General features: G+C 49.6%; 1 protein-coding gene across 1 annotated transcript; it reads right to left on the bottom strand.

Annotated features, from left to right (window-relative positions):
* Nucleotides 1-5727: 5727 nt before the first annotated feature.
* ANGPT4 (angiopoietin 4) lies at nt 5728-46033 on the bottom strand. Its single transcript, XM_033185969.1, has 9 exons — nt 45713-46033; nt 25102-25257; nt 23215-23336; nt 19966-20213; nt 16065-16180; nt 14623-14724; nt 13041-13207; nt 8751-8881; nt 5728-7601 (listed from the first exon to the last, which is right to left on the bottom strand). The coding sequence occupies exons 1-9, from the start codon at nt 46019-46021 to the stop codon at nt 7441-7443; spliced, it is 1512 nt and encodes a 503-aa protein (XP_033041860.1). The 5' UTR covers nt 46022-46033; the 3' UTR covers nt 5728-7440.
* Nucleotides 46034-59325: the final 13292 nt, after the last annotated feature.

Genomic DNA, 59325 nt, shown 5'->3' with positions numbered 1-59325 from the left:
GGACAAGAAAGTGCACACCATGGGGAACCCTGGAATGTCTTGGTAAGAGTGTTAGAAAAGGCTTATTATAGGATTGGCCTTTTGTTAGGTGACTTGAATAGGGTTTGAGGATGTGGGATTTTTCTTCAGATTGGATGCTTCAGGAAGCATCCAATCCAATCACTTCAGGAAGTGGGGGTAATTATGCAGTTGGGATCTTAACAAGTTTTTTCTATAGAGAAGGCAGACTCGGGCAAAGCTAACGGTTTCATTGGGAAAGAAGCAGTAGTCACTTGTATTAGCTGGGACTGGGGGGTGTTTGGTCATTTTTGTGGCTTGGAAATGTGCATGATTTGTCTTTGTTCAGACACGGTTACAGAGTGTTCCACATTTTGTCTTGATTCATCAATCACTGAGGACCTCATCTGATGTTGTTGTTCTGGGCAGTCATTAACGTTGGAGCTGTTCCCTGTGCGTGCTGGGCTGACTTGCAGCAACACCCAGTCCTAGCTGATGACTATCCAGGACGGCCCCTGGATGTCAGGGCTGCTTTCCTCTTTCTCAATTTCCGTCAACATTAGTGGGTCTGAGAGGATCCCTTCCTCCTTGTAAAGCTCTCCGTATATTAAGTTGGAGCAACAAGCTCATTCCTGCTCAAAATGGGCAGGCATTTTTAGATTCTTTTCTACTCCTGGAAGTTTTCCTATCCCATTATTTGGTCTTGAGCTGGTCTCAGGAAGAAGTAATGAAGGTGAGAGATCTGCAGTGGAATCCTGGGAGAGGTGGCACATGTGGATCACTGAGACCTGGGCTCGGATGGTGAGGATTTGAAGATTCCCAAAGGCTATACCTAAGGGTCACTGGAGGGTGTCCAGCCCCTGTTATCCAGATGGGGGAACTGAGGCCCAGGAGGGAAGGGCTCTGTGTTGGGTTCCAAGGTGTGCCATTCCAATTATCAATTGCCCTCCCTTACCTGACTGGCAGAGTCCCTTTCTTCCAGTTTGACAGAAAATACTGTTACCTCTTCTGCTGGCTGCATGTGGTGGCTCACGCTTGTAATCTCAGCACTTTGGGAGGCCGGGGTGGGTGGATCACCTGAGGTCAGGTGTTTGAGACCAGCCTGGTCAACATGATGAAACCTAGTCTGTATTAAAAATACAAAAATCAGCCAGATGTGGTGACAGGCACCCATAATCCCAGCTACTTGGGAGACTGAGGCACAAGAATTGCTTGAACACCGGAGGCAGAGGTTGTAGTGAGCTGAGATCGCACCACTGTACTCCAGCCTAGAAGACAGAGCAAGACTCTGTCAAAAAAAAAAAAAAGAAAAGAAAAGAAAAGAAAAGAAAAACAAAGGTTCTCTCTTCTGCTGATGGGGAAAAGACACTACACAGCATGGACACTACTCCCATATGGACTACCAGGAGAACCACATTTGGGACCAATCTGACAGGGAGGTGGAAGAGTGAGTGGTTGAGTGGAGGGTCAGAAGCAGCCTGGAGCTTTATTGACATCATTGAGGTCCTGATTCCTGTCATCCCTGAAGCCTACCTCTAGATGATCAATTTCTTTTTCATTTAAACCAGTGGAGTTGGTGTTCTGTTACTTGCAGCCCAGAGCTTTCTGAATGATGCAATGCTTACATTTATGTTACCTCACTGAACTCCACCCTTTCTCTGAGAGAAGAGAACCATATTATATTCCAGAAAACTGAGTCTTAGAGAGGTCAACCAATTCGCTCCAGGTCACATAGATAGTAAACAGAGAAGCAAGGCCTTTTATCTCCAAAACACATCTACCTTCGTCTTTCCATCTTCCATCAGCTGGAAATCATCAACAAGGGCAGCCAGTTTGGAGTTTGGCTCTTGAGCCTTTTGTAGCATGCATGTGTTCCTGCTCTGTGCATACAAGCTCTGTGCACAGGTGCCCAGATGTACACGTGTGTGCTGAGGTCCAACTCTGGAACTTATTCGGTACAACAGATGTGTCCTTTGGGCCCTCACAGGAACTTGGCATAACACATGTGCCTACAGAGGACTGTATTTTTACAGGCTGGAGTGCAGTGGCACAATCTTGGCTCACTGCAAGCTCTGCCTCCTGGGTTCACGCCATTCTCCTACCTCAGCCTCCCGAGTAGCTGGGGCTACAAGTGCCCGCCACCATGCCTGGCTAAACGTTTTTTTGTATTTTTAGTAGAGATGGGGTTTCACCGTGTTAGCCAGGATGGTCTTGATCTCCTGACCTTGTGATCTGCATGCCTTGGCCTCTGAAAGTGCTGGGATTATAGGCATGAGCCACCGTGCCCGACCAATGATTGTGTTTTTAATATAATTTGTTTCCTTCATAATCCAATACATTTAATTTTATTTTAAGCATATGAAGACACCATTCTGAGGAGGGGTCCATGGCTTCACCAGATGCCAAATATGCCCATGCCACAGCAAAGAAAAATTCATTGATCAATCCTTCAATGACCCCATGAAGCAGCAGTATTACCAGCTTGCTACAGAGGGGAACCTGAGGCACAGGGAGGTTGTACAACTTATTTAAGGTCACACGGATATTGAGTGGTTGTGCATTATGATATCTGTCAGTTGTTTTTATAGCCTGTGGGCTGGTGTGGGCTTATCCTTTGTGTCACATCAGAAAGCAAGTCTGGTTAATTATTTTCTTTCTCAAGGTTAACTGAGATCGATAAAAAATAATACACATATATTGCATGGATTGTTTGTGGTCATCATTTGCTAATCCTTATACCTGTGCCATGTTGGATTAATTATTACAGGTTTGTGAGCTGCTTTATTAAGGAGGGGAAGTAGAATGAACAAATCATGGCAAGTCACTTCACCTCATCCTCTCATTTAAGGATATTGATTCTGGTGTTGCCAAGGTGACTCTGTCAGCTTTCTGAAGCATCTTTAAATGGGAGAGGTGAAGGACCACACAGACTGAGGGGAAGGAAAACTCAGAAAAAAGGGTCAAATTCCCCAGCCACTGAGGCAAACCATCCTGATGAGGATCATCCCTCACCCTCGGCACATGGCCGCTTTCTACCTTGCCCGTCGTGGTTGTCTCTGGGGTGTACTCAGGGAACTCTTTCCCCAGTGTGGAAACTGCCTTTGCTGGGAACATGCAGGGATCTCAGAAATGATGTGTTCTGCCGATCTGGCTCCCTCAGGATCCATAAGGTGCCAGTGGGAGAGACTGAGTGGTCTTGGAGGCCTTTCCAGGAAGTTCCTATACCAGAAGCTGCCCTTGGTATAGGAGTTTGGTGGTAGATGCCCAGATGTCCAAAGTGTTCTGGGAGAGGAAGGCAGCTTACAAATGCAAATGTGCTGGAGGTGGTGCATGGCTGTGCTGCCTTGGATGAGACCCTTTCCCTCTCTGAGCCCTAATTTCTTTTTTCTTTTCTTTCTTTCTTTCTTTTTCTTTTCTTTTCTTTTTTTTTTGAGACAGTCTGGTTCCATCACCCAGGCTGGAGTGCAGGGACGAGATCTCAGCTCAGTGCAACCTCTGCCTCCCAGTTCAAGCAATTCTCCCACCTCAGCCTCCTGAGGAGGTGAGGCTACAGGCATGTGTCACCATGCCCAGCTAGTTTTTGTATTTTTAGTAGAGACGGGGTTTCACCATGTTGCCCAGGGTGGTCTCGAACTTCTGAGTTCAGGCAATCCACCCACTTTGGCCTCCCAAAGTGCTAGAATTACAGGCTAGGAGCCACTGTGCCCAGTGCCTAATTTCTTCATCACTGAAATGGTAAGAAAACTAACCTGGTGCAGGGAGAGGTGACAAGGGTTTTGCATAGGAACCCGCAGATGCAGGTATCCTAGAGGCTGGTCTCTATGAGCTGTGGCCCCCAGGAGACCCAGTCTAGGCTTGAGACCACAGCAGCCATGCCCTCTACAGTGCCTTGTGCTGCCCAGGATCCTCAGGCTGGTCTTGTCTGCAGCCATTGTGAGTCAGCATCACTGTCAGAAGGGCTTCCAGAGGTTGCTAGGTGTTCTGTCCATGGGAAACTGAGGTTCAGAGAGGGTCAGGGGCTGTGATCCAATGGCAGAGCCAGGACTGACAACAGGACCTAATATTCCTGGGCAGGACACAGCTGTGTCCTTGATAGTCTGAGGCAATCTGGGATGAACTGGAGCCTGGGGTCAGGACCTGGGGACGGAGAGGCTGAGAGAGGGCACAGAGGTGGAGAGAAGAGAGATGGGAGCCAGGGACAGGGAAGGAGGGAAGGTGAACACCTGCTCCTGCCTGCCCAGCATCCCTGCTTCCTGAAGTCATGACTTGGGTGGCACTGACCCCACTGCTGGTGCCAGGCGTGATCATGTGACCAAGGTCTGATCAAGCAGAGTAAGAGTGATAAGCACAAGGATGGACACAGGACCAGTCCTGGCTGCAGAAAATCATTCCTTTACTGGAACCATGGAGACAGGGGAGCTCCCTGAGTCAGGGATGCTGAACTGGGAGGACACGAGCCCGGGGCTGCCAGAGCCTTCTTGTGAGGAAAGATCCTGGCTGAGAATGAAGTCAATGGGGCAGATGGAGGGGCAGATGGAGGGGCTGAGAGTTGGAGCTGACATCATTTGAGCCTCTGGATCTAACCTCACTTGCCTTTACCCTTAGACAGTAAATTGTGAGTCAATTTATTTCTTAGGGCTAGAATTTCTATCCCTTGTACCTGAGTCCTGGCATGGAGGAGGAAGGAAGATAAGAAAGAAGGATGAATATTTAAGAATGGGTGTCTGAGGCTGGGTATGGTGGCTCACGCCTGTAATCCCAGCACTTTGGGAGGCCAAGGCAGGTGGATCACATGAGGCCAGGACTTTGAGACCAGCTTGGCCAACGTGATGAAACCCCGTCTCTACTGAAAATACAAAAGTTTGCCAGGTGTGGTGGTAGGTGTCTGTAATTCCAGTTACTCAGGAGACTGAGGTAGGAGAATCACTTGAACCGGGAGGCAGAGATTGCAGTGATCCGAGATCATGCCACTGCTGCACTCCAGCCTGGGCAACAGAGTGAGACTCTGTCTCAAAAAAATAAAATAAAATGACATAAAGAACAGGTGTCTGAGGGCAACTCAAATCAGCTTCCTGCCCCCTTATAAAATGGGAGTACAGAGAGGGACTTGGGCCTTCATCCCACCCAGAGGAGTTCTGTCCCTGGGCCTCACAGCTTTGCCCTGTCTCCTCTCTAGCTTGCAGTCAGCCTAGAAACTACAGTAGAAAAATAAATGATGTGGATACAAAAATAAAACACCTTTTCCTCACCTGAGTGCAGGAGAAGGAGCGGCAGGTGCTGGGGAATGCCTTCCTCACCCCATTCACCTCTTTGGGGACAAACATTATTAGGCACCTGCTTCATGCCAGGCTCTACTAAGACGATGACATACATGGTCTCATTTCCTCCTTGCCACAGCCCAGCCAGGAAGGAATATTATCATCTCCATTTCACAGATGGGACAACTGAGGCTTTGACAATTGAGAAGGTAACTGGTGCCTTGAGAGACTGAGCCACTGGACCAAAGTGTCAGAGCTGGAGAAGGTTTGTCCGACTCCAAAGCCCTGCCCACCACACCACACTGCACACAGTAGAGGCTAAATAAAGGTCTGCTGGGCAAATGCTGCCTGAGGCAATTTGAGCTCTCTGGGCAGCAACCTGCCCCTAAAGATTTCCCATCCTGCCTGAAATGCCACCATCAGCAACCATGTCCTTTGGGTCTTGAAGGGGAAAAGTGCTGTTTCCCAGGAATGAGATCAAAGTCAGTCTGTGCTGGGTTTACTCAGGGATTGGCTCAGAGTGGGACTCAGGGCTGGGGCAAAGCCGGGGGATGAAGGTATCCTATTCCCATTGGCCCAGTCTCATCAAGGAGAAAACCTTCTGAGGACAGATGTGTATCCTGGCAGTAGGGCAGGTGGGCTCCTGGCTAGGCCTGGGTGTTGGCTGATGACAACAGGGCAGAGAGCATGACAGTGATGGGGGCAGGTGACACAGTGGCTGTGGATCCTTTCTGACTCCATCCTCTGAAAGAAGCTATGTGGGCCCTGGTCTCCCAAGCTCAGGCAGAGGCCTGATCTCCTTCCCTGCAGCTCCCCACCTACCACCACAGAGGCAGCATCACTGCTGGATGGGGAAGGCGAGGGAGGCTAGGGGCTTCGGCTTGGAGTCAGAGAGGATCTGGACTTGGAGACAGATGTCCTGCCCAACAGTCCCTGTAATTGAGCCTGGGGGAGTTGAGGTTACAGGAAGTCCTGAGGGAAACCACCCAGGTAGAGATCAGCTTCCTGGGGCTTGAAGGAGCTTTGGAGGACATGAGCCTATAACACAGGCAGGGACTAAGTTCTAGACCCTTCTTCAGGGATGGTATCTGTTTCAACTGAAAGGTTATTTCTAGTTGTTTTTAGAGGTTGTTTGAGGCTGTCACTGTGGCCCTTGTAGCCAAAAAGGGTGAGTATAGCTGAGGTGGGGATGGGGCTGTGGGGCTCCTCTTTGCGCCAGGGGAGCACTAGCTTTGTCCAAGAGCATCTACAGCCCTGTGAGATGCTCTGGGACAAACTGAGCCCATTTTCAAATAAGTAAATTTGGAGAAAGCTGCCCACTCTAGCCCCTTCATGGGTAGTCACAAGGCACTTGGCCATATTAAAGGCTCTGATCTGTCCTGCAGTGAAGAGTGCCTGTTCACTTTGACTTAACCTGCTGTTTCCTTTTCTCATTGCTCATAGGTACTTTTAGAGACAAGCCACAGTTATTCCCTGTGACACATCCTCTAGGACATGCTGGAAGTGAAGGAGAATGTCCTTTTATGTCTCCTAAAGACCCTGAGCTCCAAACATTGGAGCCTAGAAGTGGTGAAGTGGTAAAGCCTAGAAGTGGTGAAGTCTAAAGACCCTGAGCTCTAGGGTCATTGGAGCCTGGAAGTGGTGAAGTATGAAGGGGAAATAATGATTAACCCACCCATTAAGGAGTGGATGCAGCCCCTTCAGACTTGAAAAGAAAGTTCAAGGACATCTCAAGACTAGGAAAGCTTGGAACAGGAGCTTGGAATGGGAGATGGCCTTCTCGCCAACCCAAGGGATAGAACCTGGGCCATCTGGGCAGCTTCCAGTGTGCAAATACCTTTCCACCTGCCTGCAACCCCACCATTGATCATGTATTCCTTTGAAGAGTCAAGTTTGGTCTGTTCTCAGCCCATTCAAGGACCCTCAGGCAGGGAGCCCCTGAAGGGGGAGAGAAGGGTGAGGACTACATCAGAGGGATGGGCCCTGAACACCCTCCATGTAACAGACAGAGGGGAGTAGGGGGGCAGATGACCCTTCTGGACTTCTGGGGCAAGGAGGGCTGGCTCAGGAAGCCCAGGATGTCAAGGAAGGTGGTGGCACAGTGTCTTGCATCTGGGTCTGGGTTGTCCAGGAGTGCCAAGTCCGAGCTTCTCCTGTGTGGTCCAGCCTCTGGCACAGCTGCTTGTTAGATGTCCAAAGGCCGTATCATCATGCGAGAGGCACGCAGCGAGTAGCTGGGACCCTTGAAGTAGTGCCAGCGGATGCCGTCCATCTTGTACTTGTTGTCGGGAGCGTGGTAGTAGACACCATTGAGGTTTGACAGGCCACAGGCATCAAACCACCACCCTGGTGGAAGAGGGAGGAAAGGTGCTTGGTGGAGGTGGGAGCCCAGCCAATGGCAAGAGGGCAGCTCCTGTGTCCCAAAGAGAACAAAGACTGATCGGGGCTGTTACCTCCTCTGGGAAGCCAGCTGGCTGGGGATGGGGCTGGGTGGGAGTGGGGGTGGGGTGGACAACAGACCCTCTGCTCAGCCCGGGCCTCTAGAGGGCAGCAAGGGGCTCTGGCCACTCCTCGAGCCCCTTCGCTCCTCCCGGCCTTCTCCCTGAGCCCTTGGTGTCCCTGTCTTCCTCCCTCACTGACCTTCTGCCTTTCCAGCTCCCCAGCCTCCCCAAATCACTCTCCCCACTGCTTCCTAGTGGTCTCTGTCACTCTGTCTGAGTCTCTCACTCTCCGGGTTCATCTCTTTCTCTCTGATGGTCTCTGTGCTTGGGTCTGCCTCTGTGTGTCCCATTGTGTTCATCTTTGTCTGATGGTCTTTGTCCTCCTCTGCCTTTCATGTCTCTGGCCCTCCCTTCCTCTGGGCCCCCAACTTTCACACGCTGTGTTCATCTCCTGGCCTCTTGTTGGGCTGAGTCTTTCTCCCCCGTCTCCCTCTGTACTTCTCTGCCCCGGGGTAGCTCTCCATCTGCTGCTCATGACTCTGACAGCCTTGGTGTCTCTCTCCATCTGTCCTCTGTGTCTCAGAAGGTCTCTCCCCCTGTCTCTGTTCTTCCTACTTTGTCTCTGTCTCCCATTCACTCCACTTCCCATTCTCTGACCTCTGTGCCTACCAAGGAACACTGCCTGAATCAGAGCTGGTGGGGAGCTGCCCCTCTGCCTCTCTCTGGTCTCCTGATTCTGGTTCAGCTTGCCTGGGGTTGGGACTGATAGGTGCCTCCCTGCAGGGCCTCACACTCAGTGTTCCTTTAGCCTTGTCTCTGAGGAAAACTGGTGGTGCCAGCTTTAGGAGAAGGTGAGACCTGGAGGGGACCTCAAGGACCCAGTGGGGGAAGGCACCGAAGGGGCACAGCCAGGTGAGCCTATGGGTGGGCAAGGCCTGGACCTGCACCCACCCTCCTGACAGCACCCGGGCGCACAAGAACCTGGGGAGGGAATGGGAGTGTCAATCTGGGTAAGCCCGTGGGTGGGTGGAGCTTCACCCTACCCTGCACCTACCTCCAGACATCACCTGGGCACACTTGCAGAGACAGTGGTCGTTGTCTGAGTCAAGGGTGCTAAAGCTGGTGTTCTGCAGGACCAGGCTGCTCTGGCGCCCTGCTGAGCCGCTGTACCCGACCACAGAAAGCCTGGAGGCCACCCAGAGGTGGTGGTGGCAGAAGGGCCCAGAGTCAGGTTGGGGCTGTGTCAAGGAAGAACTCCCCCAGTGGCTTTGTCCCAGGCTGGGCTTCCCCTCCAGGTGTTCTTGGAGGGAGAGCCCCAGCCTGGCTGGAGGGCTTGGGCTGTTTCCCTTCCTGGATTGCCTTCCCTGCCTGTTGCCTCCCAGGGACACAGCACTTACTGTATGCCAGGCCTCCCCCATCTCACTGAACCTGAGTCTTGGAGGGAAGTGATAATGGTCACAATAATGATAATAATGGCTAATATATATATATATATATATATTTTTTTTTTTTTTTTTTTTTTTTTTTTCTTTAGAGACAGCATCTTGCTCTATTGCCCAGGCTGGAGTGCAGTGGCACGATCACGGCTCTTTACCACCTTGACTTCTTGGGCTCAAGCAATCCTCCCACCTCAGCCTCCTGAGTAAGTGGGACTATGGGCATGTGCCACCAGGCCCAGCTAATGTTTGTATTTTTTGTTAAGATAGGGTCTCACGGCCGGGCGCGGTGGCTCAAGCCTGTAATCCCAGCACTTTGGGAGGCCGAGACGGGCGGATCACGAGGTCAGGAGATCGAGACCATCCTGGCTAACACGGTGAAACCCCGTCTCTACTAAAAATTACAAAAAACTAGCTGGGCGAGGTGGCGGGCACCTGTAGTCCCAGCTACTCGGGAGGCTGAGGCAGGAGAATGGCGGGAACCCGGGAGGCGGAGCTTGCAGTGAGCTGAGATCCCGCCACTGCACTCCAGCCTGGGCGACAGAGCGAGACTCCGTCTCAAAAAAAAAAAAAAAAAAGATAGGGTCTCACTTTGTTGCCCAGGCTGGTCTTGAACACCTGAGCTCAAGTAATCTGCCTGCCTCAGCCTCCCAAAGCACTGGGATTACAGATGTGAGCCACTGTGCCCGGCAACATTTCTTTTTCTTTCTTTCTTTCTTTTTTTTTTTTTTGCATCTGCTATGTGTCAGGCATTGTTCAAAGTGCTTTGCCTAGGTTAACTCATTCTCATTTAATCCTCACAACACCCTATTCCCATTTTACACATGTGAAAACAGAAATCCTAAGAGCCAAAGAAACCTGCTCAAGTCTCAGAATGAATGAGGGTCAGAGCCACATGCCAGCCTAGTGTGGTCTGACTTGGTAGTCTATGTGCACTTTGCTCCCCAGCTGATGATGATCTGGCAACCCCAGCCCCATCACACCTCCTCACAATCACCCACCTCTTCCAAGAAGCTTTCCCTGACCACACTAGCCCCCATGGATCTGGGCTCCAGGGCACCCCAGCTCTGCAGCTTTGACATCTGTGGCCAGCCGGGTAAGGGTTTCTATTTCTTTGCCAGGCTCTGTGGCCTTGGTGGGCATGTCCAAGCCTGCCTGGTGATGAAGACCATGAGATCTGGGGGCAGAAAGCCTGGATTCAAATTCCAGCTCTGCCACTTGATAGCTGCATGGCCTTGGACGATTGGCTCACCCCACTGAGCCTCAATTTCTTCATCTGTTCCAGTGGTAACAATAGTGAAATTAACAGTGCTGCCGTCATTTGTTATTGTGATTTGGTGATGTCAGTGTGTGAAGTGTGAAGAGCAGTGCCACGGGCTGACTGCTCAACACATCCAGTCCTTGTTATTATTTGGCCCTTGGCGGATGGCTGGCCCTGGTTGGAGAGAATGTGGGGCGTTTGTACAGCAGGGTTGGGGGAGGCTGCACTGGCAGCCGAAGTAGGGAGCCAATTTGGGAGCAATTAAGAAGGTCCTGCTGAGGCTGGGTAGGGTGGCTCATGCCTGTAATCCCTGCACTTTGGGAGGCTGAGGCAGGCTGATTGCTTGACCCCAGGAGTTCGAGATCAGCCTGGGCAACATAGGGAAACCCTCTTTCTATAAAAAATATAAAAATTAGCTGGGCATGGTGGTGCATGCCTGTAATCCCAGCTACTTGGGAGGCTTAGGTGAGAAGGTCACTGGAGCCTGGGAGGTCAAGGCTGCAGTGAGCTGTGATCATGCCACTGCACTCCAGCCTGGGCAATAGAGTGAGACCCTGTCTAAAAAAGAAAAAAGAAAAAAGAAAAAGAAAAGAAAAATAAAACAAAAAATAAAATAAAAAAGAAGGTCTTGCTGGGTGGAGGCAAGTGGATGGCAGATGTGGCCAAGGAAGCTCAAGGAAGCTTTTGTACCCCCAGGGCAGGGCCTGAGAAATTCCCCAGTGGGAATTCAGAGGGAATACGGGGCCTGGGTATGTGGTTGGCTCCGTCTCCACATCTCCAGTCACAGACTGTGTCTGTCACCAGGGAAATGAGACTTAATTATTCTCTGTGTAGAAAAGACTTGGGAGGCTCCCTCAGCTTCCTTTTAGGCACTTACTATGTCTGGGGATGGGAACAGCAGTGCTCCTAGAAAGCAGTCCAGTCAAGGGTATGAAGGGCTGCCTTGGGACAGTGATTGTAATATTATTTGCTGAGTGTTTACTACATGCCAGGCACTGTGTTAATGCTTCATGTGCAGTATCTCATTCAGGCCTCATCACACCCTTTTTGAGGTAGGTGTGCCTAAGGCACCCATTCTACATATGAAAAGGTGAAGGGACTTGCTCAGGGTCACTCAGGGAAGTTGGGATGGAGTCAGGACTTAAGCCTTTGCTTTGGTAGCCAGTGGCTTAAATGGAACTCAGCATGGTGTTGTAGCTACTCACTGGTCAGGTGTGAGGAGTAGGGGGACATCCAAGGAATTTTTCATTCAGCTCTGGACCTCGCATTATCAAGTTGGTATGGATCCCATAAGGAGGGATGTCAGAACCTGGGCAACCTGTTTCTATAAAAACAGGGAAACCCTGTTTCTATAAAAAATACAAAAATTAGCTGGGCATGGTGGTGCATGCCTGTAATCCTAGCTACTTGGGAGGCTGAGGTGGGAAGGTCATTGGAGCCTGGGAGGTCTGGGAGGTCAAGGCTGCAGTGAGCTGTGATCATACCACTGCACTCCAGCCTGGGCAACAGAGTGAGACCCTGCCTCAAAAAAGCCTTTGCTTTGGTGGCCAGTGGCTTAAATGCGACTCAGCTGGAGGAAAGAGTGGGGACATATCACTGAGAAGTTCCCAGAAGTGGAATCAGGCATAAAGTTTAGGAGGACAGAGAGTCATTCAGAGATTCCTTGGGAGGAAGCGACCTTGCTATCAGTGGAGGTATTCCAGCACAGCTGGATGATGATTGCAACTATGGAGGGAATCTATGAGGAACCAGATGACATGTGAGGTTTTTTGCAGCCCTGTGAGTGTGAGTGTATAATTCCAATTTTTTCCTGGTTCAGAGATAGCCAGGACCCAGGCTTATCTAAAAGATACTTAAATTTCTCTGAGAGGCAATGTCATGTTGTGGAGACATCATGAGTTTTGCAGCGGGGAGATCTGAGTTTAAATCCCAGCTCATTTAACTTGTAACTTTGGGCAGGATACTTAAACTTGGTGTCTCAGTTTCCATATTACTAAAGTAGGTACAATAATGCCTACCTCAAAGTGTTGTGGGGAAGACTAAATGGAATAATGGTGCCTGGAACATAGTAGGTGCTCAATAAATGCTAATTCCTTTTCCTAAATATAGTAAGAACCAGGCTGAGGATGGGGTGAGAAACCTTGATCATCTTACAATATTGTCATGTTTAAGCTCATCCTGCTACTGAAGAAGCAGAAGCTCAGAGAAGCCAGACTGCCTTGTCCAAATTCCCAAAGCAAGCTGGAACAAGGCCACAATGAGCGCAGGAATTTCAACTTCCGGCCCAGGGACCCTTCCACCCAACCCCGGGCATAGGACAGGCTGGGCAAGTCACCTCCTTTTGCTTCTGGGTCTCTGTAAAAAGGCTGACTTGGGGTGACTGACCTTGGAAGACCCCTTCTTGCTCCTCAGATGGCAGCGCTGGTGACATTCTTTCCACTCCACCCAGTGGCTAGGACATGCTGAGTGCTAACCAGCCGCCTCCAGATCCCATGACGTGCACCCAAATGGGGGACAGATGGCAGGGACAGGAGACGCCCAGAGACTGACCCTTGGAGCAGACTCTGTAGACACTAGCCTGGGGACCCCAGCCCCCCCACTAGCCTGAAGACCCCAGCCCCCACACCGGTCTGGGCCCTGAGCCCACCTGTATAGCTGGTTCTCGCTGCCCAGGTGGAAATGTTCATACTGGGCATAGGCCTCGTGGCCTTCCCAGTCTTGCAGCTCCACACGCAGAGAGTAGGCTGCCCTTCTGGTGAGCTGGTGCACCACCTCATTGCCCAGCCAGTGCTCCCCGGCTGGGTCTCCAAAGCCCTATAGGGAGGGGAGCGTGGGGTGAGACTCATGCTGAGGAGGAGGCCATGTCCCTGGCTGAGGAACTGGGCTGGGCCAGGCTCCAGGGCTGCTTATACAAAACCACTGTGCTTAATGATCGAGTTCATAAGTACAGTGTAGGCAGGCCTGGGAGTGGGAGCCCTCCACCTGCTACAGGGAAGACTAAGACTTTTGTAAGTGTAAAAGTCTGTTAAAAGTTACTGAAATCACATTCCTCTGAAGTTCAAGAACAGGAAAACTAATCTTTGGTGACTACCTTTGGTGGAGTATTGACTTGGAGGGGGCACAAAGTGGGCCTCTGGGGTGCTGGGAGTGTTGTACATCTAACTCTGAGTGGTGGTCACGTGGTTGAATACATATGTAAAGTTTCACTGAGACTTACACTTTATTTGTGTGCTTAGCCACATGTATGTTAAATCTCAACAAAAATTAAATAGGCATTTCAATCAGCTACATAAATAGTAGACCAAACTTTGTTTAGTGACAGCGCAGCCACTGCAAGATTTCAGCCACACAGAAATGTAAAACTGAGAGTGTGGGGAATGTCATGTCCCAATGCCCTTGGACAGAACAAGAATTCAGCACCAAGGACAGGGGCACATCCAACGCCCGCTCCCCAATTTAGTCACGATGCAGTGCGGATTAGCCTGATGGTTAATATTCAGTGCTCTTTTGTGTACTTCTGCACCTGGACACCCTATTCCTCCTTGCCATTTTAATTACTGTTTAAAACCCAATTAGTTCAAAACACTCATAACTTAATTTGGTATTTATTTTTAAGTATTCCCTAAATGAACAGCAAGCAGACACAAATAACAGAACTGCTGTATCACCTTGTAGGAATCTTTTTCTATTTCTTTGGCTTTGAAAACTTTCAGAGTTTTTAAGTATTTTAAGTCAGCTTGACAAAAAATCCTTTATTCAAACCTAATTAAAAAATTGGAAAACAATAGGGTTTCTCTTCTGATAAAATACATGTGATCTTTGGCCCTGCAATTCCTCGTTGATGAATCTCTACTGCAAATATGACCATAGGTGTATGAAAAGACAAGAAACTTCATTAAAGTCATGCAGTCAGGGGTGACAGGGGGATTTTTATTCTGTCCCCTCCTTTGTATTCTTTAAAAAATTAGCAATGTATATGTATTATTTTTTTAAAAAATTAAAACAAAAATAAAGCTAAACTTTTTTTTCTTAGAACGTATGTCAAAGTTTTCAAAAAGAACATTCAAATTCAGGTGATGGGGTACCATAAAGCAGATGCGCACTGTCAAGTTTAGATGAGTTGATTTTTTCTGGGGGAGGAATGAGGGCAAAGCAGTCCCCTTCCAACAGCCCAACCCCTGCCCCAAGTTTCAGGGCTGAATGGCCCCTCCCCAAGGCAGCAGGGTTACCTGTTTATAATCCTTCCAGTTACGCTGGAAATTAACGGTGCCATTCTCACGGCGCTGGATGAGGGTCCACCTGCCTCCACTGCTCTGCAGGTCACAGAACACCTGGAGGGGGTAGGCAAGGCACAGCTGGGAGCCCTTGGAGGCAGCCAGAGGCCAGGTCTGTGCTGGTCCAAATGTGGCTAGGCTGACAGACCCCCACAGAGCAACAGGTGAGCCTGGGGGTCCTGGGCATCAGAAAGATCCAGGCTCAAATTGCCCATCCATTGCCATCATTTTTCTAAAGTGGTGGGTAAATAATGACCTCTCAGAGCCTTCCTCTTCTTATTTGTAAAATGGAGGTTTATACCTTAACCTCTTTGTGCCTCAGTCTCTCATCTGCAAACTGGAGTTGTGAAAATTAAATGAGATGAGTCATGTAAAGTGTTTAGAACAGTGCCTGGCACATACTAGGTAAATGGAAACTTGACTTCTTTTTGTTGAAAGGAGAGTTTAGCAGGTGTGTGAGAAGTGTAAAAGACAACCTGGAGACAAACAGAGGCATTCTCTTTGGTATATTAAGAGGGGGTGAAAGGAAATAGAGCAATTGTGGCTCACACCTGTAATCCTAGCAATTTAGGCGCAAGGTGGGAGGATCACTTGAGCCCAGGAGTTCGAGATCAGCCTAGGAACATAGGGAGACTTTGTCCCTACAAAATATTTAAAAATTTTAGCCAGGGCATGGTGGCATGTGTCTGTAGTCCCAGTTACTTAGAAGGCTGAGGCAGGAGGATCATTCAAGCCCAGGAGGTCAAGGCTGCAGTGAGCTGTGATCATGCCATTACACTCCAGCCTGGGCACCAGAGCAAGACCCTATCTCAAAAAAAAAAAAAAAAAGGAAATTGTGAAGTTGGAATCTGCTAGTTGTTTCCCTTCTAGGCCTGGCTCTCAGACGCTCCCTCCTGACATCCGTGCTCTTCTCTGTCACCCTCCTTATCTGATGACTTGACCTTAAATTTTAAGACAACCTTGGGAGCCACTCATTGAAAATGGTGGCACCTCCATTAGCCCCAGTTTCTAATTTCCACATGGGGCAGAACCCCAAGTCCTGCCTTCAATATGTAAACTAGAAAGAAACATCTTTGGGCTAAGGCTCTGGAATTTTGGGGATTGTTCGTAATATCAGCTATCATCATCTTAACCAACACAGAACTATTTCCTGCTGTTCCAATTAAAGCATCTCTAAAGTGATGCTGGTGAAGGATGCACTGCCAACTTTGGGAACTTCTACTTATCTCCACAATCTGACCCCTGACTGCTGGGGGTTTCAGAAGTCAAAGCCACCCCTACACCTCTGGTATTTCAGATACTGGACAAAGTCCCGATGGAGTGGGGAGGGGTGTCTGTCTGGAAAGCCCTTGGGTCAGTACCCTCTAACAGCCACAGTTTCCAGGGAGTCCCCTAACCTTCCTGGGCTTCGTTGCATTGGACACCTGGATGGTGTAGACACCACTGGCACTGGCCCCAGAGCGCTGGATCTCTGCACAGTCCTGGAACACCTGCTCACCTGCCATTATGAAGGCTGCAAAGGGACAACACAAAAGTCAGTTGGAGATGGGCAAGGAAAGAGAGAAGGGTCCAAGTGGGCATGCCTGCCTGCTTTGTGCCAGGTTCTGGGTTGGGAGGTGCTGGGAACAGGGAGATGAGTCAGACCTGGGAAGATTTCATGGAGGAGGTGACAGTAAGCTGGGACCTGTACAATGAGCAGGAGTTGCCCAATGGAGAAGGGGAAGGTGTTCCAGGCAGAGGAAACAGCATATGCAAAGGCCCCAAGGTAGGAAGGGCCGTAGTGTGTGCAGAGGACAGGGCATGAGGAGGGGAACTGAGGCTGAGGCCAAGGAAAGGAAATGACTCACACCATGAGAGAGGGGTTGAGACCAGGGAGGCTGCTTGTTGTTTGATGAAACTGAGAGGGTAGAACAAGGCTGGCATAGAGAAGGTGGGAAAGGAAAAGGAGAGAGGAAGCTGAGATTTCAGCAGGGCCAGGTCAGCCTTGAATGCTAGGCTGAGGAGCCCAGATTATCTGGGCTGAGAAAGAGCACTCTGTCCAGAGTGTGGAGTGGGGGCTGGAGGGGATGAGACTCAAAGCTGAGAGGCCAGAGAGGAGGCTGCTAGAGTTTTCTGGGAGAGAGTTACTGGGGCCTGAACTCCAGTGAGGCACTTCCCATTTCACAGACCAGGAAACTGAAGCCCAAGAGTGAGGCAACTGGCCCAAGGGCACACAGCCAGGTAAGGCAGAACCTTCTTTCTTTGGAGCTCCCTTGGGTGGGAAGCTGTGAGTTCCCCTCCATAGCCCACCCTTTTGGCTGGATCTCCCTGCTGCCCTGGGCATAGGCTCCCTTATTCTGTCCTCCCTGGAAGCTGACTGCTGGCCTTAAAGGGCCCCTGTTTCTTCCTTCTGGACTACATGAGATCAGGATAGTATTAATGACCAAAACTTACCAGGGGTTTCTAGGCCTGGCCTGGAAAAAGTGACTTGACAAATAAACTGCAGAGATTTAAAATCTCCTGTCTCAATTAGTGGAATCCAGTTAGAGGTTTGAACTGTGATTCTACCAGAATCCAGTCTCTCTGGGTAGGCAGGTACACAGGATGGGGCTAAAATTCCAGATGGACAGGTCGTCAAAACCAATGAGGAACCAGGAGGCTACCACAGGGTGGGACTTCCTGGTTTGGCTTTACATCTGAACTTCAGGGATCCCAGATCCTGGATCTGGGGCACTTGTCCGGAGAAGGCTATTGCTCTCATGTCACAAATGAGGTGACGAAGACCCCCAAATCCATCCCAGTTCACCTACAAGCATTTCCTGGGCAGGGGTCTCCACTGCCCTACCTGTCGGCACCCCCCTAGCTCCCCATGGGGAATGGAGTCCAGCCAAGCATGAGGAGGCTGTTGGCCTCATGGTGAGAAGGGATGGGCTGAACCTTACCCAGTAAGGCAACGACAGAGCCAGGGTTGGCCTGAGATTTCCAGCCACCCTTTCCAAGGCTCTGCTCACTGTTACTTTCCTTAGTCTACAACAATGTCAATAACAATAACAACAATAATATCAACACTAAAAGTGAAATATTCACCATGTATGGTAGTGTTTCCAAGGTGCCGTGTAATACCAGGGGTAGTTTGGGACCAGGAAAAATATTTTTGGGAGGCATAAGAATAGGATGGACTGATATTGACATGTAATGGTTTGACCTGGTCCTCCTCTGAATATCTGGGCTGGTCATTTGCAACAGTTTCCCTCGCTTTTGGCCATAGGCACTGTGCTGAACCTTTGTATGCCTGAACTCATCTGATTCTCTGTGCAAGAACTCTATGAGATTATTATTCCCATTTTACAGGTAAGAAAAATTGAGGCTCTGAGAAGTTAAATAAATGACTTGTATGAAGTTCCAGTGCCAATAAGTGAAGGAGCCAGGGCTTGAACTCTGGCCCATCTGACTGCAAAACCAGTGCCCTTCCTCCTACACCTACACATCTCCCCTTGGATTTCCACCACTGAGCATACGTAAGGTTGAGCAAACAGCCTGCATTAACAATCGCTGCTTTTATATCGTGCACAGGTTCGGTCTTTTCTGCCTGTGTCCTTGTCCTTGTAACCTTCTGAACCAAACTCCCCACTGCCTGAAAACATCAGAAGACTTGACTCTTTTCTCTTTTCACCAGCCTCCACCTGACTAGGACAAAGCTAGGCAGAGAGCTAGTGCTCCCTTCCTGCTAGACTTCAAGAATGCCTGGTTCCTGTGCCCCGTCTCCATCCAACCCTCTCTTCTACACCTGGCGACTGAGTCTGTCCTTCAGTTTCTCCATCCAGAAGAGGGTGAAAGCAGCTGCCTAGTGTCCTTCCCTGGTGATAGTGGAGCACAGGGGACAGGGTGTTTGGGCAAAAGGTGCCCAAGATGAGGTGCCCAACACAACCTCCTACTCAGACGATTGAGTAGACTTTCAGCCCCAGCTGGGGACTGGGTTAGTCGTGGGTTAGTGGGAGGCGTTGGGCCCAGGCCCTGTGCCTTGGGCTGAGCTACAAGAAACCCACACATGGGATGAATTCGGGTAGCTCATGGCTAGGTCTATGCATAAGCCAGTAATGGGTTCAGGTTAATCCACGTGTCGCGGTTTAGAAGGTGTCTACTTTTCCTGCCTGTAGCTTCCTTAGGCCTCAAATCCCTACTCGGCAGTGTCTGTCAGACATAGATGGAGCCAGGTGGGATCCTCTGCCCTCAAATCCTTGTCAGCACTGGTGGCGCCTGAAATGCCATCACTATTGGGTCTTAAAGGCTTTCCAGCCTTCCCCTATGGATCTAGGAGCAGCAGCAGCCCCTTTGATCTTTCTCTCTCATCAAGCCATCTCCACACATGGTTCCAATCAGAGCTTCTTGAAAGTAGTCCCACTCTGTTCAAAAGCCTCCCATGCCCCTGCTAGCCTCAGGCTAAGAGCCCTTCTCCTTCGTACAGCCTTTGGACCTGTCTGTTTTCATGGTCTAGAAACTTCAGGAACACTGATAGCTGAGCATCTGGCACATATTAGGCACTCAAAAACTGCATTTCTTTCTCCTTCCCTCTGGGACTCATAGACCAGGGATCGAACATTTTTGCAAGGGACAGGGGCTGTGACTGTGCATTCACTGCTGTATCCCCAGCACCCAGCACTGGGCCTGGAACACAGTAAGTGCTTAGTAAATGTTTGTGGACTGAGTGATTGCCGTTGGGACCAAGAATGCCTTGGACAACCCAAGTAGGCTGTGTTAGAAGGAGTCAGTGAGGGCCTGGGAGCCTGGCCCAGCATTGTTTCCCTTCCCCAGAAGCCAGGGCCAGGGATGCCTCTTCACTTCTGTTTGGCCCTCTTGGGCTTAGGGACAGGGGCATTAAGATGAGAGAGGTCCTTGGGGCGCATTGAGTCCAACCTCCCAGTTCCTGCCCATTCTATAGCTAGGGAAACTGAGGCCCAGGGAGGGGTAGGACAAGCCCAAGAAAGTGGGGCTGGAGAGTGAATCCTGGAGACCAAACTTGTCAGTCTGGACTGCTGTTGCCCTTATCCTCACCTCCAAAACCCACGGGTAAACTGAGGCCAAGGGAGAGGCAGGGGCATGCCCAAGGTGACACATGGAATTAGGGGACAGGGCCTGGATTGGGATTGTTGTTGCTGCCATTGTTATTACTGTTTATTGTTATTTCTGTTTCACAGATGGTCGGGGAGGGTGGGGCCCGCAATGGCTCCCAGGTGCCCAGAGACCCTGAAGGGTGAGCAGGGTCTCCCTCCCATCTCCCACCCGTCTTTAGCCGCATTGGGGCGCACCCAGCTCACTCACCCGGGGCCAAGGCGTTAGCCCTTTCTTGCACCAGGTCCCGCAACAACACCAGCAGCTGGCTCAGTCTGTGCTGCTGGTCCTGTAGGAGGCTGGAGTTGTGCCTGACACTGCGCAGGCCACGCTCGATGTTGGTGAGGGCGGCGCTCTGGCGGCTCAGCGTGTTCAGCAGCTTCGCCTTCTTGCTGAGGATGCTGGCCAGCTCCTCCTGCTGCTTGGTCTCCAGGGCCTGCAACCGCTTCTCAAGCTCGCTGCGGGGTAGGGGGCGCACAGAGATGAGCCTGGCATCCTTGCGAAGCGTGCACCCCGGCGCACCTCCCCTGGGCCCTGGAGTCCCTGCAGCCTGAAAATGAGACTCAAGTGTGGTGGAACGTCCTGTGCCCACTGTAGGCACAGGTTGAGGAGAGGAGAAAATAGGTACCCAGCCCTGGAGTAATATAGATTGAGGTTTAGTGGAAGAAAGAGGTGGTGTGTGAGGGACACCAGCAACTGGGTAGCTCTTATCAAATCCCAAATGTGCTTGCTTTTTGACCCAGCAGTCTACTCTCAGGAGGTATCCTCTAGGGAGCATGGGCAAGAATGGCCCTGTAGACTTGCTTCTCATAGAAAAATAAACAAACAAAAAACAATATAGCCTAGATGCCAAACAGCCCTGAATCCGTTGCGTTTTGGTGTCCCTGGAAATGTTCCACAGTCATGAAGAAGGAGGCATTTGCACAGAATTGGAAAGATGCCCAGGACTTGGGGCATATCAAGTCTAACCCCATGTGTGGCAAGAGAAGAAAGAAAGAAAGAAAGTATTAATGTAAATATAGAGAAATGGGGTGAACATATAGGGGAAGGCTGGAAAGACCACAGTGGTGCCTGTGTTGGGGATAATATGAAAGAAATTCCCTCAAGGGCTGTGACTTCTGCAGGGCGGGTTTGAGTGGATGGAGATGGAGAGGAGGAAGATGGGGGCAGGATGGAGGGCCCAGCTTTCACTTTTATTTTGTACAGGTTCCTGTTGTCCGATATATTATAATAATCAAGAGACTTTTTTTTGTAATGGATTTAGAAGCAAAGAGGAGTTTTTCAAAAGAAAGCTTTTGACTCAGCTCTTTCTTTTTGGGCATTTTATCCTCCAGATTTGCTCACACGTGTGTGAAATGAGACATGGTAACGTTACTCATCATATCACTGGTTGGATTAGTAAAAGGCTGGAAACAACCTCAATATCCATTAACTGGGGACTGGAGAAATAAAAGCAGGGATGACATATGGTGGAGCATTGTAAAGGTGGAGAAAAGAATGAGCAAGCATGTCATGCAGTTATAGGATCTTTCTAACGTAACTGAATAATAATTTGTAAAAACAAGGTATAAACAAGTAGTAGGCTACATTTGGGCTTAAAAAGGATAAAAACGGGAGTGTACAGATGCTCCAAAACGTATGATGGGGCTACATCCTAATAAAGCCATCGTAAGTTGAAAGTGTCCTAAGTCAAAAACGCATTTGATACACCTAACCTGCTGAACATCCTAGCTTAGCCTAGGCCACCTTAAACAGGCCTAGAACACTTACATTAGCCTGTGGTTGGGCACAATCATCTAGCACAAAGCCTATTTTATAACAAAATGTTGAACAGTTTATGTAAGGTATCGAATATTGTAATGAAAGAGAAAAACACAATGGTTGTATGGGTACTCAAAGTACGGTTTCTACAGCATGTGTATCACTTCGTACCATTGTTAAGTCAGAAAATTGTAAGCCCAACCATTGTAAGTTAGCAATCTTCTGTATGTATGTGTTTGCATGTTCATAAGAAACCTGGAATGTCAGCTTATAGAATGTCAGCCTCATGAGGAAAGGGGCTTTTGTCTCTTTGTTCATTTCTATATCCACAGTGTCTATAATAGTGCCTAACACATGAAAAGAGTTCAAAAAATAATTGTTGGTTGAATGAATGGAAGGGTACACAAGAAACTAGGAACAGTGGCTACCTCTGGCTTGGGTGGGTAGCTGAGGAACAGGGCTGGGAGGGAGACATTTTCCTGTATATCCACTTGTGCCAACTCATTCTGCAGACTAAGAAAATGAGTCCAGCTAGGGCAGAAGAAGTTTCCTCTGGACACCCAATTATGCTACAGGAAAAGAGAGAATTGGGGCACACTGAAATTCTAGAATTCTTGCTCTGCCTTCACGGGCCAAGAGTTTACTGATGACATCCTCCATCCTCACTGATTTCTAGACACCTGGTGCTAATTTAGAGTCATTGAAAGTATCCTAGTCCTTGCCACTGAGACCTTGGGTTGGGAGAATAAGAAGATGGGCAGACTCTCATTAATTGCACCCAGATCAGAGAGCTTGGGGATCTTATGGCGTTATCCTGAACCAGCATGTGAACAACATCTGGCCTGATTCACAGGCCTGTGGCTCATTCAGTGGATAGATTTTGCCTTCTCCAGAACCCTGACTTTGGCAGTTTTTTTCTTCACTCAGCTTGAAACGGAGATGAAATCAGCCTTAGCTGCCAGATTTTTCTGCTTTATCTAAACCTTATGACCATTTTTTTTTTCCGGTAATTTAAAGAGTGTTCCCCTGATGCCTATTTGCTTATAAATGCAAAGACTCTCTGATAGTGCAGACAAGAACCTGGTAGCTGTGGTTTCTTCTGGGAAAGGAAGCAGGTAGATAGCACCAGATTTATTTATTTGCAAAGAAGTAAAACCAACAAAATTTACAGGGTGAATAGTATGGTGGGTGAATTAGATCTCAATAAAGCTGTTAAAATTTATGAGATAAATAAAAGAAGGAGGAAAGGAAGGAAGGAAAGGGAAAGAGAATTAGGGTGTCCTGGGCCCCAGGAAAATGCCTATCCCCTGTCCCACCCAGTGCAGGGGCCAGGCAATGTGCCTGCTTGGCCCCTAGCCCAGCCCCATACCCAATCTCATTTCCAGCCTCAGTCTGGGCTGCAACCCTGGTTTCAGTCCTTCCCCAGCAGGGGCTATTCCCAGCTCTAGTTTCAGCCCTAACTCCCAGAATACCTCCTTGCCCCAGTCCTAATCCAAGCTCCTAGCTCTGGCAACAGGCTCTATCCCAGACACCAGCCCATGTCCAGCTTCCGGTCCTGGCTCCAGCCTCAATCCCAGCACTGGTTCTGGTGCCCGCCCTAGGTCCTAAATAGTCTATCTATTTAGTCTACCTAAAACTGTCTCGTCTGCACTCCAGCCCCAGCCCCTGTCCCAGTCTGGGGCCAGGTGCCACACCCACCTGTTTTGGCCCTGAAGCTGCTGGAGCTTCTGCCTCTGTAGCAGCAGCTGGTTCTCCAGCTTGTTGGTGGAAAGGAAGGTCTCCGGCATCTGGGCATCCATTCTTGATGTCTGGTTCAGGAGCTGCCCCAGCAAGCAGAAGCAGGTAGGGGGCTACGTAAGTACTACAGGAGCCCTGCCCAACCACCCACCTGCCCACAGGCCCTGCAGCTCCAGAAACTTACTCATTTCCACTCTCTCAGTCATAGTTCCTGTGGTTACTCCTTCACAGGCCCTGACTTAGCTTATGATCTGCTTCCTAAATTTGCCTTTCTCCATCACTGCAATGGCAGCTCCATTCTCCCTGCTGCTTAGGCCCCAGGAGCCGTCATCCTTGTCCCCCACATCCAACCCATCTGTAGGGCCTGTCTGCCCTGCCTTCCAGGTGGTACCTGACCACTTCTCTCCTGCTCTGTGGCCCTCACTCTGGCCCTGGACTCCTCCCTCGCTCCCTGCAGTCTAGTCTCTACTCAGCAGCCTGGGACCGCCTCTTAAAACATGTTTGCTCTGTTCAAAAGCTTCCTGTGGCTCCCATCTCATGCAGCAGAAATGCCCCAGTCCTCACCATGGCCTGCAAGGCCCTGTGGTGTGATCTGTCCCTATGACTTCTCCAGCCCCTTGCCTGCCACTTTCCTCCTGGTCACTCCAGCATATGGTTCTCCTGATGTTCTTGAACCCGCCAGCATGTCCATCCTCCCTCTGGGCCTTTGCATGTGCTACATCCCCTGTCTAGAGCACTCTCTGCAGTAAGCCTTGCTGCAGCCCTACCTTCTCTGTGGCCCTTCCTGGCCTTGCTGTACGAACTTGCAGCTCTCATCCCTCCCACCACTCCCAGTGCACCCCCCTCTTGCTCTCTCTTCCGTGCTATTTTCTCCTTAGTGCTGTCACTGGCTAACATATACAGCCATGTCTTGCTTAATGACTGAAAAATGTAAGAGGGTCGTCATTAGGCAATTTAGTCATTCTGCAAACATCATAGCGTGTACTAACAAAAATCTAGATGGTATAGCCACCTGCACACCTAGGCTATATGAGGCAGCCTATTGTTCCTAAGCTACAAACCCATGCAGCATGTGACTGCAATACTGTAGGCAGTTATAACACGGTGGGAAGTATTTCTGTATGTGTATCTAAACACAGACAAGGTACAATGAAAACAGCATATGATACTCTTATGGGACCGCTGTTGTCTATGTGGCAAGGTGTTGACTGGAACACTGTTAAGCAGTGCATAACCATGTATGTCACCCATCTTTTCGTTTTCAGGGGAAGCTCCACAGGAGTAGGAATGTGTGCCTGCTCTGTTTCCTGCTATATACTAGAACCAGTCTTCTCAAGCAGTGCCTGGCATACAGGGGATCTAACAAACAAATGGGCACAAACTTGTGTCTATTTGTTACTCACTTTTTCATCCACTGACTTCCCTACCCTTTGTTTATTCACTAGTTCTTTCCCTGCTCTTTGCTGCTCAGATACCTCCTCTCTCCAAGTCCTTGGCCCCAGGAGCCCAGGGAATTGTTTCTTATCCATCTTCCCCTGGTGCATTGTAAGCCCTCTGAGGGCAGGGGGGCTGTGCTACTATACCCCTCATCCCAGTGCCCAGCACAGACCTGGGCACTGAAGTTACAGAGGCAGAAAAGCCAAACCCAGCATCCATCCCCCAGGGCTCACAGCTTGGAGGGAGATTGTTTTATGAGAAGGTCATCAGGGAGGAGGGACCCAGGGGGCTACAGGCCCAGAGGAGGCCTTGACCCTACCCAGGGTCAAAGATCAAGATAAGATGACTGGGGCTATGAGCCAGCCTGGCCAGCCACAGGCCCTCAGTGCCCACTCAGTCACCCTCTGTTACCTGAGCCTCCATGTCGGTCAGCTTGCGGGTCTGGGCAGTGGTCTGGTTCAGGAGGCTGGTGCCCAGCTCTAGCATGGGGGCCGTCTGATTCTGGGCCATTTGCTGCTGGACCTGCACCAGCTTCGACCTCAAGATCATCTTGATGGCCCTCTCTAGCTGTGGGAGACCATGGGCTGGGGTCACGGGGGAGGGGCTGGGGGAAGCCCCCTGTCCCTCCCACGTGTCATCATGGGAGGGCACTGAGCAGCCACATGAGGCCTCCCTGGCTCAGAACATGCCGGGCCAGGTCAGGCCACCATTACCTCTTGCCTGGACTATCCCAGTAGGTTTTTCCCTGGGAGGGATTTATATGCCTGTTTTGTCTGCCTCTCTGCTTCCATCCTTGTCCCCTGCACAGTCCATCCCCCACTAGGCAGCCAGAGGGATCCTGCTAAACTTAAGTCAAGTCACACTCCTCCTCTGCTCAAAATCTTTCCAGGGTTCCTATCTCACACAGAGGAAAAGCCATGGCTGCAGGTTCCTCCATGACTGGGCCTGCCACTACTCTCTCATTCCTCTCCTATCCCCCTCTCTGTCACTTCAATCCCGATGCAATGCCTCCATGACATCCCTCCAACGAAGCAAGCATGCGCCCACAAGTTGTTCCCTCACTGTTCCCTCTATAATCCTCCCCCAACCCTGATCCCCATCTGCATGGCACACGCTCATGCTGTTTCAGCTTTCTTCATACCACTTATCACCACCTGACTTTTTAAAATCACTACCTCTGTTTTTATCTGTCTGTTGTCTGTTTCTCTCTCTAGAATGTCAATTCCATGAAGCCAGGGACTTGGTGTTGCTCACTACCTTGTTTCTGTGTTTAGCACAATGCGTGGTGCACAGTGAGTGCTCATAAATGTGTGTTCAATGAATTGATGAAAAAGGGGAAACAGCAAGGGTCAGAGCACAGCGCCCAATCGCATGCCCCTTCCCCAGCTTCCTCGGGGTGAGCCAGCCAGCAGGGAGTGGGAATGCATCTCTCCCTTGTACAAAGAGTTTGCAGGTCCATTGGCCAAACTGTGCTTTCGATTTTCAGATCTCCTCCATCTGCCAAATGGGGCTGGTCTGGCCAGTCTCCAAGGGTTCTCCCAGCTCTGATGTTCTGGGATCCCACGTGCAAATGTTCATTTCTTTGACAGGGCTGCTCCTTTCCCAAGGGCAGGAGAGCTGGTCTGGCATGACACCAGTATCCTGTTGTAAAGGTGAACAGTGTGTTCTCAGGGCTCAGTGCCTGCGGGCAGAAAGCCGGCTCCCATCCACCATTGCCTCTCCATTCGGCACACATGCTGGCCTCTCACCACGCCCCCTACCCCCGTCCCTGGCTCCTTCCCCGGCTCCTTCCCTTGCCCTCTCACTCAATCTTTCAGAAGGTCCAACTGGACAGCTCCCAGGGTCTCTGGAAGATGGTTGCTCCCCGGGAGAGGTGGTGACCTTGGCTTAGGCCAGGCTCCAGCCACTTCCTCCTTCATCTCTTCTCCCCTCTTCCATCTTGACTGTTCACTCCCATCCCTTCCTCACCCTGGAGTGTTTCAAAGGGAGCAAGTTCCATTATCAAATCCTGGAGCGGGTGCTTGTAGGCGGTAGTAGTACTGGTTACAGCTGTGTTTCTCAAAGTGTGGTTCTTCTGAGAGCTCATTAAAAATGCGAATTTCCAGGTCCTACCCAGACCTCCTGAACCAGAAACTCTTAATGATGCCCAGACATCTGTGGTTAACAACCCCCCTGGCTGAGTCAGATGCCTGTTCAAGTGTGAGAGCCCTTGATGCAGAGATGGCAACGGAGACTGAAAACCAGAGAGACCCCCTTCCTTCTTTCCCTGCATCATTAGCCCACCCCCTCCCTGCAGCACACAAGCATGGGCTAACAGCTCCCATCTAAAAACTAACTCCACAGCCTCTCTGGCTGCTTCTCCAATTTCTCTGATCTCCTCAACACAAAACTTCTACAAGTTGTCTCCATTTTCTCACCTCCATACCCACCCTCACTTAAAAAAAAAATAACGTTAATAATATAATGATGTTACATTTCACACATACAAAAAAGCATAGAGGCCAGGTGCAGTGGCTCACACCTGTAATCCCAGTACTTTAGGAGGCTAAGGAGGGTGGATTATTTGAGCCCAGGAGTTTGAGACCAGCCTGCGCAACATGGCGAAACTCCATCTCTACTAAAAATACAAAAATTAGTCAGGCATAGTGGCACAAGCCTGTGGTCTTAGCTACCCAGGAGACTGAGGCAGGAGGATTGCTGGAACCCGGGAGGCGGAGGTTGCAGTGAGCTGAGATGGCACCACTGCACTCCAGCTTGGGTAACAGAGTGAGATTGTGTCTCAGAAAAAAAAAAAAAAAAAAGTATAGAGAACAAATATAACCTATAGTGTTCATTCTCCTGTATACCTCCAGTCACGTCTCTCCATCCTGGGAGGTCCATTTGCCTCCTGGGGTCTCACTGTTGCCCAGGCTGGAGTGCAGTGATGTGATCATGGCTCACTGCAGCCTCAAACTCCTGGCTTCAAGCAATCCTCCCACCTCCCAGATAGCTCCCAAATGGGTGAGCACCACGATGCCCCGTTTCCCCTTTGCTCTTTAATTCACCTTGTCATAGATAGCCCTCCTTGTCACTGCACTCAAGGGACACTTTTGTGTCCTCGTCTTTCTTGACATCTCAGGAGTGATCAACTGGATGGCCACTCCCTGTTGCTGGATGACTTCCCCCTAGTCCTGGCTTCCTCCTAGCCCCTAATCACCCACTCTCTGACTCTTCCTTTACAGACTTCTACATGGCAGGGCTCCCATGGCCTAGTCCTGGGTCCTTGTCTCTATGTACATTCACTCCCTAGGTCAGGGGTCCTTAATGAAGAACCACAGGCTCCATGAACTTGAGTGAGAAAAAAAAATCACATTTTTTTGTCCACTAATCTGCAATTAAAATTTGGCATTTCCTTCAGTTATGAGCTTAGGTCACAAACCACAGCTGTACTAGCAGGTCCTGATAGTCATTACCAATAGAAATCCCAAATATTTTCATATCACAACACATTCTTACAGTATCTTAAAACATTGTTTTTACTCACTGTGACTTTGGAATTATGGACATCAGACCCACCACTGGATAATGCTATGCCTGATCACAGATTTTATCTTTCATATTTTGCTTATGATTTTCATATTACTGAGTGTTCCTATGCTTTGATTTTATCCATTTCTGAGAAAGGATCATTAAACTTCACCAGGACCAGATGCCAAGGGGTCTGAGGCTCCAAATGCATCAGGGTCCTGCCCGAGGTGCTGAGATCAGTCTTTGGAGTTCCGCACACCCCTGGCTGATGGGGCCATCACCATCTCCCACCCAGACTTCTCCCCTGCATGTCCCCAACTCACCATCTCTGCATGGTTTCCAATGAGCGTCTCGAGCCCAGTGTGAAACTCTTCGATCCTCAGCTCCCACTGCCCCTGTCTCTGCAACTCCCACCCCATTCTTCCAAGTCTTTCCCATCTCAGGAAATGGCCCCACCCAGTTCTGAAGCCCCAGACCCAGACCTCAATCTTAACTTCTCTTTTCCTTAGCGGCCACACTCAACCCACCAGTAAGTACTGCCCACTGTGATCCCAATGTGGATTTCAAATCTGTTTACTCGCCTTATTCTGGGCCAGGCTTCCCTCCTCCCCATGGGTCTGCCTTTTTGTGCCTTCCTACCTCTAACCCCTCTGTCAGCTCCCAGGAGATTCTAATGTGTGGCTGGCTGGGCCCACCAGCATGGATAAGGACAAACACAACTACACTGAGTTTGGTCTCAGGCTTTTTCAGACTTCATTGACCTCCTAGAACCTAAATTATAAAACAGACATCCAGGTACTGAGCACCTGTTCCAAGTGGTCAAACAGCAAATTCATGCCTGAGGTGAGACTTTCCCAGGCATCTTCCCCAAGCTTCTTATTTGCCTGAACATGGACAAACTGAGGCCCAGAAGTCTTGCCTAAGGTCACCATCTGGCCGGCTAGGCGCTAAGACTCCTTGCCTGAGGGTTACAGAGCTGAGCTGGTGATTCAGGGCAGCTCAGTGTCCTCTCGAGTGATTGGAGATCCCCAAGCACCTCACTGGTCCCCCACTTGTCCTGGAGTTGCGAGTGGCTGGGCAGGGCAAAGGCTACCCACAGCTGAAGCCCATCATCCAATTTGCCACACCCGCCCACCAGCACAGGCCCTGGGATGGATAATCTGGGCCAGATGGGCTCAGTTAGGCTGAGCTGGGCTCCGGAGGCTAACATTGGCCTGGGTGGTGGGAGCCGGGTCTGGCCCACGGCTCAGGCATCAGCTGGAAGGGCAGGGGACAGATCCCAGTGGAGGAACTGACCCAACATGGGATTTACTGCTCTCTATGCCCTGCACCAACTCCAGGATTAGACCTGCCCCTTCTCCATCACTCTCAGGCTGCTGAATTCTCAGGCCTATGATGGGTAAAAAGGCCTGACCTCTTATCACCCTTCCAGCCGGCAAAGAGGCTGAACTTCGGTCCCTGGTCTACCGCCCCCTCCCCTTGGCCCTGGGTTTGAGTTCTGGCTCTGCCATACTCTCATTGTGGGCCCTTGGAGAGTACCATGTTTCTCTGAGCCCCACTTTACAGATCTGTGTCACGGGTCAGCACACTCTGCTCCTTGCTGGGGAGAGGGCTTTTGAAAAGGGTCTTGAAGGAAAGGAAAGAAATGTTCACAGGCAGGGGCTGGGGGAGGAGGGGTGATCCAGACAGATAACAGATACAGATCCATGGCCTCCGTGGTCAAGGAGATCTGCTCAAGCCTGCTTCTCTCCTGCATTATTTATATAAAATGGACATCAATTGGTGAATGGAGAAATTGCAGTCCACCCATGCAATGGACTACATTGAGCAATAAAAAGGAAAGAAACATTGATGTGTGCAAACACACAGATGAACCTCAGATGGATCATGACTGAAAAATATGCAACTCCAATGGTTCCACACTGTAGGAGTCTATTTGTATGACTCTCTAAAAATGTCAGAATCTGTGATTGCCAGGACCTGGGTCCGAGGGGTAGGGATTGATTGTTAAAGGACACAGGGGAGCTTTTTTGGGATATTGGCAATGTTCTATGTCATGATTGTGCTGGTGGTTACATAACTGTATACATCTGTCAAAACTCATGGAACTGTGTGAGAAAAGGGTAGATTTTGCTGTAGGTGTGTCCTATCTCAATAAAAATAATGCCCCCAACACAAGGTTCTGTAAAATGCCCCAGATATACATATGTAACAATAAATAGGTTTCCTCCAGTGAACCCCCTCACCCTCTCTGAGTTTCATTCATGCGCTCATTCAGGAATTCTTTCTTTCTTTTTTTTTTTTTTTGAGATGGAGTCTCACTCTGTCACCCAGGCTGGAGTACAGTGGCCAGATCTCAGCTCACTGCAAGCTCCGTCTCCTGGGTTTACGCCATTCTCCTGCCTCAGCCTCCCGAATAGCCGGGACTACAGGCACCCACCACCTCGCCCAGCTAGTTTTTTTTGTATTTTTTAGTAGAGACGGGATTTCACCATGTTAGCCAGGATGGTCTCGATTTCCTGACCTCGTGATCTGCCCGTCTCGGCCTCCCAAAGTGCTGGGATTACAGGCTTGAGCCACCGCGCCTGGCCAGGAATTATTTCTTGAGCACCTACTATGTGCTCATCCTGTATTAGGTACTAGATAATCAGAAATGAGCAAAATTGGTAAAGTTTCTGATTCCAGGGCACTTCGACTAAATATATCAGTTGCACTGAAACCTCGATGAATGCTATGAAGAAAATATGTGGGGATGTAGGCAAGTTTAGCCGGAATGATGGAGAAAGCCCCACCAGAGAGGGCCATCTGGGCTGAGAGGCTGATAAAAAGCCAGGTTTGGGAGAGTCAGGAGGGAGGGAATTCCAGACAGAGGAAAAGGCAAGTGCAAAGGCCTTGAGGTGGGAGGGTGTCTTGTATTTGAGGATCAAAATGAAGATGAGTAACAATGGTATGCCCTGCATCTATCTCTCTCCCATGGAAAATGGTGCATGAGGTTCCTGCTTGGGAAAAGCATTTTATCAACTGCAGATAAAAACGAACGTAGAGAGAGGAGCGCTTTGTATGGATGGACCTGCGTGTGAATCACAGCTCTTAGCTTACTGGCTGTGTGACCTCAAGCTGAGGGCTCTACCTGTCTGAGCCTTTTCTCTAAAAGAAGATAATCATAGCACCTTCCCCTGGGTTGCAGGGAACATTCCTGAGATGACTCTGGTTGTAGTTACATAATGAACGCATGACAAATTCTGGTATGTCTGGGCCATAGCTTACTATGTGTCAGGCCTCTGAGCTGAAGCCTGCACGGATACATCCAGATGGCCTGAAGCAATTGAAAAACCACAAAAGAAGTGAAAATGGCCGGTTCCTGCCTTAACTGATGACATTACCTTGTGACATTCCTTCTCCTGAACAATAAGTCTCCAGAGCTCCCCACTGAGCACCTTGTGACCCCAGCCCCTGCCCGCCGGAGAATAATCCCTTTTAACTGTAATTTTCCACTACCTACCCAAATCCTATAAAACTGCCCCACCCCTATTTCCCTTTGCTGACTCCTTTTTCAGACTCAGTCTGCCTGCACCCAGGTGATTAAAAGCTTTATTGTTCACACAAAGCCTGTTTGGTGGTCTCTTCATATGGATGGGCGTGACGCTATGTAGCTGTTAAAAACAATAAGGTTGATGGCTGGGCATGGTGGCTCACACCTATAAGCCCAGGACTTTGGGAGGCTAAGGTGGGTGGATTGCTTAAGCTCAGGATTTAGAGACCAGCCTGGGTAACATGGCGAAAACTTGTGTCTACTAAAAACAGAACAAAATTAGCTGAATGTGGTGGTGTGTGCCTGTAGTCCCAGCTCCTTGGGGGGCTGAGGCAGGAGGATGGCTTGACTGCAGGAAGTGGCTGCAGTGAGCCCTGATCGTGACACTGCGCTCCAGCCTGGGTGACAGAGCGAAACCCTATCTTAAAACAAAACAAACAAAAAAGAATGAGGTTGAGCTGCATCAGGTGCTGGTCTGAAAAGATGTCCCCGTCATGCTTGTGAGTAAAAAAAAAAAACCAAGAGGCAGAACACTACCTACAATGTGGATCCATTTGTGTATAAGAATGATCCAAATGGTGTATTTCTTTTTTTTTTTTGAGACGGAGTCTCGCTCTGTCGCCCAGGCTGGAGTGCAGTGGCTGGATCTCAGCTCACTGCAAGCTCCAACTCTTGGGTTTATGCCATTCTCCTGCCTCAGCCTCCCGAGTAGCTGGGACTACAGGCACCCACCACCACGCCCAGCTAGTTTTTTGTGTTTTTTAGTAGAGACAGGGTTTCACCGTGTTAGCCAGGATGGTCTCTATCTCCTGACCTAGTGATCCGCCCGTCTCGGCCTCCCAAAGTGCTGGGATTAAAGGCTTGAGCCACCGCGCCCGGCCCAAATGGTGTATTTTTATATAAAAACTGAGGAGACCAAACTATTAACAGTAGCGATTTGCTTCAGGGGAGGGGGTGACAATGGGGTGATGCTGATGGTATTTTCTTTTTATATTACCTATATCGAAATTGTTTGGATTTTAAAAGTAGAACGAGAGTGTATACAGGCATCATTAATAGAATATTTAACAACTAGTATATATAGGAGTCCTTAACTGATGTCCTGGACTCCCGGGGATCTGTGAATAGAATTCAAGGAACCTGTAAACTTGCATTTAAAAAAAGACATTCTTTTCCCACTAATCTCTAACTGAAATTGGTTTTTCCTGTGGTGGTGAGTATATGCCACAGGCTATTACGGTGGTGACAGCGGGGCCTGCGGCATTGTCACTAGTAGAAGCCGCAGATACTCTAATGTCTCATTGCAGTGATTATGGACATCTACAACATATTGCGTATACTTATCTCAGCCTCAAAGTGACGGAAGGTACTTGGCCCACCACTCTGTCTTGTTATTTTGTGCATTAATACAGAAGTAATATAAGACTATATCAGAAACCTGTTTTCTGTTATGTTGACATTTGCATCTCAAGGCAATTTGTTTCCTTTATAAATCTATGCATTTAATTTTACATTTCAAAAAACATTGTTTTTCTGAGAGAGGGTCTGGAGCTTCTCCGGATGCCAAAGGACCCAAGGCACAGAAAAGGTTGAGACCCCTGAAGACCCGTCCCATACAAGGTTCCTCACTGGTATCCCCAGCAGGCTAGCAACTCTGAGAGTGCAAGGACTTTGCCTGCCTTCTGGGGCCTGGAAGAGTGTCTGGATATTTGTAGGCTCTGCTGTTGACTCCAATTATAGATGGGCAAATGGAGGTTCAGGCTCAGAGTCACTTCCCTGAGGTCACCCATCAAGTTGGCAGATGCTAGATTCATCCCCAGGTCTACTGATTTGGAAGGCTGGGAGGTCAGGTCTGGCGGGTGTAGGAGGGTCAGGGCGGGGCTGAGTGGGTGAAAGTGGTGCTCCCCGCACCCAGGGTGCGACCCAGGCTTTAGCCCTGCAGCCAGTGCACCCAGAGGACAAGGTGAACCCTGCTGCTGGCTTCTGCCTGTTGATCCAGTTCCTGGGTCTCTGCCCAGACTTGTTCCAGAACCAGACCCAAAGCATGAGAGCTTCTGTGAATCGGGGTGTGCGTTAAGTAAACTACATCCTTCTAGTTGTTCAGACCCAGCCTCTCAGAGCTACCCTGCTTTCCTTTGTTTCTCTCACATCCTGCATCCAATCTGTTTTCTCTACCCTTGGGTGTATGCAGAATCTGACCATTTCTGCCCAGCCTTGCCACTTCCACCAATTATCTCTAGTGGGGATCACAGCTTCCTTGATACTCTCAGCATCTGTCCTTGCTCCCTGGGCCCTCAGGCTATGCTCCACATATAGCCAGTGAGATCCTGGTCAACCTCTCAGATTATGACTCCCTCTGCTCTAAACCCTGCTGTGGCTCCCGTGTGGCTAAGAGAGGACCAGGACTCCTTGCAGATTCCTTTAGTAGAGAACAAAATTCTTTGCTTTGGAAACAGGCAAAACAACCCCCAATGAACAGAGTCCAAACCAGGCTGCACTGGGATGGTGTAGGAATTGGGATGAAGCCTGTTCTAGGTCCTAGGCTGAACCAAGGCCCCATGGCTGAGGTGGTGCAGGGTGTGGAGATTTGAGCCTGGCCTGACCGTAAAAGGAAAAGGGCTTTAGCAGGGATGCCCCAGGGGTAGGAGCCCAGGCAGGGAGACATCTGGGGAGCAAAGACTTAGTGAGGGGGAGACCTAAATGATGCCCTCAGGGACCACTCAGCTCCCATCCCCTCCATTTCACAGATGGGGAAACTGAGGTCCCAATCAGGAAAGTAAAGTGCCAGAGGCTGTACACAGGAGCTAATGGCCAGATCTGGTCCAGACATGAAAATCTGGGGGGTCAGAGCTTTCATAGCTTTGTGTGTACGTTTCAACTTAAATGTAAATCTTTGTAATTTTATTTTTCAAATGGGTGATATAAACACATTGTTCAAAATTCCAAGGAACAAAAAGGAGTGAAGTGAAAAACAAATTTTTCTGTCCTTGCCTCAACCCACAGTTCCCTCCCTACAGGCCACTGAGGGAGGTTCCTGGGTTTCCTTCAGAGAAACGCTACGCATACATCTGCAGTAACTATGCTTCCATCCCGCCACCTGCCCTTCAGTCTACAAAAACCTCAGCTTGCTGTTCCACACCTGGCTTCCTTTTGCTTAACATAATTCATAGCGTGTTCCACATTCATCCAGGTAGACTAGCCTCAGCATTGTAAACTGCTTGCAATTCCATCTATGGGCCTCCATTGTATCCTCATCTAGTCCCTTCTAGCTGGACCTGTAGGATGTTTCCAGGCTTTAACCATCACAAACAGGGCTGCTATAAATATCCTTGTACACCTGTCACTTAACACTCCCACAGCCTATGTGGGGAATAAATCCTTCGAAGTAGAATTGCTGAGTGAAATCACATGTTTTTTTGGTCCTTTGTTTTTTGAGATAGAGTCCTGCTCTATCTCCCAGGCTGGAATGCAATGGTGTGATTATGGCTCAATGCAGCCTCAAACCCCCAGGCTCAAGCGATCCCCCCACCTTAGCCTCTCAAGTAGCTGGGACTCTAGGCATGTGCCACCAGGCCCAGCTAATTTTTCAGCATTTTTTGTAGAGACCAGGGTCTCACTTTGTTGACTCAGGCTAGTCTCGAACTCCTGAGCTTCAGTGATCCTCCCACCTCACCTCAGCCTCCCAAAACATTTGTGATTTTGACTATCGTTAACAAACTTCCCTTGGCAGAGGTTGTGCCTGGTGGTTTCTGCGCTTTTGGAGGTGAGGCCCTAGGGTCTGCAGAGGTGGCCACAGGAGCCACAGAGTTGCTTATTGCACCCCCTCCCAACACACATCCACACCCCCCCAATCTCAGTAGCACCAGAGCATCTCCCACCAGCATCCTTCTCTCTTTCAGGTCTCCCTGAAAATGTCACCTCCTCTGAGAAGCATTCCCTGACCACCCCCACTCTACTCCACCTGTTTATCACAGTGTCCACTCTGGCTTCTACACAGTACTTCATGCCATGTGAAATCACGTCAGTCATTTGTCATTTGTCCGATTCCCCCACCAGAAGAGCCCCAGGAGTGCAGAGATTTGTCTTCCCTGTTCATGAGCACATCCTCCATGCCTAGAATAGAGCCAGGCACATAAGAGGTCCTCGATAAATATTTGTTGAAAGAACAGATGGGTCAGTTTTGTGTAAGGGGCCAGATTTCCATTGAATAGTTGTTTGGCATCTAGAAGCAAGTTTGGAGCCTCGAGCCCAGGCCCAGCCACTGCTGGAGCCTGTGAGAGGCAAAGACAGTGGAGACCACAGAGTCCAGAGAACAGAGAGCTAACTGATGCCAGGGCAGAAAGAAAGGGGAAGAAACACCAGCACAGAGATGGGAGGGGCAGGCAGGAGGGTTCCCAGGGGGAATGGAGGGAAGGAGTCAGTTGGGGTATCTGTAGGAGGAATGTTCTAGAAATGAGCAAGACATACTCTTGGTACTCATTTACTTCCTCTAACCAACTCGTTCAGATGTGCCGAGACTTGTGCATGGTGCTGGGGAGACAGCAGTTACCAGAACAGGCCAGGTTCCGCACTGCTGCCAGGGTCTCCCAAGGAAGATATCTAAAGGGTTACTGTGTCCCAGGCATGGCCCCAAGGCCCTACAAATACAGCTCATTTAGTCCTTGGTTCTCCCACTGTCACCATTTTACAGATGAGGAAAGGAAGGCACTGAGAAGATGAGCACCTTGCCTAAGTGGCAAAGATTGGATTTAAATACAGGCCTCTGGTCTCCAAAGACCACACCCTTAGCCATTCAGTGGGTTGCTTGTGGCAGCTAGCCTTCAGAGTGACCCCAGAGATCCTGGTGCTCATGCCCTTGTATAGTCCCCTCTCTCAAGAAGTCAGGACTAACTAGCATGACTAATTAGATATTGTAGAAATGTTAGTGTGACTTCCTTGGCTAAACCATTGCATTGTGTCTTCTGTCTTGCCCTCTCTTGGACCCCATGCTCTAGGGGAAGTAGGCCACCATGGCCTGAGGACCCTTAAGCAGCCCTGGGGAGGAACCCATCTGGAGGGGATCTGAGGCCTTCTACCCATGGCCAGCAGCTCACCAGACACAGGAGGCTGAGCCCCAGCCCCGGTCAAGCCTTTAGATGAGTGCAGCCCTAGCTGATATCTGAGTGCAGCCACATGAAAAAAACTACCTTGTTAAGTTGCTTCAGAATTCCTGACCCTCAGAAACTGAAAGATAACAAATGTTTATTATTATTTTAAGCTGCTGAATGTTTTAGGGTAATTTGCTATGCTGCAATAGATAACTAATATACTGCTTTTCCAGAGCTTATAGAGGTTTAACCCTCTTGCTTCTCTTCTCTGCCATCCCCAGTCCTCAGTTTCCTCATTTTGACAATGGGCTGACTTGTGATTTGTGAGGGTTGGCCCCTCCTCCTATGCCTTGCTTCTGTCCCCCAGGCCTGCACTAGGCCCTCACCCTGTGGCTCAATGCAGACTGAGATGGTTTGTCTTGTCCTCTCTGAGCAGCTGGGCCCAAGCCTTCCTTGTTGTTTTCCTCTCTGAGAGACATTCTATTGCTTTTCTTCTGGGTTAGGCTCTGGGCAAGCAGAGCCAGTGGACAGGGAGCCAGGGGTAGAGAGAGTCGGGGACCAACGGGCTCTCATGGAGAGATGAGCTTCTCAACCCTAGCTCAACCCTCAATTCTTTGACACAGGCCCAGCATCTCCAAACATCCAGTGTGGTCTGGGCCTGGAGCACTGCACTGAGAGTCAGCAAGCTTGCTTAATAGCTTTGCCATTTCTTTTCTCTGCCAGTGATGAGCTTCTCTGAACCTCAGTGGCCTCATTGTTTCCTCCTTGCAGAGGGCCTGGAAGGAATAGGGAAATGGCCACAGGGATCTGTGCTCTGCAGGAGCTGGGCTGGGATTCTTGTCTGTCTTGTTCATGAGGCCTAGCACAGTGACTGGCACACAGTAGCGCTTCCCATATTTGTGCAATATTTGGGACTTCCCTGGCTCCTGAGCCTCACCTCTGATGGGGTGGTAGGTCCAGTGTCCATCCTAGGTAAAAGGCCACAAGGAGAAGATGAGGAGTGTGGGGGAAGGGGCTGCAGAGGGAGGGGGAGTAGGGCCTGCCTCTGCCATCTGGACTTGGGAGGGGCTGCCAGGGTCCCTGCCTCCTCAGGCTCAGCTATGCCTTTGGTGGTCGTCTATATTTCAACCTTGATCTTGGGAGGTGTTTGCGATTGCTCACCTCCCTGACACTTGAATGTCACAGAATGGAATGGTGTGCCCATTTTGCTTGGCAACATGCCTATTGAACAGTTACTATGTGCTCAGCACTGTTCTAACCACTAGGTATATTAAGTCCTTGTAGCCACCCTCCAAGGTAGGACCTGTTATCAACCCATTTTACAGATGAGGCACAGAGAGGTTAAACAACTTATGATGCCACAAGGTTTATAAGTCAATGTTTATAAGACACATATAAAGTGCCTGGCCCAGGGAAAGTCCCATACGTGAATTCGCCACAGCAAAGCACTCACCCCAGAAGACAGAAGAAACAACAGTAGCATCTCCTGGTTCTCTGCACGCTGGAGCAGTGCCAGGCACATCCCCCGACCAGCCTTTTGACCTCACAGCAAACCCAGGCAATGTGTGTATCATCACCTCCATTTTATAGATTGAAAAGCTGAAGCTCAGGTCTTTCTCATATTTGCACAGCTAAAAATGTCACAGATGTAAAGTTGAGGGAACAAAAGCAAACTACAGTAAGATATGGATGGTATGACAGGATTCCTTCCACTGTGAATCCTGGAGTCTTTAGGTTTACTGAGCACTTAGTTTCTGCCAGGACGTGTACGGAGCCCCACATGTGCGTTGCCTCATTTAATCACCTCAATAACCTGCAAAGTGGCTTCTGTTATTGTTCTCACTTCACAGATAAGGAAACCAAGACACAGAGTGGAAAAGCAATCGTCTGAGAAGGCACAGCCAGTAAGCAGTGGAGCTGGGATTCAAACTGAGTCAACTGGGACTCAGGACCTACGCTGGCCTTCTGTGGGATTTACCCCCAGGCCCTGGGCCAAGAATGGGGCGTGCAATTGTGGGGACACCCAGACTGAGCTTCTGGAGCCCCTTAGCTTTTCGGAATGGCCACAGCTGCCTGAAGCCCTGCCTGAAGCCCTGCCTGAATCATCCCTGGCAGAAAAGCCCTAGGGAAGTTCTCCTTGGCCTAAGGGCTCCTGGGGGAAGAAAAATCTAGCAGCTATGGGTCTTCCCTTTGGGGACCAGGGTCCTCTATATTTTCCAGGTACCAACTACTGCCCAGGGACCCACCCATTATGGACATAGCTTATTTACTGGACAGGAAACCATCCTAAGTGCTGAGATAACAGGTTCTGGCATCAGATGACTGAATCTGACTTCACCCTTCTTGGCTGTATGATGTTGGGCAAGTCACCTAATCTCTTGGTGCCTCAGTTTCATCATCTGTTAGTGGACAAGCAATCTTACTTTACTGAGTCATGGTGAGAATTAAATGCAGTAACATAAAGCACTTAGGACAGTATGTGGCATACAGTAAATGCTCACTAAATAAGTACTTACTCATTACATCATAACTGCTTTTTCATCCTCCACTCATTCTGGGAGGCACGAGTGTCTTGAATTCCACTTTAGAGAGGAGCCAACTGATATATGTGGCTTCCCCGGGCTCCCATAGCTTGGAGTGGTACCCCTGGGACTTGACCTCCTGACCTCAACTTGGTCCTCCCCAGACCCCACAGCCATCTCTCAGGGTTCATTCCAGACATTTCAGAGCTGGCTCTGAGGTTATGCAAACAAACTGTGGCCCGAGTCTGACTGGAGGTGTAGGCTTAGGGGGCAGACCTGGGGCCTGTTTTCTAACATTTCCTGCTCAAGGAGAAGGGGAAGAAGGTCTGTGTACATCCCAGCTTGGCTGAGCTCTAAGGCCGGGGAGGAGAGAACTAGAAACATGTGGCCCTGCCCTCTGTGGCCCTGTCCTCTGTGGGATGGCTGGCCAAGCCAGTTGAACAAATAAACCCGTCCCTCTGGGGGAAGTTGCCAGGGGGGCTGCTGCTGCTGGTGCCTGCCCTGCACCCCCACCTCATCCGGGGCATGAGCCAGCTGGTCATCCCCAGGCTGAGGGTATCTGTGCCAGCTGTTTCTAGGCCCCCTTCTTGGAAAAGTAATCCCGTTACTCTAAGAAGCAGATGCTGTTCCCCCCACCCCATCCCCCAGTCCCAAACTGCTTAGAAAGGAGCCAGTGTTGAGGTTAGGAAATCAAACCCCAAGATACTTTGTTCGGCACCGAGACTCATTTCTTGTTTGGATAACTGAAGGCTGAAAATGCCAAGAATTTGTGGGCAGCCTGGGAAGGCTGGGGCAACTGGAACCCTGGCTCCCAAACCAGGTCAGTTTGGGAGGGTCTCAGGCTGGGCAAGGACCCCACCCTGGGTTTCTCCTTGGTGCTCTCTTGACCCACACCCAGCTAGACAGGGCCTCACAACTGCCAGGCCAAGGGGCCGAGTTATTCTAAGGTTTGACGTCAGAGACCTGGAGCAAACAGCAGAGGCTGGGGCAGTGCCAGGTTGGGAGGCCCCTGCCCAGCCCCGACCCCTCTCTGCTTGGTTTTGGGTGCAGAGGAGGAAGAGAAAGAGGCCCCGGCTGAGCTGCCAGCTGCAGGGTGGGCATCGGTCTTCTGGAAGATATGCCCTGGGTCTTCAGTGTGGATACCCAGAGAGGTAGAGGTGGGAGGGATGGCCTTGGGGTGAGAAAAGGAGGAGCTGAGAAAGAGACAGGGAAGGATGCAGGGAGACACTTTGATAGCCAACCAAGAGAGAGAATCAGAGACAGATACACCCACAGAGTTAGCAACAGTGAGTCAGGGCCACCGCGAGCGCCCCAAGAGAGATCCACAGAGGCAGAGAGACGCAGAAATAGAGAAACAGACTGACCACGGTGGCTGGCGTCTGCGTTCCCAGCTACTTGGAAGACTGAGGCGGGAGGATCGCTTGAGCTCAGGAGTTCAAGGCTGCAGTGAGCTGTGATTGCACCATTGCACCCCAGCGTGATTGAGAGAGCCAGACCTTGTCTTTAAGAGAGAGAGAGGGAAAGAGACAGAGAACAGACAGAGATAGACGGAGATAGATAGAGAGAAGGCTACCATGGACTCCAGGCCAGCAGCTACTGGCTGCTCCCTAAAGGTGAGAAAGTAGTTCTCACCCTTGGTTTCCAGGTGGAGTCAGCCCTGTCCCTGGGAGCTCAGAGACTGGGGAAGATGTGCTGCTCTCAGGTGGTGGGGGTGGGCCAGGGAGCCTGGGGCTTGTGTCTGGCCCTGGTTTTCCTCATTCTCCTCATCTGTAAAATGGATCATTCTGTGAGGACATGAGGAGAAGGCAGAGGATGGCACTTCTTGGCTGGGACACCTGGAGAAACTGGGGAAATGGCAGTCACACACGGGAGCCCTTATTGAGCACCTGCTGTGTGCACAGGCTTTCCCTGCTCTGCTTCTCTTGACCTCACATAGAAGGTCAGGAGTAGGTGCTGTCATTCTCCTCCCAGCCTCAGGATGAGGCACTGAGAGGGAAGGGCCAGCACTGGGTCCTAGAGCGAGGACGCGGTGGACAGAGGAGGTCATGTGACTAGCCACTGAGCTGCCCAGCCCAGCTAGAGATGCCTGCACTGCAGCTGGCTCTGTCCCCCAACCTCCTCAATGTTCCTGCCTGCAGCTTTTCATCCAGATGCAGGGGATGGAGCAGAGCCCAGAGCTGATGTGCAGCCCCAGGAGCTGACTCCAGATGGGAATCACTGGGGCAGGGGCTTTCCAGGAGGGAGGAGGAGGAGAGGGAGGGAGGCAGAAGGAGGGGAAGAGCAGGAAGAAGAAAGGGAAGGGGAGTGCAGGAGAGGAGGAGAGTGTGAAAGAGGAGAGAGAGAGAAGGGGCAAGGCGGGGGCTCTCTCCATGCCCGATGAGCACTGGCAGTAGGACACAGCAAGCTGTATGCTAGGAAAAGAGAGTGGGTATCTGGGGACTTGGAAACTCTGCAGTTGAAGAGTGCACCAAGAGCACCCCACCCTCTCGAGATCTTGCTTCCCTTGCCCCCAAAAGAACCTGCAGTTTGGAGTGAGAATCCAGATTGACTTTCACTGCTACTTGACTCTGGCAAGTCACTTTCCCTCTCTGGCCTGTTTCCTCACCTGTACACTGGGGAAACAGGAGGGCAGTTGGGGGCACAGGCTGAGCAGATGTTGGCCTTTGGGATTCGCGACAGGGAGGATCTCCCCTGTGTCTGTCTAGATGAATAGAATCTTGCTGAGAGCTTCTTCATCCCTTATGGCAATGGTGATGATGGTGATGATGATGATGATGGTGCCATTAGATGAGAGTATTTCAAAACTCTTTTTTAACTTTTCTGGGATGTTAGAGAAAAAAGCCAAAAAAAAGAAGGGCTTTGAGTTTCAGAAGATCTGAGATATGCCTGGACCAAGAGAAGAACCAGAGGAAGGTCACAGCTACAGCTACAGAAGGTAGCAAGCACCCCCCACTGGGGCCCAGGAGTGTCAGAGGGGAGAGAGAGAAATTATTGTTTACATGAACCAAGGGTCACGTGTCTCAACTGGAGTGAAGAAGGACCTAAGAATTGCAGGACCCATGTCTCCACTTCCAGGGACAACCCCCGATGGAAATAGCCAACATGTGTTGAGTGTTTACTATACACTTGACACCAGGCCAAGGACTTCCTGGCATCATCTTGTTAAATCCTCAGAGGTAGGTAGTATTTTCACCTTGTTTTGTAGGTGAGGAAACCAAGGCTCAGAGAGATGAAGCAACTCCAGGTCACACAGCAAGGGGCAGAAATGAGACTGGAATCCCAGCAGCTGGGCTCCAGAGTCAGGGCTCTCACCTTTCGGGCCCTGCTGCTGCCCAAGGAGGTGATAGACCCAGGGAATGTGGTGACCTGGTGTATCTAGGCTGATGGGTCTGATCTTGTGGCAGGCTCCATAGGCATTGGGCGACCTGGCAGTGACTTGATTGCCAAGGGGATGAAGGAGTGCTCAACCCAAGGGGCTCCTGCCCCAGGAGATGGCACCGCAAACACCAGAGACGGTGTAGGACTGAGGAGTCCTTGAGAACACCAGCGTGGACAGTTGACATTCCCAGATCCAAGGACACATGCAACCCTTGTACTGGCTTGATCAAGATCAAGCTTCTCCCACTCATTGGTGCAGGGGCTTAAAATAGGGATTATGCTGAATTGAAGAAAAGCCCATCACACTGCTCAGGTGAGCTCCCCTGTGTCTTTGTGAAGCACAAAGCCAGGCAGCAGGCTGGGAGTGCTGTGTGGGCAGTCTAACTTATTTTCCCAGCCATCCCTGACACACTGTCACTTTCACCTGTATGTCAAATGACATACTGACATTTTCACCATTTTGCAGACAGGGAGACTGAAACCTGCTCATCCATAGCCATGTGGTAGGGAAGTACCTGCAGCCAGGTCAGCTAAACTCCCTCATCAGTGATCTTAGGCCCCACGGCACTCTATGGTGACCTGACTGACCCCAGCTCAGGATTTTCAGGCTAGGTGAATGGATGTCTGGAGAGGACATTCCATCTCAGGCTGAGGCGTCGGACCAGGTGACCTTCTGATCCTGCAAGCCATCAGTTCAAGCCATCAGCTCTCAGCCAATGTTTCCCAAGCATCCGACACCCAGGGGATTCAAAGATGGATGAGAGTGAGAGGTGAGACTTGGGGTAGGAGGCCCAGTGGGAGGTGATGACACTGTCCATGGGAAAGATGACAAGGCCTGAGCCAGAAAGATGGACCATGAGAGAAGCCTAGGCCGTAGGATGGGCTGGGCCAGCTGCCTGGGGGATAGGTGGGAGCCACAGGACGCCCCCAGGGCACAGACAGCCTGTGGCTGGGTGGCGTCATACCCTAAACAGAGAGAGGCAGCCACGAGGAGGGTGTTTGGAGAAGAGTAGGGAGTCATCTCAGACACCTTTGGAGTTGAGACACCCATGGACCCACAGATGGGATGTTGGGGGAGGTCAAGGTCATGGGTTTTGGGCTCAGAATCCCATCAATGCCAATTTTGTGTCATCTTGGAGCAGGATGGAGACCTGGGACCTGAGAGGTTGGAAGAACATTTATGCATTCATGCATGCACCCATGCTACAGACATTTATTGAGTACCTTTTACATGTTAGGCGCTATTCTAGGCCCTGGGAACCCAAGAGTGAGCAAAAGAGAAATGGCGCCTGCCCTCTGGGAGCTCACAGACCAAAAGAAATGTTTTTAAGAACATTAGGTAGGGATAAGTGCTAAGAAAAAAAAACAACAAAACTGGCAGAAGAGATAAAGGGTGAAAGAAGGAGGGTGGCTATTTTATACGGGGTGGGCAGGAAGGGTCTCTGAGGAGGTGACATTGGAGAGGATAGGAGGCTGGGGTAAGCCAAGTAGGGGTCTGGGAGAGGGAACTCCAGGGAGTAAGGGTTCTTGCTTTTATTTGGATGCATGGTAGCCCTGGGAGGAGGGAGAGGATGTAACTTAGGTTTTGATGGGGATTCTTTGGTCTGCTGCAAGGAGAATAGGGGGTGGGGGCCGAATGTTAGCAGGGAGCCAGGGTGGCAACCATGACAGTCATCTTCCCGGGAGCCAGAGGCGGTTGTCAAGCTTGTCTGCTGTTTCATACCTTCTAAAACTCCAGGAATTGGTTTGCATCCTTCATTCCCCAGTCACTGCCCAGACTGTCTCCTGGGTCCCTCTCCCTTTCCTTGGTAGCTCTCACTTAGGGACTCTCAAGAGTCCCAAATCAGACCCCCCAGGATGTCTCTTGTGCCCTCATACCCTGCCAGGGCCAAGCCTGCCTTGCACACCTCTGTAGTTGGTGCTTTGCCGAGGGTACACAGTAGGTGCTCACACTGTTTGCTGAAAGAGGAAAGTGTGACAGGGCATTCTACAGCAGTCCTGGTCTTGGGCCAAAACCACAGTGGCGTCCTCAGCTGCTTGCTTCCTCCCACTCCACATCCAATTCACCAGCAGAGCTGATGGGCTCTACCTCCAGAACCCACCAGAATCGGACTGGCCACACCCCTCCCAGTCCCGTTCTGCTCCAGGCCTCCGGTACCTCACACCTGGTGGCTGCAGCAGCCATCTCTTTGGGCTTCTTGCTTCTACCCTGCCTCCTACAGTCTATGCTGTTCAAATCAAATCACCAGTGTCTGTCTCTGCTCAAAACTTTGCAGTGGCTCCCACAACACTCAGAACAAAAGCTGAAGTCCTTCCAGCGGCCCCCACAGCTGCATGGCCTGCCCTTCTCTCACCTCTCAGACCTCCCCACACCCTTGCTCCCTCTCCTCTGCTCCAGCCACACAGTCCATCGCCCCGCGGTTCTCCAGGCACTCACCGCTGTGGATGCATTCCCACCTCACGGTCATCGTACATGCTGCTCCCTTTTCAGAACGTTCCCTCAAATACCTGCCTGGCCCACTCTATCACTTCCCTTGTTCTCTGGGTTCAAATGCCACCCCTGAGACGTACTCTCTAATGATCTGACCTCAAACAGCCACCCAGGGCCACCACTTGCCCTCTTCCTTCTTCATTTTGCTTCACCATCTGACATAGTAGATTGTCTCTTATTGCCTCTTTCCCCCTGTAGTCCGGAGGGAGACATACTATACTGTTGTATCCCCAGCACCCAGCATAGCTTGGTCTGTCCAGCCCTTGGTCAGGGTTGAATGGATTTCTGTTGGATGAATGAAGGGATGGCAGTTAAAGAGCCAGGTTGCCAGCTGACACTGCCCAATCTTGCTGTGTGGCCTCAGGCCCATCCCTGCCCCTCTCTGTGCAACTCAGAGCCAGCTCTCTGTGCTCAGGGAAGGCCTCTGGAATGGACGCTCCACCTGCCGATTGTGACAGACTCCAAAGCCGCCCTCTGCCCCCTGCAAGCCTCCCATGCCCCGTACCTTCTTCAGCCACTGCGTGTTGTTCTGCAGTGCCTGCTCCAGCCGTTTCACCTGTTGGATGGGCAACTTCTCCAGGTGCAGTGGGTTAGCCAGTGATTCCCTCTGGAGGGTGTTGGAGTCCCTGGAGGCCTCAGGCCCTGGAGGACAGGGCTCAGGCTTGGGCAGCAAGAAGGTGTAGCTACAGTGGCCGTGCTGGACTACAAGTGTCTCGCAGCCCCTACCTGCCTCCTGCCCTGTCTGTTGAGCCACAGACACGGTGGCAACCATGAGGAGGAGGCTGCCCCGCAGCTTGGCTAGCTGGGAGAGCATCTGGAGGTGTGGCAATGGCAAGGGGTGTCTGCTCAGAGCCCCAGGGACTGTGCCTGTGATGTCCTGCTGCAGCCAACAGTGGCCAGGCTTGCCTGCAGCTGCAGCTACAAACCTCTGTCTGGCCGAGCTCTGTCCAGGCGGCTATTTATACTTGCTCTGAATACCACGGCTGCTCTGCTTCCTCTCACCGCCTCCCTCCACCCCCACCCGACACCCTCTCACCTCTATTCTTCACTCCTTCCCTTCCTCTTTCCTCAGTCTTGACCGCACATTGCCCTTACCCTAACCGCGCACCAACCTTGCTCTGCCTGCCTCACCTCTGAGCCCTCTGATTATCCAGTGAGACCTGGCTTCCCCGCTGGAGGGAAGGGAAGAAAACAGCCCACAGACACGCGCACACACTCACGCACACACGAGCGCACACTCACACGCACGCCGACACGCACACACATTCATGTACACACAGACACGGAGCTCCAATGCTGCTCGCTTTGGAAAACCAAATGCAACTTAACTCTCCCTTCCTGTCTCTGTCTATTTTCCCTCTTTCCCTCCACCCCCATCCCCTGCCCCCCAAGGCTAAGATCTCAAGTTTCAGCCCCGCTGCCATCCCCTTCTCTCCTCACTGCACCTTCCTCCCTCTGGTTCCATGTTAGTGCTTGGAGTACAAGTGACCCCAGAGAGAGAAGAGAGAGGGGAGGAGGCAGAGGGGTGAGTCTGGGGAGGGCCCAGCGAATCCACTTTGCTTCCAGAGACACAGAAAATCCTTCCAAGGTGGGGCAAGTGAGCAACCCAGCTGGGAGTTGTTTCCTGTCCTCTCTTCTCCCTCAGGGCCAAGGGAAAGTGGTATGCCCCAGGATGGCCCTGGCTCGGTTGCTTGTGACAGTAATGAGAAGTTGTCATGTCCTGGGGCAGATCGCCCTGGGGCTGCTGGAGTGGGGAGGTGGAGAGGAGGCGGTGGGGAGAGGATGTTAGAGTGCCAGGAGGCTAACTCTAAATCTCGCTCCGGGACAGCTGGCCACAAGACCTAGGGTGGGCAACTTTGCCTCTCTGGGCCTCCACACCCTGATGTGTAAACCAGTAAACCTTGTCTCTTGCAGGAGGAATGCGTGTGAGCCCTCAGCATGGGGATGGAGAAGTTTTCAGCTTCCCGGTTCAAATCCTGACTCTATCATCTACCAGCTGTATGACTTTAAGTAAGTCACTTAACCTCTCTGTGACTTCATTTCCTCCTGAATGAAGAAAGCAATACCACCTACTTCACAGGGCATGAAAATTAGTTGAGTTAGAGCAAGGCTGGCACAGAGTGAGCACTAAATAAATATTTTCTGTTGTCAATGTTATAGTTACCATTGCACCTCCCCTCCCCCAACCAACTGGAGCATAAACCCCTCTAGGGCAGGGATTTGTCTCTGGGGGACGTGGTGTCCAGGCAGGAGGTGCCCAGGAGTTGGTGGGGCCTCTCACTGGTGGGCTGCCTTTGTGTTCTGCCAGCTGTATGGGCTTTTCCTCACTCCCTGTTTGTTTCCTCAGAGTAGGGGCCAGTCTGGCTGTTTAGTATTTTCCTTTCTCTTCTCCCAAATCCCGATAGAGTTTTGAGTTGGGGCAGGCTGCTTCTGGGCAGCTGTGAACTAGGGTCTCATCTGAGGACTGAGAACATTGTACCAGGTGTGGGGCTTTGGCAGGCAAAGGAAAAGCAGCTGGTTATCAGCCTCCAGCCTCCCCTGAGCCTTCCCCATGCTCTGAGCTCTGCGTGCCCCACTTGGCCCCAGCTGCCTCAGCTGTAAATGGGGTCATAGCACCCTGACCATGTGAGAGGAGGCATGGTAATGTGGATTGGGAGCTTATCACAGCGCTGGGTGCAGAGGAGGCCAGTGCAAATGGTGGTCGTCATTATGATTGTCTTGACTAAGCTGCTTGATAATCCCAACGAGGCGGTTACACCAGGCCCCAAGCTTAGATGGGCCGCATGCTTGGTTTACACTCCGCCAGCACTGTCTTGAAATTCTTAATACATTTGGAACAAAGTGCTCAGCACTTGCATTCTTCATTGAGTTCCACAAATTAGGTAGCGGGCCCTGCCTGGGAGACATGACGCTTCCTTCATCCCTCACTCTTCTCCTGACCTTACCATCCCATCAGACCTGTTCTTCCAATGTGATCCTTTAGATATTTCCCCCTCTGTCATGTCTTCACTACTCAGAATGCTGGAGCCAGCCCCTGTGGATTGGAATCCTGGCTTTCCTGACCCCCCATTTGTGTGCCTTTTGCCAAGTTGCCCAACCTATCTCTCAGTTTCCTCTTCCGTCAAAACAGTAATGTTACAGTGGCTAAAAGTCTGATTCCTGTAATAAGGTTAACACGGATCCTTTCACGTAGTACATGCTCAACCAATGACAGCTATCATCATTACCCCCTGCTATGAATATGAATGTTTGTGTGCCCCAAAATTGATCTATTGAAACTTAGTCAACAAGGTGAGGGAATTAGAAGGTAGGGCCTTTGGGAGTGAATGGTTCATGAGGACTCTGTCTTGGGAATGAGATTAACGCTCCTATCAAAGAGGTCCTAGACAGCTGGCCTTCCCTTTTGCTAGGTGAGGATGTAGTAAGAAACCACCGTCTATGAAGCAGGAAGCTCTCACCAGACACCAGATCGCCTGGCGCCTTGATCTTGGACATCCCAGCCTCCAGAACTGTGAGAAATAAATTTCTGTTGTTTACAAGGCCCCCAGCTTAGTGCCTTCTGTTATAGCAGTCTGAATGGGCTAAGACACCCCACCATCACTCTCTTAGACCAGGGTGCTTCCTCTCTTGCAGGGAGAGCAACAGCCTCAGAAGTGAACTCTGGTTAATTGACCTTTGCTATTGCAACCAGCGTAATTTCTTTCTTTTCTTTCTTTCTTTCTTTCTTTCTCTCTCTCTCTTTCTTTCTTTCTTTTTCTTTCTTTCTTTCTTTTCTTTCTTTCTCTCTTTCTCCCTTTCTTTTTCTTTTTCTTTCTTTCTCTCTCTCTCTATCCCTCCCTTCCTCCCTTCCTCTCTTCCTTCCCCTTCCTTCCTTCCTTCCTTCCTTCCTTCCTTCCTTCCTTCCTTCCTTTCTTTCTTTCTTTCTTTCAACAGAGTCTTGCTCTGTTGTCCAGGCTGTAGTGCAGCGGCATGATCTTGGCTCACTGCAACCTCCACCTCCCTGGTTCAAGTGATTCTCCTGCCTCAGCTTCCCCAGTAGCTGGGATTACAGGCATACGCCACCACGCCTGACTACTTTTTGTATTTTTAGTAGAGGCAGTGTTTTCCCATGTTGCCCAGGCTGGTCTCAAACTCCTGACCTCAGGTGATCCAGCCACCTCGGCCTCCCAAAGTGCTGGGATTGCAGGTGTGAGCCACCATGCCCAGTCCAGAGTGATTTTTCTAAGACACAATCCAGCCCCGACTTCTTTGTTTAAAACTCTTCAGTTTTAAGCTCCAGCTCTTTCTGTGGTTTACAAGCCCCTGCCGGATGTGGCCTCCATTCTCATCACTGTTTCCCTGGCACTTTGTACCTTATCATTTGGAATTGGTTTTACTCCCCCGCATGCTTTCCGCCTTCTGAGGCCTCAGTGTCTACGCTCCTGGGCAGGAACTTCTGTTTAAAAACTTCCCCCAACCTGTATTCTCCCACCTTCCTTCTGCCTGTCTTTTGGTCTTATCTCAGGGATCACCTCCTCTGGGAAGCCTTCCTGCATCTGTCCCTCCCCTTTCAATGGGAGTATTGCCTCCACTTCTGGGAGCCCAAAGGCCCCTGCCTGCCTGTCCCTCACCAAAGCACTCACCCTGCATTAGAAAGGCTTGTTTGCAGGCCTTGATCACCCTCTAGACTGAACACCTTTCCAGGGCTGCTGTCACACTTTCCATTTCTGTGTTTGTTGCCTGTCCTAAGGTTAGGCTCACAGTGGTCCTCATGAGTGTTATGTTGAATGAATAGTCTCCACTATTGAGCAGGTGCTGGAGCTGCAGTCCCAAAGCAGAAAGGAAGGCAGTCACCCTTTCCTCTCCAGCAGGGGCAGCAGGAAGTTCTGTTTGAGTTGTTCTGAGTGTCTGGCCTCCAAATGCTAAAAACAAACCAACCCAGGTTGATTTTCCCATTGCCTGCTGTTGCCATGGAGGTAGAGCATGGAGAATAAACTTATATCCACCTGGATACTTTGGCTTTTGTTCAAATAGCTTGGGTAAAAAGGGAATTTATTGGCCAATTTAACTGAAAATTTTAGGAGTATCTAGCTTCAGGCATGGCTGGATCCAGGTGCTCAAGTGATATTAGATTTTTTTTTTTCCCCTCCAGCTCTAGGCTCTTATTTTCCTTCATTTCCTTATTTTCCTTTGGGTTCATTCTATAAGAGTTCCCACCATAATCACCACCACTACTGGCAACAGGAGCTCCAATCTATCAACTTAGTAACCTCTTTTAAGAGTGCCTCTTTCCTAACAGTTCTTGGAAAAGTTCCAGCTTGAGCCCTACAGCCATTCCTGAACCAACTGTTATAGCTAGAGGGATGAGCTACTGTGGATGGGCAGGCTGGGTCCTGTGTCCAGGCCTGGAGCCTTGGAGCAGGTCAACCTCACTGGATCTGAAGGGACTGAGGGTGGGGTACAGTGACTCTTAAGGAAACCTGGGGTAGAATGATCAGGAGGTGGGTGGAATTGGTGAGCATAAAGCACCTGCCTGCCTGCACCCTGACTCTCCATCCCCGCCACCCACCAAGTGAACACACTTCCCGCTCAGAGCCAATGGACCGTTGGAGTAACCACAGATGCAAGGGACCCTTACCTTGCATTTCACTCATGAGGAAACTGATACTCAGAGAGGGAGGCCACTTGCCCAGTGTTACATACTGGAATCTATTTTCTTAGAAGAACTGAACTTCCTGCTCCTGGGAGTGAAGGGTGGGAAAACAGGGTCATTCCTGGAGGACCACTTGCCAGTTTGGGCTCCTCAAATATCTGGATCCAAAAGAAGATTGTCCCCAGTCTGAATCTCCCACTCCGGGGAGAGGGTCACTCCTGGGTTGTTCCCACAATGCAGCCCTTCTGCCAGCCCCTCCCTTGGCAACTCCTTGCATTTCAACACCCTGGGTGATCATTGAGGCTTGCACTTGAGGCAGTTTAAACAGACCCCAGGCATCTGGTCCTGTGCTGCTTACGCCCCTGAGGACACTGCTTGGGCATCTCCCAGAGCTACTGATGGCAACCTGGCAAGAGCCTGGTGGGAAGCTCTGGGGCCACTGACAACCCTGGGGGATGGTCTGTGTGTCTCCAGAAGGTCCGGTGGCAAATCTTGTGCAGCAAACATCATGGTTTCCCTGTGAGCCTTTCCACCCAAGACAACAGCCTGTTTATTGACTGCCCTGCCTCCACTTTCTACCAACCCAAACCCAGAGCCGCAACAGAATTGCTGGATCACAAGGGGCCTAGGCTGGGTTTTGAGGTCACCCTGTGACCCAGGCCCAGCTGTTAAGAGCCCCACATGGCTGGTGCTCAATCTTGTCTTCCCTTCAGTAGATGAGACTCAGTTTCCTCACCTATAACATGAGGAGAATAATCCCTCACTGGGAAGGTGGTGGTGGTGGGGTCTTCCAGTTACTGGTACTGTGTAACAAAGTATCCCCACATCCAGTGGTTTAAAGCAGTGGCAACATCTACTTTACTCACAAATCTGCAATTGTGGCCAAGTTCCCTGAGAAAAGCTCAACTGTGCTCCATTCTGTGTCAGCTGGAGCAGCTTGCAGGCTGGGGTTTGCATCTGAAACTCATCCACTCATATATCTGAAACCTCAGCTGGGGCACTCAGCCAGGACAACTGCCTATGGCCTCTTCATGTGGCTAGGGCTTCCTCACAGCATGGTGGCTGCTTCCCAGAGCAAGCATCTCAGGAGAGAGATTTAGGCAGAAGGTAGGTGATCTTTATGACCTAGCCTCATGGATCATGCAGGGCCAAGTCCTCTGGATCTGGTCAAAGAAGCAGCCACAAAGTCCCACTCAAGTTTTTGGGGAGGAAGAACAGACTCTACTTCTTCATGAGGAGGAGCAAGGTTTCAGAAGAAGATGTAGGATGGGGGATAGTGTTGTGGCCATTTTTATTTATTTTGTTTATTTTTAAATATTTATTTATTTATTTATTTTTGAGAAAGAGTCTCCCTCTGTTGCCCAGGCTGGAGTGCAGTGGCGTGATCTCAGCTCATAGTAACCTCTGCCTCCTAGGTTCAAGCGATCCCCCTGCCGCGGCCTCCCAAGTAATTGGAATTACAGGCGCATGCCACCAAGTCTGGCTAATTTTTATATTTTTAGTAGAGACAGGGTTTCACTATGTTGGCCAGTCTGGTCTTGAACTCCTGACCTCAAGTGATCCACCTGCCTCAGCCTCCCAAAGTGCTGGGGTTATAGGTGTGAGCCACCACGCCCGCCCTGTTCTGGCCATTTTTAGAAAATACAATTGGCCATGGGAGGATTGGATGAGAAAATGCCATTTAAGTGTTTAGCATGTAAGTGCTTGATAGTTGGTAGCTGTTATTATTATCTTTGCGATTACTGGAAAGACCCAGCATCTCTTTGCATAAAAATGTCCTTCAGAACCTGTGAGAGCTAAAGGTGCAGGAGGAGGTAGGATAATTTCCATCAGGGCTGCTGGAGAAACTGGCCCAGAAACGCACTGGGATTAGTCCCGAGTCACCCAGTGTATCAGCACCCAGTCTGATCAAGACTGGCCTGGGACGTGGCTGCTTCTTCTCTTGGTAATGCTGTCTCTTCCTGGGGTATCTTCCGTGGCCTCCGTTTCCCCTCTGAACCATGACAGTGTCCTGGCTCTGCCGCCTCAGAGGCTGAGAGGATGAGGGCAGAGGACATGCATTCTCTTGGCTATGCCCAGTCTGGGCCACCAGCCATGCCTGTCCTTTCTCAGGCCCGGGGAGCTCGGTTGCCTCTGAACCCACGTCTGGTACTCTCTCCAGGATATGAAGAATAAGCCTGCCAGGTCAGAGGGCAGATTTTGGAACCTGGGACCCCATAAAGGCCGGAGGACCCTGTGACCCAGAAAACCAACAGGCCCCTCTTTGTTTTGTTTTCATCAAACGAGCACAACATGTCCCTCATAGAAAAGCCAGAAAATACATATTGGCAAGAAAGTGAAAATAAATGTTGCCTGTGCTCTCACCAGCCAGAGGCAGAAACCATAGCTAACATTTTGGAGTTTTTCCCCCCAAATAATTTCCCTTTGCATATAGATGCATTTTTTTTTTTTTGTAGAGTTTCTAGCAAAATAAATAAATAAATAAATAAAAAGTCAACAGAGGAATATTGTCTCAACGATTTTTTATTGTCTTTTACTTATTTGGAATTTTTCTTTTGGAAAAAAGTTTAGAGAGCAGGGCACGGTGACTCATGCCTGGAATCCCAGCACCTTGGGAGGCCGAGGTGGGAGGATCGCTTGAGCTCAGGAGTTCGAGACCATTCTGGCCAACGTGGCAAAACCCTGTCTCTTAAAAAAAAAAAAAATACTGAAACCTCCTGACTTCCAGTTGGAAGTTATGTTGGCCGAGTGCGGTGGCTCACACCTGTAATCCCAGCACTTTGGGAGGCCAAAGCAGGTGGATCTGTTGAGGCCAGGAGTTCGAGACCAGTCTGGCCAACATGGTGCAACCCTGTCTCTATTAAAAATGCAAAAATTAGCCAGCCTTGGTGGCACACGCCTGTAATCCCAGCTACTCAGAAGGCTGAGACACAAGAATCACTTGAGCCTAGGAGGCAGAAGTTGCAGTGAGCCAAGATCATGCCGTTGCACTCCAGCCTGGGAGATAGAGGGAAACTGTGTCTCAAAAAAAAAAAAAAAAAAAAATCAGTCAAGTGCACAGGATAACATAATACACCCCCATACCGTCATCACTCCAAGTGGGCACGTTAACATTTTGCATATTTGTCTTCGATTGTTAAAACAATGAAAGATTATAGGTAATGTCAGTATTCCTTATAACTCCTTCTTGGTCTCATTTTCTCTCCCTCCCTGCCCATAGGTTCACATCTAGGTATATAAATAATGTATAATATTTTTGTGTTCTCAAAACTTAAGTATATACTATTATACTGAATGCAATGTCCTGCTTATATTATATTTTCCAGATTGATATAAATGACACATATAGATCTTGTGACCAAGGACATTTTCTTTTCACTGCTGTGCAGCATTGCATTATATAATTATAACACTCTTTATTTATCCGGTTTTTGGCAGATAGATATTTAAATTAATTCAGTTATCTTATTATTCTCGACAATACTGCTATTACTATCTTATATGGGAACACTTGTGCTTACAAGCAAGGGTTCCTCTGGGGAACTAATCGAGGCATGCTCCTCCTGGGTCATGGAATATATGTGCTGCCAGCCTGAGGTAGTTGCCAAATTACGCTCCAAGTCTCTCTGCCGAGTTAATTCCAGTAGGGTGAGGGGGTCTCCATTGCTCCGCACCCCTGCCACCCCTTGAGATGGTTATGCTTTACCTTTGTTCCAATCTGATGGCTGTGAAATCATACATGTAATTATACAGCCTGCTTTTCCTACTTAACAGTATATTATGGAACTATTTTCCTGTGCAGAATATTGCTCTATATGTGCATGTTTCAAGGTGGCATAAGCTGAAAGCCTCTATTGGGGTGTTGCTGGGATTTTCTTTACGAATTCCCTATTGTTGGACAACAGGGTTTGTTTTTGTGGTAGGATTGCAAAACTGACCACAGATGCTACCCACCCCTGTAAGCATGCTTCTTTGCAATGTGACTCTGCAGTTCTCCCTATTAAGAGGCAAAGTTCACTTCTCCACTCCCTTAATGCTGACTTGGGCCATGTGACTTGCTTTGGCCAATGGAACATTTTCAAGCAGAGGCTTGAAAAGGGCTTGTGCTCCGGGGCTTGCTCTCTTGCTGCACCTGGGACCCTGAGACCACCATGTGAATGAGTCCTGGCTAGCCTGAGGGATGATGACACACTTGGCCAAGTCATCCTGTCATCCCAGCTGATATTAAACCATCTACCAGATTTGTGAGCGAGGCCATCCTAGACCATCTATCTAGCCCAGCCAAACTGGTGCAGACCAGAAGCAAAGTCCGATTGGCCTGCAGAGATGTGAGAAATAAATGTTGTTTTAAGCCACTAAATTTTGGAGGTGGTCTGTTAGACGGCAAGACTGATACAGTTCCACCCAGCATTTTCCTTTGCTCAACTAGCTACTGGCTGGGAAGCTTGGGCAAGTTGCAGAGCCTTAGTTTTCTCCTCAGTACAATGGGGGATTAAATATGCACCCCTCAAAGTCATCGTGAAGATTGAATGAGATGGCACCTGTCAGTATCACATGGCGAGGACCCCATAACCAGGGGTTCCTCTTTCACATCGTGGTGGTCTTAGATGTGACCTGTGACCTTTCTTATTGCTTCTTGGTTCTCCCTGCTACCTTTTTCTCAAAAATGTACTCATCCTTCCAAGTTTTCTGGAGAGTACCAACATGTAAATGTAAATTCAAATCCCTAGTGCTCTCCAAGATTTCCAGGTCTCTCCTCCTTCCAGGGCCTTCCCTCTTGAAATTAGGCATAGTGGCTGCGTGCAGTGGCTCACGCCTGTTAACACCAGCACTTTGGGAGGCTGAAGCAAGCCAATCGCATGAGACCAGGAGTTGGAGATCAGCCTGGCCAACAGGGCGAAACCTTGTCTCTACTAAAAATACAAAAATTCGCCTAGCATGGTGGTGCATGCCTGTAATCCCAGCTACACAGGAGGCTGAGGCAGGAGAATCGCTTGAGTCTGGGAGGCAGAGGTTGCAGTGAGCCGAGATGGCACCACTGCACTCCACACTCCAGCAAGACCCGATCTCAAAAAAAAAAAAAAAGAAAAAGTTAAAGAAAAGGAGTCTCCATCCAGACCCCAAGATAGGGTTTCGTGGATCTTGCACAGGAAAGAATTCAAGGCGAGTCACAGATTGCACTGAGAAAAGATAGTTTATTGAAAGCTGCTCAGTTACAGAGAAGGATGTCCTCAGAAAGCAAGAGGAAGAACGCACTGTCTTTGTTTTAAACTCTTCTAATGTAGGAGTCTTATCTATGTAAAAGCTAAGTTATGTCTATGTGCAGATGGACTGACAGTGTGACAAAATCCATCACTGTTGACTTAAAGAAAGTTATCCTTGGCATTTTGGTAAGTACATCAGAGCATGACAATAATTATTTTGAAAGCATAGATTGTTATGTGATATTGGAATATCTGGGCATTTTGCTGTCGTAAGAGTTTACTCTTGCAGGCATTATTGAGCAGCTTCCTTAGCCATAAACATCTTATGACTGTGGGTTGTGATTAGCAAGGAATGTGTCTTGCTAGTATTAAGATAGAGTTGATTTTAAAGTAGTGTCACCCTAGCTCTCCTATGCTCCTGTTTCCCAAACATAATCCCCCCTCTACTTAAGAGAGAACCCTTAATCTTAAGGGGAGATGAAAGGGGAAGGTCATTTTTCTGTAACTTCTTCCTGCTGACAGTGGACGTTGTTGACTTTTGGGAGAGAGTTCTCTCATAAGAGTTTGCAGAGAGCCTTCTAGGGAGCCAGGGAAACTCTTCATTTGAATGAAATTCCAATGATTTGGTTTAGTAAGTGTAGGGGCGGATAAGCTGCTGGACTACTTTATCTGCGTAATCCCATGCAATAAGTGCAACAGAAGTAAAAAGCACAATAACCAATAGCAATAAGTGTGACAACACCAAGCATGCTAAAAAGGAATACCTTCCAAGTGCTGGGGAGCTGGTGAAACTGTGCTGTTATGACAGGGAGTCAGTTGCCGAGGTATGAGTCTCTAGGGAGTTCATGGCCTGAGATATATTATGAGAGTGACCAGGAATATAGACACAGCATTCAGTCTTGATCAATGCACAGGTTTCCCCAGGGCTGCTGTTAAAATGTCTAAAGCCATATGGTTTTGCAAGGACATTTGTCTTACTCGGGATGTTTCTTCTGTCAGAAGCGTGATCACCAGATGAGTGTCGTTGAAAGCCACAGCAGTATGTTTTGCTAGCACTCCCACCTGTGATTCAATATCTATAGATGCTGCTTAAAGACAGAATATGGCCACAGGATATAACCACCAAGAAGTTCATTTCTGTTGCCTACCACAGACCTTGACTACTTCCCAATTGGTGGAGAGGGAATCTAGATGTGTGAGGATACATCCTAGAAGGTAGGGATGACCCCATGTGCATTATCCAGTCCAATTGTAAGGTGAGTATGGCCAACTATGAGATCCACATGCCCATAATCATCCTGAAGGGGAAGGATAGTCACCTAACCATAGAGATTCATTTTGCCATCCCATCCACATTTGGTCAGTTGAAAGGAGAGTCTGATTATTGTTGGGGTGGCAGCCATCCGATATTATAGATGTTGGTTTGGGGGTGGTTACTGTTGATGAAAAGAGTCGAACTCTGTGAAATATATATATATACATATATATATATATATTTTTTGAGACGGAGTCTCACTCTGTCGCCCGGGCTGGAGTGCAGTGGCCGGATCTCAGCTCACTGCAAGCTCCGCCTCCCGGGTTTACGCCATTCTCCTGCCTCAGCCTCCCAAGTAGCTGGGACTACAGGCGCCCGCCACCTCGCCTGGCTAGTTTTTTGTATTTTTTTTTTAGTAGAGACGGGGTTTCACCATGTTAGCCAGGGTGGTCTCCATCTCCTGACCTCGTGATCCACCCATCTCGGCCTCCCAAAGTGCTGGGATTACAGGCTTGAGCCACCGCGCCCGGCCAACTCTGTGAAATATTTGAAGAGACTTATTCTGAGCCAAATATGAGTGACCATGGCCTGCGACACAGCCCTCAGGAGGTCCTGAGAACATGTGCCCAAGGTGGTCAGGGCGCAGCTTGATTTTATACATTTTAGGGAGGCATGAGACATCAATCAAATACATTTAATTAAAGTACATTGATTTGGTTCAGAAAGGTGGGACAACTTAAAGCGGTGGGGGGAAGGGGAGGCTTCTAGGCTATAGGTAAACTTAAACATTTTCTGGTTGACAATTGGTTGAGTTTGTCTAAAGTCCTGGGATCAATAGAAAGGAAATGTTTAGGTTAAGATAAAAGATTGTGGAGACCAAGGTTCTTTTGAAGTCTCATAGTAGCTGCCCTTAGAGACAATAGATGACAAATGTTTCCTATTTAGACCTTTAAAAAGGTGGTAGACTTACTTAACCTCTTCAGGATCGAAAGGGCCTCGAAGAAAAAGATCTAGCTCTATTAATAGAGATTCTTTACAGATGCACATTTTTCCCCACAAAGGACAGCTTTGGAGGACCATTTCAAAATATAGCAAAGAAACATGTTTTAGGGTAAAATATTTTAATTTTCTTCCTTGTCTCGTAACATTATGCCAGAGTCAGGTTGGAAAGTAAGTCACGATATATAGGGTTAAATAAAACCTATCTGAGGAGGATTTATGGTTTGTAGGGCATGACTCCCCACACCCCTTAGATAGAAATTTGGACAAGAAAATAAAATCAGAGCCTAGTGTTCATTACCATTATGCCTTCCAAGGTATAAGGGTACTTTGCCTGATACCTGAATTTGGATACCTGTCAACCGAGTACATCATGTGTGGTATAGCCTAAGGTAGGGATGATATTAAGTTATTTGGGGTTAACTGAAAAAGGAATTTCTTGGTTTCAGTGGAGGAAGGGAAGAAAGAGTGGCGTGTGTCTTTTTGGAATTTTCCGTACTGAAGTTAGCTGATTGGATATGCCAAGGTAAGCCCAGGGTTGAGAAAGTTTGTACCCATTTTGCAAACAGATATTCTCCAACTCTATAATAGAGCAAGCGCGACATTAAAACCAGTGGTCTCATTTTCAGAGCATCACTTATCCACTGGATGGCTTTTTCTGGAAGAGAAGCCGTAGATCCACTATTGGCTCACAGGAGTATTCTGGAATGGTGATCCCTGCACCAGATGCCTGTGGGACTTCGTGAGAGACAGGTTTAACTTGGGATAAATGTACCCAACTATGTAATCCCTTAAGTTTAAGTGTAGCCGGAGTGCCTGGAAGCACATGGTAGGGTTCTTTCTATTTTGGGAAAAGCTGATCTGCAGGGGATCCCTCCTTCCAAGGTTTCAATAGCATGAAGTCTCCTGGTTGAACAGGAGAGAATATTTATGAAGATGGTCCTGACACATGTATACTGAACAAACACCTTAAGGTGGAGACTTAATCCTTGTCAGGCCTGGTCTTAGATCCTGTTTAAAATTTGATA

This window comes from Trachypithecus francoisi, unplaced genomic scaffold, assembly GCF_009764315.1.
Source record: "Trachypithecus francoisi isolate TF-2019V2 unplaced genomic scaffold, Tfra_2.0 Lachesis_group21, whole genome shotgun sequence".
NCBI classification, from domain to species: Eukaryota; Metazoa; Chordata; class Mammalia; order Primates; family Cercopithecidae; genus Trachypithecus; species Trachypithecus francoisi.
This window is presented reverse-complemented; position numbering and strand designations above follow the sequence as displayed.

Coding starts and splice junctions, on each gene's coding strand:
- ANGPT4 (XM_033185969.1), bottom strand. CDS start 46,021: ATGCTCTCCCAGCTAGCCAAGCTGCGGGGCAGCCTCCTCCTCATGGTT. Junction 25,258..45,712: donor ACACGCAGTGGCTGAAGAAG/GTACGGGGCATG, acceptor GGTCTCCCACAG/CTAGAGAGGGCCATCAAGAT. Junction 16,181..19,965: donor GGCTAACGCCTTGGCCCCGG/GTGAGTGAGCTG, acceptor GTCCCTTTGCAG/CCTTCATAATGGCAGGTGAG.